The 70,502-nt window shown below is 45.1% G+C and overlaps 6 protein-coding genes across 6 annotated transcripts; 1 reads left to right on the top strand and 5 right to left on the bottom strand.

Moving 5' to 3' along the window:
* The first annotated feature begins 20,562 nt into the window (after positions 1–20,562).
* LOC101760884 (protein TIFY 6b) lies at positions 20,563–23,521 on the top strand. Its single transcript, XM_004956711.4, has 7 exons — positions 20,563–20,889; positions 21,419–21,597; positions 21,705–21,943; positions 22,038–22,122; positions 22,234–22,591; positions 22,701–22,758; positions 22,913–23,521. The coding sequence occupies exons 1-7, from the start codon at positions 20,811–20,813 to the stop codon at positions 23,109–23,111; spliced, it is 1,197 nt and encodes a 398-aa protein (XP_004956768.1). The 5' UTR covers positions 20,563–20,810; the 3' UTR covers positions 23,112–23,521.
* A 3,576-nt stretch (positions 23,522–27,097) lies between these two features.
* On the bottom strand, positions 27,098–29,133 carry LOC101763608 (zinc-finger homeodomain protein 10-like). Its single transcript, XM_004959387.1, has 4 exons — positions 29,106–29,133; positions 28,366–28,924; positions 27,837–27,885; positions 27,098–27,373 (listed from the first exon to the last, which is right to left on the bottom strand). The coding sequence occupies exons 1-4, from the start codon at positions 29,131–29,133 to the stop codon at positions 27,098–27,100; spliced, it is 912 nt and encodes a 303-aa protein (XP_004959444.1).
* Positions 29,134–37,408: 8,275 nt separating this feature from the next.
* LOC106804098 (protein ODORANT1) lies at positions 37,409–38,770 on the bottom strand. The gene is made up of 2 exons (XM_004956710.3): positions 38,437–38,770; positions 37,409–38,343 (listed from the first exon to the last, which is right to left on the bottom strand). The coding sequence occupies exons 1-2, from the start codon at positions 38,567–38,569 to the stop codon at positions 37,655–37,657; spliced, it is 822 nt and encodes a 273-aa protein (XP_004956767.1). The 5' UTR covers positions 38,570–38,770; the 3' UTR covers positions 37,409–37,654.
* Positions 38,771–45,614: 6,844 nt separating this feature from the next.
* Positions 45,615–47,099, bottom strand: LOC101760064 (protein ODORANT1). The gene is made up of 2 exons (XM_004956709.2): positions 46,822–47,099; positions 45,615–46,723 (listed from the first exon to the last, which is right to left on the bottom strand). The coding sequence occupies exons 1-2, from the start codon at positions 46,952–46,954 to the stop codon at positions 46,020–46,022; spliced, it is 837 nt and encodes a 278-aa protein (XP_004956766.1). The 5' UTR covers positions 46,955–47,099; the 3' UTR covers positions 45,615–46,019.
* An 8,116-nt stretch (positions 47,100–55,215) lies between these two features.
* Positions 55,216–56,512, bottom strand: LOC101759661 (protein ODORANT1). Its single transcript, XM_004956708.3, has 2 exons — positions 56,303–56,512; positions 55,216–56,206 (listed from the first exon to the last, which is right to left on the bottom strand). The coding sequence occupies exons 1-2, from the start codon at positions 56,433–56,435 to the stop codon at positions 55,572–55,574; spliced, it is 768 nt and encodes a 255-aa protein (XP_004956765.1). The 5' UTR covers positions 56,436–56,512; the 3' UTR covers positions 55,216–55,571.
* Positions 56,513–63,950: 7,438 nt separating this feature from the next.
* LOC101759253 (transcription factor MYB41) lies at positions 63,951–65,101 on the bottom strand. The gene has a single exon (XM_004956707.3). The coding sequence runs from the start codon at positions 65,032–65,034 to the stop codon at positions 64,231–64,233; it is 804 nt and encodes a 267-aa protein (XP_004956764.1). The 5' UTR covers positions 65,035–65,101; the 3' UTR covers positions 63,951–64,230.
* Positions 65,102–70,502: the final 5,401 nt, after the last annotated feature.

The following is a 70,502-nucleotide window of genomic DNA, read 5'->3' as shown; positions in this document are numbered from 1 at the left end:
AACTGAGTTTATATAGAAAGCTAAAAGCTCAGTTTATAAGCTTTTCGTAGCTTTCTGAGTTCAGAAAACTAAATACATCTTCTAAAAACTAGTGTTCGTTTTTCAGAACAAAAAACCAACAATAATCTTTTAGAAAACCTCAAAAGCTGCAGCTCAAAATAAGCTCTTTCAATTCATGCATTACCTTTCGGAGTTGGTGCACGCACGGCATCCGCGGAATTTGCTTGGAGCTTGCCCAGATGTGGCAGACCAGATTATTGTAGTAAGCACATTCATTACCAACTGACTGTTACAAGTAGGACGCGTTGTCTACTGTCCCAACCGCACTATATTTGCAGAGATATTGCACACTACTACTGCACGTCGCTCACCACTACGTTTCCAGCTGCAAAAAAAAAATATGTGTGCATCAATATTATATTATATATAGTTCTTCGATGACTTGCAATGTCATCGCTTCCGATATACATGGGACCCATTCAATAGCAGGTTAGTTTAAAATTAGCTAGATCACGTTGAGCAATAAGCACACTGCGTGGGCGGTTTGTTTAACTAGTTGAATTGTACGTGCACGCACATATTTAAAGAGGATTACATACAAATTATTTATTTTAAAATGTAGCTATAAGAAATCGTAATTATTGTTTTGTCAACAATCCATCGTGTAACTATACTGAAAGAATTTAATTTTATACTGAACACAGTCATACCAAGCCACGGAAAATACATTAGTTATTATATATCATTGTATTGAGCAAAAGAATTTAATTCTACATCCGAAATCTGTTGACGATTATCACAAAAAATCGACTAGTTTAACGAGGGATGAGTAATTGCTAAATGCAAGCAACATAAATGGAAGCACATACTTCTTCTGTTCCAAATTATAGATCGTTTTTCTTTATTAGATTTATAAACTTTAGGGGTGTTTGGTTCTTTAGTCCGAACTAAAATTCATGTCACATCGAATATTCGAATGTTAATTAGAAGAATTAAATATGAGCTAATTATAAAACTAATTATACAGATGGAGGCTAATTCACGAGATGAATCTATTAAGCCTAATTAATCCATCATTAGCATATGTTTACTGTAGCATCATATTGTCAAATCAAGGACTAATTAGGTTTAATAGATTCATCTCGCAAATTAGTCTCCATCTGTGCAATTCGTTTTATAATTAATCTATGTTTAATACTTCTAATTAGTATCTAAACATTCGATGTGACAAGAATTTTAGGAGATTCTAAAGAACCAAACACCCCTTAAGCACTTGGATATACCCGTGCATTTGATGGAGAACCTTGCAGGCACAGCAGACAATGCACGAAGTCATCAGCAGCACGTGCAAATCATGCTTGAGCTTCTTGTACTCCACGGGCTGCAGCCCAGCCTCTCCGATGTTGCATCTGTCAGGAACGCATCCACCAGCCTCTCGCTACCGTAGTCGCTGCTGCAGACAGGTTCCAGCTAGCTGCATCGGAGAACAACACAGCTGTCTGTGGATGGACCCACCGCGACTTTGGCGTCAAACTTTTAAATAGCCCAAACCAAAACCACACACATAATCTCGATCGGTTGGTATAAAACTAGTATAGAGGGTAGTATAAATTAGTAACCGAGCAAGCATGGTAACTTGCAGTTTGATTTGTAGTTGCAATCGAGAAGATGGAGCTTTATTATCTCCTGCAGCTTGGCTCTCACATTTCCTTCCCTGCACCGCCATTATTCCCCGGCCCAGTTGCCGCGTAGTTTATGCGTCCTATCCTACTATATATACTAGCAGCAGCTGCTTTCGCTTTATAGGCCGTGACGCCATGCCGTAGATTTTGGTTGTACTCCTATCCAGGATACTCCGTAGTTGGCAAGGTACTAAATAGGAGTAGTATTTAGCAGTATGGTAGCGAATTAGAACCGGTGCAGCGGATCGCGAATAGTGGACGCTAAGTCCAAATAGCGGAATTAAAAAAAATAGTCACAATTTAAGAGCATATATAAATATTAACATCAAGTTTATTTAAAAAAGTTAAAATTTTAAGTTAGCCATTATAGTAAGAATTATAAATAAATAATAGATATAATTAAGATGTACGGATATATATTAACATTAAATTATCATATCAATAAATAAAAAATCATTTTTCATAGTACCTAAATAATCATTTTACATGTTATTATTACCACTTGATTCATATTCACATATCACTAAAGTCATAAATGCAGCAAAGAGCAGCCTAATATGAGCAATAACGACCACAATAGCAGACAATAGCGGATAATAGTAGCCACTAAGTTTAAACATACTATCTTAAATCCACTACCTTGTAGCGGTAGCGGTAGGGTACCGCTACCGCTATAGCGACTCCTGTTACGAGGACTACGAATGATATTTAGTACCGCAGTCGGTAAATAACGAAGGCCCGCTAAATCTTTGACCGAATCGTAGAGCAGTCGCATGAAGCACGCTTTTGCTAGGTAACTGCAGTGCACTGCACGATGCCAGCCTAGGTAGCCCAGTCGATCAGTCCCTGCTTTTCTCTAGGATGCAATGCGATCCTGTGCACATGCACGCCATCATGCCAACTTTTTGTTCCGAAACGTGAGCGGCGTCGGGCCGGCCGGGGCTTCTTGTTTACGTAGACTTGACTTTGGACTTTTGTTCGGTCGTGGACTAAGGTCCCTAGCAACCTGTAACGCATCGGATGTTTAAATACTAATTAGAAGTATTAAATATAGGTTAATTAAAAACTAATTGCATAAATGAAGGTTAATTCGCGAGACTATTAAACCTAATTAGTTCATGATTTGATCACGTGGTGCTACAATAAATATGTGCTAACTATGAATTAATTAAGCTTAATAGATTCATCTCGCAAATTAGCCACGACTTATGCAATTAGTTTTATAATTAGTTCATGTTTAATTTTTCTAATTGGTATCAAACATCCAATGTGATCCGAGCTAAAAATTAGTCCGTGGATCAAACACGTGCCACGCACCTGCACTGACTGATATGCTTGCGTTTGGGCTTCGGGCGCAGCCCACCAGCTCCTTTATGAACCGCACAAGCTTTTGTTTATTCCACACTGCAAAAGAAGACCAAGAAATACGGATTATTTTTTTTTAGCACTCGTAAAGGAATTGCCCGTATTCAGGCACGCTCACAAGCTTTGCTCGCCGGGTTCATGTCACATGACAGCGACATGGCTGGTGGCTGTCGGGTGCGCTAATAAACGTACCCTCCTTTTTCTTGCCAGCAAGCAAATAAAGCAATTGCCACAAGTTTTTTCGAGTGGTTCGATTGGAAGAGGAACCTCGTTTCGGCCAGACGAAGCGAGGGATAGCATTACGATATTTCATTTCTTTTCCGTTGTTCCTAGCTAGTTGTAGCTTTGGAAGAAGAAGAAGAAAAATCTTGCCCAATCGATCGACGACGTACCAAACACACGTCGAGATCGATCGAAATCTGGCTATCTTGGAATGTTGGGGCCGCACACCAAGCAACTGCCACTTGCAACCGTGGCGCCCCGACAGTGGCAGGCGGAGGCCGCTGTGTTCCACGCGGTTTGCGAGCTGGATGCGGCTATGGGACAAGGCGACAGGCACGCGCGAAAACGAGGGGGGTGAAGGTGAGAGCGGGTGGGCCGGCGTGGGGTCGAGCCGGATAAGCGTGGGTGGTGGGTGGGGGCGCAGCGCACGAGCCACGGGTAGAAAATTCGGTATTAGTTCCGATTGATAGGGTAAAATTTTTTTAAAAATCAATCGTAACACAATCAAGATAAAAGGGGTACCTTTTGTCCCGGATCCCTGAAGCGGGACAAAAGACTGCCACGCCAGGCGCGGGACAGGCAAAAAAAAATTAAATCCCCGGATGTTCCTAAATCGGGATCAAAGAGCAGGACAGGCAAAAAAAATAATTAAATCCCCGGGTGTCCCTGAATCGGGATCAAAGACTGCCACGCCAGGCGCGGGACAGGCCAAAAAAATAATTAAATCCCCGGGGGTCCCAGGGAGACCCCCACACGCGACGTGCTAAGTCACAAGTCATGCGGTTTTCATGTTAAATATGTGCATGCGCAGTCCGTGGGATTCGAACCCACGACCTGAAGCTTTAACTTCCTTGCCATCCCACCTACACACTACATCTTATTATATAGGGGATGCAATCCTTTTGTACTAAATCTTGAGGATCCTTTTATCTCGTTTTGTAATACCAACCGGGTATTACAACCCGAGATAAAAAGTTTCGAGAGATTTAGTTCTTTTTTAGCCACCCGTGAAAGGATTCTTTTATCCTGGTTTGAAACATCAACCAGGATTAAAAACTCCCTTTTATCCCGGTTGGTATTACAAACCGGGATAAAAAGGGTCCGGGGCTGTAATTCTTTTTTAGCCACCCGTAGGGGACCCTTTTATCCCGATTGGTGTTTCCAACTAGGATAAAAGACCCCATTTTATCCCGGTTGATGTCGTGAGCTTTAGTCCCGGGTGGTAACACCAGTCAGGATTAAAATGGTGACCTTTAGTCCCGGTTAGTCTTACCACCCGGAACTAAAAGATCCCTCACGGGTAGCTGATTTTTTCATCCAGGATTAAAGGATCCCCTTAGGTGGCTGATTTTTTACCTAGGACAAAAGGACGCCTTTAGTTCCGGTTGCAAATATCAACTGAGAGTAAAACTTCACGCACCTCCTTTTCTCTTAGACCTACATTAAATTAGGATTAAAAGAGAATGCATCGAAAGTCAGTTATCTGCCGATGAGCCAGCGCCGATGGGATCCGTCACATAGTTTGGAGATTCCAGCAGATCCCGCTCCCGACCGAGGCCGGAACCGCCTCGCCTCGCCTCGCCTGATTCCCCGCCACTCCGTGCGCGTCCCGCAAGCGCAACCCCGTGGTCGTCCTCCGCCCACCGCTCCTCGACCCCGTCGTGCGCTGAGCTCGGCTCGATCTATCCGTCGTCCCCGCGGCGATTCGTTCGGGGCCGACCGGGTTGCCACTTTGGCTCGACTGCTAAGCCGGTGCGGGGAGAGTTTTCAATGGACCGATCGATCAAGCATTCCGAATTTCCGACGCTTCAAGCTTTCAGCTGACAGCTCCGAGATATGGTCCGGCGATCGATCGGCGTACGTGAGGGTCGGAACTGACGAATCCCATTTGCTTGGTGGTTAACCAAAGTTGCCAACGACGACGGCCAAAGGGCTAGATATTTGATGGATTGGACAATGCCGCAGCGCACCACGCTCAAGGTGTGGCGGTGCGGCGCTTGAAATCGATCGCCCTACTTTTGGCGTAGGATCACGTAGAAAAGCACACAATGACGCCGCAGTTTCTTCGGAGAATGCATATCTGATGAAATCCCTGTCTTATAAAAGCACATCATCAGCTCTGCTAACCGATACTCGTAGTTGATTTTTTTTTATTCAATCTCATACGGGAAAAGGGTTAGATATAGTTAGATGTGCATGATATATAGCGCATGCATTGTTTGAAGATGCCACCCCGGTCCCACACGACGGCAGCACCGCAACATTATGATCTCTGCCGACTGGGCCCACGGCAGCAGTCGGGCCGCCTCGCTTCTTGTAATCCATCAACTTGCCAACTTGATTGCCCCGTGTTGTGGCTCATGGTCCGGGGTATGGCCATGTAAAAAAATGAAACCCATTCCATTACCTTATTAGGACGATGGAGTAAAATAAAAAGACCGTTCACATGCTAGAAATGGGAAGACAGGCGTGTGGCGTGCGTGAGGGCGTCACGGTGCCTGGTGCCGCTTCTGAGCGACGGGCCTCGCACTAGTAGAGAATTGGACTTTAGTTCCGGTTGGTAGGATGCAAATATCCCGAAAATCCATCCGGAATAAACCAACCGGGACAAAAGGGGGGTCTTTTATCCCGGGTTACTCAACCGGGACAAAAGACCCCCTTTTATCCCGATTGGTAATACCAACCGGGATAAAAGGGGTCACCCACGGCCGGCGCTGCAAAAAAAAAATTCCCGAGCTCCCAGGAGGCCCCCCACACGCCGCAAGTCACAAGTCACGTGATTTTTCATGCGAAATATGCGCGTGCGCGGTTCGTGGGATTCGAACCCACAACCTCCAGCCTCGCGCGTAGCTTCCTTGCCATCCCACCTACACACCACATCTAACTATGTAGGGGATGCTATCCTTTTGTATTAACTCGTGGGGGACCCTTTTATCCCGGTTGGAAACACCAACCGGGATAAAAGACCCCCTTTTATCCCAGTTGGTGTTTCCAACCGGGATAAAAGGGTTCGAGGATTTAATCCCCTTCCAGCCACCTTCCAGTCACCTCGTTGGGGGACCCTTTTATCCCGGTTTGAAACACCAACCGGGATAAATGATCCCCTTTTATCCCGGTTGGTATTACAAACCGGGATAAAAGGCTCTTGACCCTTTTTATCTCGGTTGGTGTTACCAACCGGGATAAAAGGGGGGGGGTCTTTTATCCCGGTTGGTGTTTCAAATCGGGATAAAATGCCTCTCAGAGTCTTTTTTCCCACTAGCCTTTGCAACCGGGATAAAAGGTCCCGGTTGGTGAGCCCCCCCCAGTGACCGAGTTTTAGTCCCGGTTAGTGAACCTTTTGTCCCGGGCCAACTTTAAACCAGGACAAAAGGGGGCGCATGGAAAGCCAATTCTCTACTAGTGTCGTCATCGTGGGCCAGGGCAATCGGTGGGACGGGCCACATGAACATCAGTCACTAAGCTAATTGTGTCAATGAACATCAAGTTTGTGTTTTGCGCTTGTAATAGTGTTCAAAAATATGCATATCGTTACCACTATGTCATTGTGAGGTGTTTTTCACAAAGCAGGTGCCACGACATTTTGCCAAATATTTATGGTACCAATCCAAACATCAGCTACACTGATTTTGTCACGACTTACTTACCGACCAAACAATTCATTTTTGCCATAGATTATGCATGCGTTGTCACATGTGTGGCTGGTTCTTAACCTTAGGCATGGCAAACTGCAGGCGGCAACCAGACGTGCCCTGAGTCTTCGCTGTTGCCTGCTGGTAGCATATTTTCTACATGAATGGAGCTTCATTAAATAATAAAGTTTTGAGTACTATAGGAAATCAGGATACAGAGCTCTTAGTCTGTCTTACAGAATAACAAAAGAGAAAAAAAAAACTCTCAGAATGCTTTAGGAACATAGGAGGTTAGACTCAACATATAGCTCAAAACCACATATTAACCTAACATGGAAATATCATGATGTAGTTGATCAGCTTATTCTCTTTGCCCCACCTTGCATTTTCTTGTTACAAGAGCACCGATGAACACTATGTCTAAATTAAACCATCTCACATGCGCGTATAGGATGGAGGATATATGGATACTTGTACCGTTCTTTTAACATGACCTCCTTCGGTATGTACAATGAAATTTGTTTAGAGATGATGCTTAGCAAAGAAATGTTTTTTTTTCTTATCAATTGGTTATACGCTAGGTGCTTAGTATAAAGACAATCATATGCTTACGTTTGCAATAGGTGTCTAGCAAAAATATGTTTTTTCCCTTGTCACTTGATATACACTAGTTCGCACCATCAATTTACTAGGCTCACCCTAATCATTATTTCTCGTCATTTTTTCGACATCTAACCCATGAAATTTGGGATATCATAACAATATTATGGGCTGACGCGCGGGTGGAAATCATTCAACTTCGTTTATATTTATTGGCGGCATGATTGAACGATTCGCACCCATGTTCTGCCCATCCCTTTTGAAAGAGACATTGGTATAACGGATAATGGAAAATAGAAAATAGTTTCAAAAGCGACATGATGATGGAGATATTCATGTAGAGTCAATTCTAATTAATTGTGGAAACACTATCCGTTGAAAATGGAAGAACCTATAGGATATCTTTGGTTAATTAATAAGTGCAAGCGTGGAGGGTATAGGTAGCTACCACGTCACTGAACGGAAGCACAACCACATGCTGTTGATCGGCCAACCGCTAACCGTGCACTCCTGATACCAACACACATATCGTCACCATCTAATCATCGTTATTAATTATTGTTTGTTATTACTCTCTGCGTGCTGCATGTTTATAAATTTTAGTTGTACTATATATAAGGACGCATGCTTGCTAAATCTTAGACTGAATTATCATGTAGCCAGCTTTTTACTAACTGGTCGATCGATCAACCGCTTCACCACGCCAGCCTAGCCAGCTGATCAGTCTCGCACGTTTTTGTGTCTAACTAATCTGATCCAGTGGATCATCATGCACCCCCGTCATGTCAACTTTGAGGACATGAACAGAGGGTTTGGTGTTTATTATGGCCCAATAAACCGCCTTTAATAAAATAGTGTTTGATATTGAGAACAACCTGACACGCTTGTTTCTTGCTTTTTATTAGAGTATATATAAGATCTCGTGCCGCGCTTGATGATAGATATATACTCCATCGTTCTTAAACATATGAATTTATTAGCTTGTGCTAATTGCTAAAATAATCATAAAAACGTATTTATACAAAATTTATTCTGAATTGGTACTAGAAAATTAAACCGAGAAATATCAGTGTTTGTTCATATACCTATTGTTTTAATAGAAACAAGAAAAATTTCGACAGTAAGGTTCCTTGAAGAAAATTAAAGGATTTAGATGACTTCAAAGTTTAGCAAAATTGGTATACTACCTTTGTTGTTCTGGAAGAAAAGGGGGGAAATGATGCATAGATCAGCTACTGTATTTATTCGACACGGTTTGGACATCGGACGCTACTATGTGCGAAAACGAAAGGTGAAAGCGGGATCAAATCACCACCGCTGCTCGGCCCAATCCAACCGGCGAACACGCGGGCACCACCAATCCAATCGATTCCACGCCATTCCGTACGCATCCCAACCCCGTGGTCCTCTCCTCTCCCTCTCTCTCACCGCCACCGTCCTAGACTCCTGGTGCGCGTGCGTGCACGAGGCCATGAGCACCCACCGGTTGCGGGTGCCCGCGACCCATATGCTGATATGCATCGCCACATCCGACTTTCCTTGCCGTTGCATGCGTATCCATGCTCTGCTCGTGCAGAGTGTGTTACTGTTGGCCATCAGTGTTTTTCTTTTGCTTTGCTTTTTATTTTTCACAAAACACGGTGCATACAAAGTACGTTCATGCCAAGTAGCGGTGTAGCGCTGCATTTTACAGCAGTGCTGGTCTTTTTTTTTCTGTTACAGCCGGCACGAATATTCTGCATTTGTACCGCCCCACATCGGCTATAGGGTCAATATGGATGGGCCTTCGGTAAAAATACACTTTAAGTCGAAGTCGGTACGGATGAGTCAACACGAATGAAGTGTTATCTAGCATTGCCTCGCGCTCGTCCAGTTGCCCCATCCAATGTGTTGCTGCCCTTGCAGAAATGTATTGTGGCCACCCCTTCCATTACCGGCAGCCAGGGGCGGAGCTAGGCACGTTTGTCGGGGTCAGCTGACCCTGACGATTTTCTGCAATTTCAATGAGTATTACTGTTTCGCACTGTTTTAACAAAGGTGATGACGCCAGCCTCCGTGGTCTTGACCCCGGTGGCATTCTGAGTTGGCATCACCCCTGCCGGCAGCCAGCACCATCCACACCATTTCGCCGCAGCCATTTCTTGAACCTAGCACAAAACTTGAAGCCATCCAACGTGAAGCTTCGAGTTAGACAAAAGAAACACCGCGAATTGAGCGTAGTTTAACTGATGGAACCTGCTCACCAGGGTTCGAGTCCTTCGACTCGGCAGTGGTGCTCGCATTTTTCTTAATTTATTTCAGGATTTAACCGGCACTATTCTTTCAGTGGTAGGTTATGTGCTCATCGATAGCGAGGCGTCAGTGGTGACTTCGTCAATCTCGAGGATTTGCCGACTCAATCTTTCGGATGTGCTCTTAGGGGTAGGGTTGCATGCGTGTGTTCGTAGAGGCGAGTGTGCGTGCGTGTATGTGAGCATCTGCGTTTGTCTGTGTGAATCGCAAAAAAAGATAGGAAGAAACACCAACCTAGTACTATATAGCTAGATAGATAAAATAGATATTTGTGCCGTGCTTACCGCAAATTCAATATTCCTTAATAAACATACACCTATTTCGACACTTGATCGACCAATAACATGAACGTGCTCCTCATCATCAGTCAAGCTCTCCAATCCAGCAGGTGATGGATCATCATCGATCGCCCGCCGCGTGGGGGATCTATGCTTTTGCTTGGCCCTTAAGTCAATATAGGACAAGGACACGACCACTTTGCATGCAACCGGCCGGCACGCATCGACGCCTTTTTGGCTTTTTCACCAACGCCAGGCCCTCTTCACCTTTTGGCAAAAAAGCTGGAGGATACGTACGAGAATAAATTGGTTGGGACCTGCGTGCTTGGCGTCGACGACTCAAGCTATAATAGATCGGGATCTATATGTTCCCTTGATAGATCGACGACAAGGCTACCATAGCTTTGTTAGGCTTCGGTGGTCGATCGTGAAGAGAGACGTTAGTTGCAGCTAAAAAGACATTTTTTTTGCCACTAAGGAAAAGAAAGCATTTGTTGCCTCCCCAAAAGAATGGAGAGTGAGAGGCACATGTACACGTATCGTAGACAAAAGCAAGACATGGTCCTAGGCAGGAGTGTGAAAGATCAACGAATAATAATGGCTTTCATGGGATTGGGATGCAACTTTTATACGCTAGTGAAGTCATGCTTGCAAGAAAGAAACTTGACATGTCCTTCTTTGTTGTTGTTGCACGGGAATGTTTTGAGTGCAAAACATATCTTCGGTGGAAACATTAGTACGTGACATCCTCGCCACCTCATCCTTTGCCTCCCGCACCGCGGCATGCAAGCCTGTCATATATGCATTTTCCTAATAATCGCTCCATTCCTTAATAATGATTATCATGTTGATCAAATCTCAAAACTCAAGATCTAACCTTGTGAAAGCTCATCGGAACCTCACCAGTAGTGTTGAGGAAGACGATTAAGAGCATCTCCAAGAGTCTGCCAAAAAATTCTTCCCTAAAATTATGTATTGGAGGTTCTACAAAAAATTTCTTTCCCCAAAACTATATCATCCCATAGCAGATCCTAATAATAAATTTTCTAATATTTTAAAATTTGCCACATCAGCTTGCGTGGACCCCTAAGCTGGGCTGCCCCCTTCCCCACATCTCTTCTTTCATCCGCCCATCCTTATCTCATTTGCTTTTTCTTTCTTCCCTTTTCAACCAAGCACGGGCGGCGGAGCCCCCAGGAGCCACGCTGCCACGTGGTCGGCCCCAGGCAATGTGGGAGCTGGAGCCTGGCACGCCCCGCGCGATTCGTCCCAACATCGCGGGCTTGCAGCGGCTTGGAGCGCAGCAGCGTGACGCGAGGGGAAGCGCCGGTAGGTGGCGCACCGAGGGCCCGGCGGAGCAGCAGGGATTGGAAGCACCGACGTGTGGCAAGGGGCTCCTGCGGCGGCGGCCATGCACGAGGCTCCGCCCGGGCGCGGAGGGGGCCCCACGGTGACGAGCACGGCAGGGATCGACGGCAACAGTGGCGATCACGATGAGGCTCCTCCTGAGGGCAGTGGCAGGGGTCACGACGGCCTCCGCGCCGGCCGGATCGACGCGGCAGTGCGGTGAGCTCCGCACCTGCGCGGTGAGCGGGAAACGGCTGGCGCGCGGGAAATGAGCGCGCGAGGGGTGATTGGGGAAGCACCGGCTCGCGCAAATATGCGGGAGAACGGAGGTCGGATTGGGGTTACCGTATTTTTTGAGCAATGATGGAGGAGCTGTTGGAGCGTGGAAGTTTTCTTTTTCTCCATAAATTTGGTTTTTAAGGAGGCTCTTGGAGTTGCTGAGTCATCGGAGCGTGAGCATAAAATTGGTTGGACCCAAATTTAGATGACGATATGTCATGACAGATGTTGTTCATTTTTTTTCCGAAAGATTTTGAGGAGGATCTTCGCACCTCAAACAAACCATAAACTAGTGCTTAGATGATCCATACATTTCATGATGTTTTGATTAAACAACCATGGATTCTTGTCCAGGGATTTCGTGCGTTTATGCTCACTTTACATTATTTAGTTTAATCTCTATAAAGGCTTACTTGCAAAAAAATCTCTATAAAACTTGAAGACTCATTAAGATGCGTTATTGTTTCGGTGGTAATCCACGTGATTGTTAACAGCATGGCACCGGATGCCATTGGGGGCTTCGTAAACCTCAATCTGCCGGTTCGATCTCTCGAATGTAATCTTAGAGTTAGGGTTGTATTCGTGTATTCATAAGATTAAGGGTTTGTTTGGATTCACCAACTAAATTTTAGCTGGCAAAATTTAGCTGCTATTGATCCAAACAGGACGCAACTAAAGTTTAGCTGGCTAAGATTCCTTTAGCTTGTTGAACCTAGCTAAACTTAGCTAAATTGGTAAAAGATAAGATTGCTTCTCCATCTTCCTCGGAAAAAGTTTCTAAAATGGGAGGAAGGGATATGATAGACAAATACCTCTTCTAAACTACCATTTAGAAAGTTCTAAAGTTTAACTAGCTAAATTTTAGTTAGGGTGAATCCAAACAAGATCTAAATGTGCTTACATTGACCGTCAGCGTCTATTCTTTGTTCGAAAAAAAGAAATAACTGTTTCGCCTTTCCCGTGGTACACTCTCGTCCCCGTCCATATCATTGAATCCGACTTTCACGACCATCGTCTTCCAAATCGGCACCGGCATCACATAAAACACTGCCTAACCTGTTACGGGTCAGACCGGTTTGATTTAGGTGAGCCGGTAGAGCAACTGTTACCAGGCACAGATCATATTGAAGACGGTGGGTCATACGGAACAAATACTAGACCAGGTTTTTCTTTTAGGGGAAATACTAGGAGCCTGATCGGATCAGCTGACAACAGCTGCGCTGCGGCTGCAACAAAAAAAATCAACAGCAGTTGCAGTGAGTATGCAGGTAAGAATTGCTATGCAATTTTTTTTATACTTCCAGATAAAGTTGCGTAGTTGTTTTTTTCAAGCTCGAACTGCACGTACCCACCTCACTGGCCCGTCACCCGAGTAGCGCTGGCCCCTCGCCTCGACCGGCCCAGTCACCGACAACGACAGGTGGGCCCTCCGCGCTTCCCCTGGCCGCGTGCCTCGGTACCTACCTGTGAGCCCCCCTCTCCGGTGAAAAAAATAATAAAAAAGAAATCTTCTCTTTCCCAACGCGCGCAAATATTCGCTTCAGGATTTTACTATACTTATCCCATCGAGTAAAAGCGGAATAAATAGAGAACAGAGTATTTGCCAGAAACGGGAGGGCAGCGCGTCAGGGCCGTCACGTGGCCTCGTGCCGGCCGGCCCGCCGGTGAGAAGTCGCCGTCAAGGCGTGCCCCTCCTGCTTTTTTTTGTTTTGCAATGAATGCCCCTCCTGCTTATCAACCACGTGAACGTCACTGGCGCCGCTACAGGCGAATAGAAGATACTCCTACTGTTTGTTCACACTGTCACCCTACTCTAGCTGAAATGAGATCTGAATTCCGCGCCACCGAAATGGTTGGTGCTGGTGCGGGTGAGCCATATCTCCTCATGCTAGACTTAGATGTCTTGTGTGCCCCGAGAATTAAATTCGCATGGCCTCATGTGAAAATTAATTGAATGCTTGATCAATTAGAGAATCAAAATGCTCCATCATTCTCAATGTTTCATGTTTGCGACAAACTAACTAGTTTATATGGAGTACTGCTCTCTTCATCTATAAATATAATGCATTTTACGCTTGGATACCTCTCATTCAGTGCTAACTTCCATTTAAACATTCTATATACCTCTCATTCAATACTAATTGACATTTAAACGTTTTGGATACCTCCTATTTAATGGCAATTGCTAAACATTTTGGATACGTCCCATTTAAAGCCAATTGCCATTTAAATCCGTTGTCGGCTGATGATTAATAAGGGGTGTATACATCTTTTCTGATCTTCCATAATATATTATAAAAATCCTAGAATGCACAATATTTGTGGACAGAAGGAGTATACGATGTTTATGATAAGCTAAAATAATTATTCATTCTAAAACTACAAATTTAGAATATTTTGTTTAGGACATCGACACAATCTTTCAGTTTCTATTAAACATAACATTTCTAATGAGAATAACTGAATGTTCTTTTACAAAATATCATGGCAAATTAGAAACATCTATTTCACATTATTTAACTATGTAATTTTTTATTAGGATGCAATTGTAATAATATTGCAGTTGACAAAAAAATTTAGATTATTGTATTAGCATGGGGTAGGTGGCCCATCACTAATCTTTTGACAATTCTTTTTCCAGGCATAACTTCAAAAAAAAACAATTTATTCAGTATGTGAATAACTAGTATTGCTGATCGCTTTCCTTTCCATTGAATGAAGGATGGGCGCGTGTTGGGAGGAGGGCTATATATCATGCAAGAATTCATTTCGTTTTATTGCAATGCGATTATTACATGATGAGCTGCCACAATTGGCATCCGTCTTGAGAGGTACATTTGCCTCAAGGAAAGCATTTTAGAAAAACGGCCGGCGTGATGGAGATGTACATATAGTGGCCAATCTTAATTGGGAAACACCAGTTGTTGTCATGGTGGAATCATTGTTGGTCCAGCGTGCAACTAGCAAGCGAGTGTGTGCAGGATAAGCCACTGAACGGAAGCACAGCCACATGCTGCTGATGGGCCACCTACAACTCGTACGCTCCGGATGCCCTACACCACACCAACGACCCATATATCTTAGTAGCGCGCCGCGTATGGATTAGTCCATGGCCACAATGCGCATAAACTTATCCTGAATAAGTTTTAATGAGATCGTACTCACACTTGAAATTACGATCAGAGTGCATACTAACTACTTATCCGGAGTATTGTATTTGACTAGAATAATTAGATGATTATCGTGTATTGATGCGTGGATTTTAGGTCCCCGTTTTCTTTATTGAGTATACTAATTATATTATTTTGGAGCATCGGTAATCATCTAGAAATTTTCGATGCATTATATTTTATTTTATTAAGAAATTAGACCAATTTCCATTTCAGATAAAGAAACTAATAAAGGAGAGTTAAAGGGGTCCACGAAAAAGCAACTGGAATTTCTGTAAGCTCGACAAGTGTCCATGTACCTCATTTTAGAATCGTCTAAAAAAATAGGAGTTCTGAATACGCTTTGCACCTTCGGCCAAGACCATGCGCGTGCATGTGAGCGACCTCTCGATTTTTTTACCCTCATCATTGGTTCAGAAGAAACCAAACATCACATCATCGACCTTAAGTTTTTAAACCGTTTTCTCTTATTTTAAAGAAATCGGTCATTTCTCCCTCCCATTGTGGTTTTTTTTTCTTTTTGCAACCCTATGGATACATATGAATTGTGCAAAACGTAGTGGGCTAGCTACAGGACAAGTGGATATTAATTAAAACCATTAATATAAGGAGACTGCTTGTTCCAGTGGAAGTACAGTAGTACGTGCTACAGTATCAGTTCACAAAAGTTTGGTATGATTGAGCTCTTGCGCTTGGTTTTCCAAAGAAATTGTCGTTACATACGTACTCTAGTACACACGTATGGGTACCTAGTAATGACCTACTACGTACCAGTTTACTGGAGCTGCGTGTACTGATGGTTAATGTATTAATTAAGATTTTGAGCCATTTGTGCTACAGCCAACAGACAGAGATGCATGGCATTTTTGGTCCTACATGTTTCACCAAAGCGGCCATCAAACTGTGGAGCATTGATGACAATTTCAGACCAAGCTTAATTACAAAATGTCAATTTTCATTTCCTACTAGAAATAAAGGGCATGAAAATTTGCAAAAAAAGAGATTATTGACAATCCAGTTGTTCAATACACGCATTACCTTTCGGAGTTGGTGCACGCACGGCATCTGCGGAATTTGCTTGGAGCTCGCCCAGATGTGGCAGACCAGATTATTGTGGTAAGCACATTCATTACCAACCGATGTTACAAGTAGTAGGAAGTAGCAGTATCTATAAAGCAAGGACGCGTTATCTACAGTCCCAACCGCACTATCTGGAGCAATATTTTTGCACACTACTGCACGTCGCTTACCACTACGTTTCCAGCTGCAACAAAATATACGTGCATCGATATATATATATACACACACACATACATGGGACCCATTGAGTAGCAAGGTCACCCATTGAGTAGCAAGGTCATTAGTTTAAAATTAGCTAGATCGCGTTGAGCACACTGTGTGGGCGGTTTGTTTAATAAAAGGTCAGCTTGCTAGCTCCTCCCTTCCTCTGCTGAATTTTCGCGCAGCCATTAATTTATTATACATAAATATTATATCTTGCACAAATCACACACCATTTTCTTTAGCAAATCAAATCATTCGTTTGAATTTATCCGTGACATGTGGAGCATCTCCCTTCCACTACTCCTAACGATGGTTTTATCTAGAGATGCATGGATGGCATGCTTCTTTTCTTCCCACGATTGGCTAGGCATGGATGCATGATACGCGTAGTGCGTGCATGTTAGAGCTGACCCAGCACACTCTCGGTCACAGAAAAAGGTTCCTGATCCAGCTTCGAGAGTGAGCCCCAATGCTAAATTATTAATTGCAATTATGCAACCACATACAGCTAATTTCTGCTTTATTGCTCATGGGAGCCTGTTGTAAAGTAGCAAGTCAACTTAGGCTTAAGGACATAGTTGATTTACCCTCCAAGTCAACTCTCCAGCTACTCTTTTTTTTTATTATGACCGAATAGGTAAACTAATAGTTAATTATATATTCATGTCAACTTAGTAAATCTGATCGAGTTTCAAGTTTAATCAATTAATGCATACGGTAGCCCCCCTCCCACATCGTTCGTATGGGTGACTCGGGCGGCGCTCACGTCCACGCGCCGCCAGCCCCCTCCCGCTTCTCTCCCGTCCTGCTACCGCCAAAGCACGCCCCCTGAAGTCCGAGCGACCACAAGGACGGCGGCGGTAGGGCACTCCTTCTCCCCACGCCCTTCCTCTCCCGGTCGCTTCCTTCCCTTCCTCTCCCTGGTTGCTTTCTCCCTCTACCGATAAAGGTCGCCACCGGCGCTTTCGGTCGAAGCCACCCTCCCCTCCTTCCCGCCCCCCACCCCTGATCTGCCATGCCCCTCACCGAATCTGGATCAGAGCAGCTCTTTATAATCTTGCCACTACTTCTGCAAAGCGATGCATATAATGTTGTTACTACCAAGTACCTACCTGACGTTTTTGAGCAAATTATAAAAAAATATGACGTTTTTTAGCCAATTAAATGTCGGCACGTCTGAACTCTGAAGAGAGAGTGGCTATCACACATAGTATTAATTAGGTGTTAACATACACAACCCTGGTATTTAATACTGATCATCTAGGTAGTACCTTAGCTAGCTCCACATGATCTGTCCTTTAAAATTGTTTTGATTCATCTTGATTTCAATGAGTATTTAATCATGACATGCAATGGAACCATGGAATCTTTGCAAACTGGCACAACTTCTCAAAGCTTGGTGATTTTTTTTTGTGTGAAAACCGTACTATGGTTGTTTACGAGCGTGTTTAGCTGGTTAACCTACTGCACACAGTTCAATACTTATTTCAATTTGCATTTGTGTATGCGTATTGCTCAGGCTAGTCCCAACCCACGGTGTCTACAAGTAGTATCAATCTTACCAAATTATCAAGACATCAACTCTAGAAACTACACCCCTAACCCATAATTTCTTGACGTGGGGCTATAATAAATTTTTTCTCCTCTCTCCCCTCTCTTATTCTTCGTTGGAGATCGTGTCAACACCATGTCTTGTATGAGACCCTATTTTTTCATATTTTTACATCTCTCCTCATTAACTCTCTTACCACCTCAGCTTTTTGCCTACATGGCCCCATATTTAATGCTATGAAAATAAGTTGAGGTGGAGGGTTGGGACTGGCCTTATCTACTTATCTAGTAATGACATGCATATACTTTGCAAAAAAGGTCCCTACATAGATAGCATTACTCATGGCTAGTGATTCTAAAACTTACTACTTTACATTACAAGAATTGTCGCATTGCTCATGGCTGATTCTAATACTTTGTAAGGAATTAAGGAACATTTCTCATGCATTTCTTTCTAAATTGTTTATGTTTAAATGAATAAATAAAATAAAATAACCCACACTTTTCGCTGGTAAGAATATGCCATTTTGGAATATATTAAAATATTTTTCCCAAAACACATAGTACTTATGCACCGACTTTTTTATTTTTTAGCCCTTTTCGAAAGATTCTCACAAATACACCTTAACGGAACCAATTCCAAAAATGGACCCTTAGCTTGGCGCCAGCCATCCTGGCGCCAAGGTCCATGCGCAGCTGCTAACGCGGATACCAACGTGGTGGGGGCTTGGCGCCATCCATGCCTCGGCCTTGGCGCCAAGCAATTTACCCCATGCCTCCTGGCGTTTCAAACGAAACAAGTATAATTATTCCGAGGAGTATGCAACAAACTAGACTCTAGTTCAATTGGTTAGGATGTGGGCTTCTTATTCCAAAGACCTGAGTTCAAACCCCTATGTTGAATCTTTTTTTCTACATTTTATTTTTTTCTCCCGCTTCCTTCACTTGCTTCTCCTTCTCCTCACTTTGCTTTCTTGATTCAATTTTTTTTTTCTCCCGCTTCCTTCACTTGCTTCTCCTTCTCCTCACTTTGCTTTCTTGATTCAAAATTACCGAGCATGCTTCGTCTTCAGGAACAAAAATATAGAAGACAATAAACATGCATGCTTGAGGGAGAAGCCCACGTCCTAGCCAGTTGAACTAGAGCCTAGTTTGTTACACACATCTCGGAATAATTATACCTGTTTCGTTCGAAATGCTAGGAGGCATGGGGTAAATTGCTTGGCGCCAAGGCTTGGCACCATCATGGATGGCGCCAAGCCCCCGCCACGTCAGCATCCGCGTCAGCAGCTGCGCATGGACCTTGGCGCCGGGATGGCTGGCGCCGAGACGTGTAAGCTTGGCGCCACCGTGGATGGCGCCAAGCTAAGGGTCCATTTTTGAAATTGGTTCCGTCAGGAGCGTATTTGTAAGAATTTTTCGCAAAAAGGGTTAAAAAACAAAAAAGACTGTACTTATGCATCCCTCACATACACACATACACACATGTTGACTCATTCTTACAAATATGCCCATGCAATCCTATTTTGATGAGATACTCCCATACGAGCTAAAAGAATAACGCCATCAATTCTTAGAATAAATTTAAGAAAATATAAGCATCCACACTCATACTAACTGGAGTCGAATTCGGGTGGGCAGATTTCAGATTTTTGTAAGAACATAACTATGGAGCGCTCAATTCACAAATTTAACTAGCTTAATTTTGACCCATAATATATTTACATTTTAAAAATAAATTCATGTAAATAATTTTGAGAGTAGATTACACTCTCATATGGTAACTTCATAGTCTTGTATTTTCCTTAGGTTTTAGGATTAAGTAATGTCAAAAAAAATTTGCAAAAAATGAGAAATACTAAGCAAACTTGCGTCCTGAATGTGAAGAAAGAAAACTCGTTTCTGATTGAACTATATTATGACAGAGATCCTCGATGAAAAATCTCACTCTTCTTTACAAATTTTGACCTCCAATTATCTCCAAAACGCAAACCATCCAAGTCAACAATAAAACGCAAACCATCCAAGTCAACAATGGCACCACATGAGTGGACCTCAACTCAACTACTCAAGGGACCTTTATCAAAAAATGACTACTCAAGGGATGGAATTGCGAAACCCTTTTTACTTTTCTTGCGAGCACAAAACAGTGAAAACCGTCGTGCGCACATGGCACATGGTGATGTCAAGAAAACTTAAACAAAACCCAACGCGGCACGCCACCCGCTAAAGGCCGAGACCCCGTGACGCAATTCCTATTCCTTTTTTATATTATTATATTGTATATTTGTATAAATAAACCCTATAGCATCTTTTCCCCGACAAGAACTGCCCCCGCGCATCGTGGTCCCGGACAGGGCACCACGTGGGCCCCGTTCCCAGCGCGGAGAATCCCGAGGCCCCACCGCGTCAGGCACTGGCAGAAGCACGAGGACGCCCACCCGGTTCTCCTCGTGCGCGCCCCGTCGCGGACACGTGTTGCCCCGTCGCCCTCCCGCCCACCGCCACCGGAGCGAGCGGAACTTTCGACGCCGCACTCCCCTTTCACCGACAGGTGGGTCCGTTTTATTGTAGACCCAGTTATCAGTGGAGGTAGCCGGCTTCCATCCAGGTGGAGCGGGATGGACCTCGTGCCGTACCACGTGGGGGAAGCAACCCGGGAACCGGTGAACGTGGCACGGGCCCCGCCGAGGGCGACGCGCCCGATCCGGTCACCGCGGGCCGGGCCCACCGCCCACGGTCGCCACTCGCCATGCGCACCACTCCTTTTTTTATTTTTATTATCTTTATTTTATCTCCCCGTTTCCCCAGCTGGCAATCTAATCCCCTCGTTTCCCATTAAAAAAAGAGCTCACGCCATTAAACAAACACAAATAGCACACACGGCAAGCCTACAAGAGAGAGGAGAGAGAGAGAGGGGAGGAGGGAGAACGGTCAAGGCTGCCGCGCATCGTCATCAGCGGAGGGACGAGCTGAGAGAAGAGAGAAGAGAGAGAAGCTTCACCGAGCTTGCTTGGAGAGGGGTGCCGAGCTGTCCGTCTCTCCACTCCACCCACCTGCTACCCTAGGAGGGCAAAATCTGCGGCCTCCTTTCCCGAGCCCGGTTGGATGGAGAGGGACTTCCTGGCCGCGATCGGCAAGGAGCAGCAGCACCCGCAGCGGGAGAAGCCCGGCAGGGAGGAATCAGGTACGCTCCCCGGCCTCCTTTCGCCGGCCGCCGAGAGGGGTTTCTTCATCTGCGCCCGCACCGAGCCGTGCGCGGTTTCTTGCCGTGCTGGGTTGGGCTCGTTTCCGGTCGGTTCGGCGAAGATGCGGCATGGGTGCGGTGCGCAATTCAAGCGCGTCCCCCCTTCTCTCTGTTTCTCTCTCTCCCCTCCTGTTGCTTTACTCTTTCTTTCGAAAGACAGAGGAGGACAGAGAGAGTTGGGTGGTTTGGCTGGCTGGCATGGGCGTGGCTGCCGAATTCCTTTTGGCGGCCGGCCTGCCGTGTATGCTCGATTCGGGTGAGAGTTAATGCGTCAAGAAAGCGATGATTTTTCCGGGGAGAGACTGGCCGAATCTTTCGGGCAGCAGCGCGTGTCGTCAGTTGATTTCGAGCTGCCTCTTGCTCGCTCGTGGGATGGGGATGGTTAACGGATCCATTCATGGCGTCGTGCTTCCCTGTGTGTATTTATATGCCGGCATCTGATTCGGAGCTTGTGCCAAATCTCCCTCAGCTTACTTCGGAGCAACAGCGGCAGGAGCTCCGGCGATGGATTGGTCCTTCGCGAGCAAGCCCGGCGCCGCGCCGTCGTTGATGTCGTTCCGGTCGGCGGCGAGGGAGGAGCCCACGTTCCCCCAGTTCTCCGCCTTCGACGGCGCCAAGAACCCGGCTCCCCGTATCCTCACGCACCAGGTAGGCTTTGGTGCTTTTCTTTGGTTCTTATTCATGTCACACCTTGCGAGTTTTACTAATACATCTATTTCCCCTTTTTTGGGTGCTGTGACGATCCATTTTTGCAGAGGTCGTTCGGCGCCGACAGCCAGCAGTACGCCGCCGTGCACCGCGCGCAGCCGCCGCAGCACGCGCTGAACGGGGCTAGAGTGATTCCGGTCTCGTCGCCGTTCAACCAGAACAACCCGATGTTCAGGGTCCAGAGCTCGCCTAGCATTCCCAACGGCACCGCCGGTCCGTTCAAGCAGCCGCCTTTCGCCATGAACAACGCGGTGAACAATTCTACCGTCGGCGTGTACGGGACAAGGTAGTCAATTTTTCTCTGTTTTTGGACTCGTGGTTTATAGAAGTTGCTGTAAAATTAGTATTGGACTGAAACATTGCTTGTTCTGCCTGTGTAGGGATGCGGTGAAGCCAAAGACGGCACAGTTGACAATCTTTTATGCTGGTTCTGTCAATGTATTCGATAACGTCTCAGCGGAGAAGGTATAGTCTCGTGATCTTTTTAGGAAATATAGATTTTTGTGACATATGCTGCATTTTGTGGTAATTTGCTTCTCTTTTAAGCAGCTTGGTTGACATTTTTCATTGCCACAGGCTCAGGAGCTCATGTTCTTAGCCAGCAGAGGATCTCTTCCAAGCTCAGCCCCTGTGGCCCGTAAACCTGAAGCTCCTATTTTCGCTCCAGCAAAAGTCACAGTACCTGAGGCTTCTCCTGCAAAGCAGATGCTATTTCAAAAACCACCACATGTTTCGTCACCTCCATCGGCCATCTCCAAACCAATCCCCAGCGTCTTGCAAGCTGCAACTCTCCCCAGGAGCGCCTCTAGCTGTAACCTTGACTCCCCGGTGCCAAAATGTTCAGTCCCATTAGCTGTTCCTCCCCTAAGTCAGGCTCCTGCAACTCAACCTGCAACACTGACCACGGCAACCGCAGCAGCTATAATGCCTAGAGGTACTGCTGGCTGTTTGGTCTTTGTATAGCATGATCCTGTTATAATTGTAGTATTCAGTAATTTTGTTGCCCTGTTACACCGTATTGAAATTGTTATTGTCTGTTGCAGCTGTCCCTCAAGCTCGGAAGGCCTCCCTGGCTCGATTCTTGGAGAAAAGAAAGGAAAGGTATAATTCATTTTCTTACTCTTATGTGTCCTAAAAACTGTTATCAGTGATTCTACTGCATTTGTTTGAGAAAATCACAGGAACTTAGTTCTACGTAACAGGTTTGCATTTGCTCTCAGAAACTGGTCCTCATCTGTGCATGCTTCTCCTGCAGGGTGACAACTACTGCGCCATACCCATCAGCCAAGAGCCCATTGGAGAGCAGCGACACACTTGGGAGTGGGAGCGCCAACGACAAGTCATCTTGCACAGACATTGCCCTGTCAAGCAACCGCGAAGAGTTGCTAAGTTTAGGCCAGCCCAGGAACATCAGCTTCAGCCAAGAGTCCCCCAGTACGAAACTACAGATCTGATCTGGTCATGCCTCAATGTCCATAGATTTGTCCAGGCTGACTGATGCAAAACCATAAAATACTTTTGCACTCAGGCAAGGGCTCGAGAGGAAGAGATTATATATGTTACCGATGATATTCTTGTTTATGATGGTATTTTGCCGTATTAGTTGCTGCAATGCTGGTTTAGCTGGTGGTACCCCACCTAACTAACAAGAGAGCTGTCACTTGCAGACTCTTGATTATTTTTTGCCCTAGCTCCATTTGTCTTGCAAAAAGGAAATTAAATGTCAATTTAGCAGTATCATATTATAGGCTTACATATTATGCGCCTTGTATGGCGAAAAACTGTACTATTCCTGTTCTTGTATTGTGAACTTTCAAGCTGCAGAATGCAAGAGCAGAAATTGATTCTTGATCATGTTCTTATTGACAGCATTTGTACACAGTGGTGGTCAATGTTTTCTTTTGTTGCTGTCATATCCCTTAGGCCTCCTCCAACGGAGCCACATCAGCTATCTCATAGCTTTCCATGTAGGATTCCCGTTGTCACGGAAGAGTGTATAAATATACGGGGAAAAATTTGGACGATTGTAGGTGGCTAGCACAGGCCCCAATTTTTCCATCCAATTTTTCCCCATTCACTCCGAGGAAGAATCGTCCAAATCCCTCCGCTAGCCACCTACAATCGGCAAAATCCAGCCCCAATCTGTCATCTCCGAGGGCGAACTCCTCTCCAACCTGTGCGCAAAGATGAATCCGGTGGATTTGAAGAAGCATCAATCGAAATCCAAGTCTGCTGGTGAATCTCTTGCTCCAGTTTCCGCTGGTGCCGCAGGAGCCGGCGATGCTCTGGACTCCGGTTCTGTTAATGGCCGTGGTGCTCCACAGAAAGCAGGTGTTGCAGTCGCCGGATTTCCTGCCGCTGGTGCTCATGCGGTTGGTACGTGGTGGCCAAGATCCCCTCCTGTCAAGTTTGCAGCAGCGGAACCGATTTGGAAGGCTTGGGCACCATTTATTCATGTGGTTAGCTGTCAAAAATCGGCTCTGGACAGCTGCTAGGAGGCAGAGGCGAGGATTGCAAGATCATGCGCGTTGTGGCCTGTGTGACCAGGAATCAGAGACTGCAGATCACCTCTTCTCCAGGTGCCCATTCTCTATGCATGTGTGGCATCGAGTCAGTGCAGTACTGAACCTGCATAACGCTATCCCGGCAAATGAAGTTGGACTGCTAGACTGGTGGCTCAGCAAGAGAAGCGGTGTCCATTCCGGGCAAATGAAAGGCTTCGATTCAGCGTTTATGCTTGTTTCATGGAAAATATGGAAGGAACGCAATGAAAGGGTGTTTGCAAGATCGCCACCAAAGGATGCCTCACAACTGCTGCAGGAGATCATTCAGGAAGGGCAACTCTGGTGCGCCTCTGGTGCAAAACACCTAGCTGCCATAGGCTGGCCGATACCATCACGTGTTTTAGATCAACATTTCTGATTTCGACCTTTCTGTGCCATTTGTGTTGTCGTTGCGGTGGTGTAATGTAAGCTAAAACATGCCTAAACCCGTGTGCGTGCGTCCGGATAGGCCCGTACAAAACTTTTTTCTTCTTAATACAAAGATACGCAGCTCTCCTGCGTATTCACGAAAAAAAAGATCCCCTCCTGGCAGCTCTGAATGGTATGGTGCCTTCTTCAGATTCCTTAATGGTGGACTGTTAATTTTGTTTCACTTCAATGAGCTGGATGCCTGTGTTGACGTTGTTCATGTGTGCTGTTTTGGTTTAGGTAGTTTAAGAACTCCTGTTAATCTTTTTTGATACGAGTCCTGCAAGTGCGTTTCTTAGTTATGTTAGTCTATTATTGTAGTCTATATAATTTGTTTCTAGTCTCTCGAGTCTAGCTTGTCAGGATTATGCTTGAGGAATGTAAGTCCTTCTCGTCTATTATGCTAGACAAAATAACCCCTTTTTTTACTATGATTTTTTTGGATGTACAATATATTTTAGTTGTATACTAAAATACAACCATTTGGATACGTAGTTTGTTTCAGTTTGGTACATCTCGATGCTAAGAATTTCTATACTTTCTTCTATGAATTTCAGGATATATCCACCAGGTGGTTTCGTGAATTTTGTCCAGGGTACTAATATTCCACCATTTACACAGTCACATCCATTTGTCAATTATCCTTATGGAAGTCGGCTGCCAGAAAATTTCCATTTTGTTGGTGCACCAATGAGCCATTCAACAATGTCACCTACAGCTGCATGTTCTAAAGGGACCCCATCACCAACTGGGAGTATTGGTACGATGTTATGTCTACTTACAACAGCACCGCAAAGTGTGACCGAATGAGAAATCGTAACCAGCTGAAGCTACGTTGGGAGCGCATTAAGAAACCGGTCAGTGAATTCAATGGCTGCTATACAAGAATCACTAAAGTGCATCAGAGTGGCATGAGTGATGACCAAAAGATGGATCAAGCAATGCAGTTGTATGCCTCTGAACACAAAGACAAGCAGATATGGTTACGTCTGCTATCGGCGAAAAACTTGACAAATTTATTGAAGCAAGCAGTAAGGCTGAGAAGATGGCCGCAGTGCAGGAAAGTTTGGCAAACAAGAAGTTAGAAGTAGCCAAGCTTACCCAGAAGACAGCTGAGGAACAAACCAAGGCTAAAATGCTAGACCTTTATAGAGAATTGCTATGTGCTCCGACAAGTGACCTCAGTGAAGAAGCAAAAATGTCTAAAATGTTTCTACCTGACAGCTACTTCCTGGGACATGTCTAAGGGGGTGTTTGGATCTTAAAGTTAAAGTTTAGTCCGTGTCACATCGAATATTTGGAGGCTAATTAGGAGGACTAAATATGAGTTAATTATAAAACTAATTACACAGATGGAGGCTAAATGGCGAGATGAATCTATTAAGCCTAATTAATCCATCATTAGCAAATGGTTAATGTAGCAGCACATTATCAAATCATGGACTAATTAGGCTTAATAGATTCGTCTCGCCGTTTAGCCTCCATCTGTGCAATAGGTTTTGTAAATAGTCTATATTTAATACTCCTAATTAGTATCTAAACATTCGATGTGACAAGGACTAAAGTTTAGCCTGGGGATCCAAACACTCCCTAAGAATTATGCATTTTCAAGCAAGTTACCTTTGCAGGTACTTTTTACTGTCAATTTTCAGATAGTTCTCTATGATAAATTAACAAATAATTTTTCTGTAAGACAAGTAATCTGTTAAGCTGCTCCTTGTTTGTAATCATGTGGAGCTCTTATTGTTCTCTCACTTTCTTGCAGATGATTCGGTTGGCAGTCAAGCTATTTTGTTGTTGTTGTGCTCTGGATGAACAGATTGCACATTGCTGATTGCTGGATCACCAAAATTAGTATCTATAGTTTTATTATGTTTTGTCATGAGAGACTACCTAAATTACAATGTATCCGCATGGCAATGCTATCTATTACCTGCTGTAATGCATCTGAACCTATTTTCCTGTGTTTGTTCCAAATGGACGATGGCCTATGCACATTGCAATTCGATGCTCATTTTCTTGTGCTTTAGCTGCCGTTGCATCTGAACCCATTTTCCTGCTCTAGCTGATGCTGCTCCTGCTTCCAGGATGCTCCAGCCGGTGGTATTCTCTTGGTCAGTACTAATTCTGTGAAAGTTATCTATTGTTTATTTTTCAAGCAGCTCATTGTGTGAATGATGGTCCGATAAGTACAGTGTGTACTGATGCCTATACATATATTTGCCACAGCTGATCCTTGTACGTGTAAACATCACCCTTTGACACGGGGAGGTAGTGTCTACGCTCTCCGTTTAGACATCATCCTTTGACACATCAGATTTCCGCAGCCTTTTTAATTCTATGGAACCTAGGAACCTAGGTTGGCTGCGGCTCATTCACGCGCCCCAAGATGCACCTGGGCCAAGCGTCCACAACCGCCCTCCCCTCCCCTCGCGCACTCGTGGCGACGAACGCTGGCACCTCCGCTCCTACCCTTTGAATTTTTGATCTCGAGGGTGACGACGCGCGGTCAGCATCGGCGACGGCCGCACGGGAGGTGGTCTAGGCTTGCGGTGCGGCAGCGCGAGGTAGGTGACGGCCGCGACCTGGCATGAGCGATGCTGCGGCACGGGGTAAGCGCGGCCGGAGGAGAGGGACAAAGCTCGTGCCGTTGGAATCAAGCTCGCGCCGCCGAAATCGATGAAGCAGCTTGCTGCCGCGTCCATGGACGAGCTCGCCGCCTGAATCGATGAAGAAGCTCGCACCTGGATAAGCTCACCGCTGCAGCATAGATGGGGATGCGAAGTGGGCTGATCTGCACGATGTTGCGGGCGCTCTCTTCATCAACCACCTGCAGCCCCCGCCCGTACTCATCCACTCTCGGCGTCCGTGCCATCCATGGTGTGGCTCAGCTCCGTGTAGCTTTGGATGGAGGGATATTTACATATTTGCCACCGTTGCAAATGACACTCCTTCATTTGCCACTTTTACGGGAGGTTCTACGTTTTTGCCATCGCGAACGAAATGAAGCAACAAATTTGCCACTTTTGCTGACGTGGCACACCACGTCCCCACGACAGTGTGTAAAAGGAGTGTCAAAAGACCTGTGTGCCCTCATCTTTCTCCTCCGTTAACCTCCCGCTAGCAGACCCGACGCCATCCATCTCCCCTTCCCCATCTCCACTTCTCCCCTAGGCCTCCCTCCTTCCTGCCTCCCCAACAACAAACCATCTGCAAATGGCACCTCAGCCACTCCGACAGCGTCTGCATCCGCTGCAAATATGTAAATATCCCAATTCCATTCGCTCCGCCACGACGTGTGCTCCAGCCCCCGAGTCCCCCCCGCTCCTCCTCCCCGCCTCTGCGGAATCGAGGGATTCCCAAATCACCGGAGGTGATCATGCCGTGCACGTGCGCGGGGGGTTAGGGCTTATCTGCCCTCGGAAATGGATGCCGCTGACTCCGGCGGGGGCGGCGCGGCGGATGCCGGCGAGCCCATTTGGGACTGGGGCAACCTCCTTGACTTCGTCGTCGACGGTGACGACTCGTTGGTCCTCCCGTGGGATGACGATGCCGCCGGAATAGGAGTAGCCGACCCCACCGAGGCGGTCGCACCACCGCTCCCCGCACCGATGCAGATGGTTGCCGCCGCGGAGGTGGAGGACGTGGCGGCGGAGTTCCTGACCTGCGCGCGGAAGAAGACTAAGACCGCGGCCTGATGGGGCAAGGCGGGAGCTGCGGGTGTCAGTGGAGCTGCTTCTGCTCCGGGCTGAACTTGGTGCGGAACCACTTCCGCGCCGCCGTCGAAGCGGCGCCTGGTGCCGGCATCGGGCCTAGGGAGGCCGGCAGCCTCGGCACCACCGCGGGGATCGAGGCACCCAGCGCGCCGGTGCTCAGCACGAGGAGCATGTGCGGTGTCGGCTGGAGGTATCCCGGCAGCCCCATCGCCGGCGCCGGTAGCGGCGACAGCGGGCAATCCTCGTCGAAGTCCGACCCCTCGTCCGACTCGTCGGTCTCGTCGTCATCGAAGGCGGCCGACAGGCGGTCCTCCACCGCCTCATGCATCACGTGTTGCGGCACCGGAGCTGGCTGCGCAGGAAAGGGAGGAGGCAGCATGAGGAGGGGCGGCGAGGGCGGCACCTCGGGGAGCCGGCGGTGGAAGTTGCGGTGGCACCCATAGGCAGCGCACCGGAGCGAGGCCGGGTCAGCGGGGTCGGCCTCCGGCGACGGCATGAACTCGCCGCACCCGTCCAGGGCGTGCCCGCCCAGGCTCGCCCCGTGGTTCTTGAGGCACTCCCGGTACACCCCCGCCTCGCCTGCGCCCTATGCCGCCGCCGCCGCCGCGGGCCACATCTTGTCGTCGGGGAGGCAGGGAGGAGGGAGGCCTAGGGAAGAAGTGGAGATAGGGAAGGGGAGATAGATAGCGTCGGGTCTGCTAGCGGGAGGTTAACAGAGGAGAAAGACGAGGGCACACAGGTCTTTTGGCACCCCTTTTACACGCTGTCGCGGGGACGTGGCGTGCCATGTCAGCAAAAGTGGCAAATCTGTTGCTTCATTTCGTTCGTGATGGCAGAAATGTAGAAGCTCCCGTAAAAGTGGTAAATGAAGGAGTGCCATTTGCAACGATGGCAAGTACGTAAATATCCCAGCGATGGATGGACACGAACCAAGCTTTTTTTTTTCTATCGGGTGAGGATAAGACGTGGAGGAAGATCTCGGGAAGATGAGGATGTGCATTAATCTATCTTTATACGTGGGACCCACTGTTCATTGTAGGAGTAATTGGAGGAGTAATGTCTTGTGCAGTTGTGCTGGCTGACGATGATGTGGAGATGACACCTAAGACTGCAAGCTAGTTGCTGACTCTTAGGAAAGTTTAACGCATGTCACATCGGATGTTTGATGCTAATTAGAAATATTAAATATAAACTAATTACAAAACTAATTGCACAGATGGAGTATAATTCGCAAGATGAATTTATTAAGCCTAATTAGTCCATGATTTGACAATGTGGTGCTACAGTAACCATTTGTTAATGATGGATTAATTAGGTCTAATAGATTCATCTCGCGAATTAGCACAGGGTTCTGCAATTAGTTTTACAATTAGCTCATGTTTAGGGAGTGTTTGGATCCCCGGGATAAACTTTAGTCCCTATCACATCGAATGTTTAGATACTAATTAGGAGTATTAAACATAGACTATTTACAAAACCCATTGCACAGATGGAGGCTAAACTGCGAGACGAATCTATTAAGCCTAATTAGTCCATGACTGACAATGCGCTGCTACAATAACTATTTGCTAATGATGGATTAATTAGGCTTAATAGATTTATCTCACCGTTTAGCCTCCATCGGTATAATTAGTCATATTTAGTCCTCCTAATTAGTCTCCGAATATTTGATGTGACACGGATTAAACTTTAGCTCCAGGATCCAAACACCCCATTAATCCTCCTAATTAGCATCCGAACATTCGATGTGACATTGTTAAAGTTTAACACCTCGTATCCAACACCCTCTTAGTTGGAGCCGATTGGCATGAAACTGCGGAATGACATTTCAGAAACAACCTTGTATGTTCCCAAGTGGCTGCTGAACTAAATCTTCTCTTTTCATGCTGATGCCTCAAAAGATTTAAGAAATTCTCGTTGATGTGCACAAATCATTAGAAGGTTTTGGGTGTTCCCATTTCGACAGACGTGCCTAATAGTGGTGCAGGAACTGTCACTGACAGATTGATGATGGAGTTTCTTTAATAAATAAGGAAAATGTCATAACTGTCCCAATCTGCGCGTCTGGCCGTCTGTTAACTCTCTGCTCTTCGTCTGTTGCTGATTATTCTGCTAGAATTGCTAGTCAGCCTAGATGCATGAGCTGTATTACCTAATCCTTCCGTTTTCAAGTGTCATGTTTCGGATAAGTTAACTAGTTTTAAAATAGATTTATCAGTTTTTTCTAAACATCGTATAATTAAAAACGGACAGAGTATAAAATTTAGCATGAACATCGTCTCTGAGAGAATGAACGAATATTTGGATCAGTCTGCCTGTTGTTAAACACGTCCCCCGAAACTCGAGTTTTTGGGCTGCAATTGCACCGCAACCGAATCCATTCTTTTTCGAAATGGATTTCGAAAAGGAACTTGGATAATATCTTCAGTTCCTCCTCACCCGCGTTGTTGATTGGTACATGGGCTTCTCGTACTACTCCTGCGGACCCGCGCACGGGACGCAGGGATGTTCGTCGCGAGCGAGGCCAGCCCATGAAGCTGGTCGCCGGCGTGCGTGCGAGTGACGCAGCAAACGCTCGTGGGCCGGGTTCGCCCTCGTTTTCTTTTCAATGGCGCCCATCCAAGCACAAAATCGCGCGATCCGCGCGCGTGCAGGGTCCAGCCACTAGCGCGTCCTGGGCCCCGAGTGGCGGCGGTCGCCGCGCGCATCATCACCGCCCGGCCCGTGCCCGGTCGACACGCCAGCGCCGGCCGGCGCAACGTCGCCACCCACACGACGCCCCGGCCCCCCGCCGGCGGCGCCCACCGCGACGCGACCGAAAGCAAGCCACACCACACGAGACAGGACACATGACGCGTCAGTCGTCGGCACACTCGGAGAGCTCCACTCGCCGGGGCGCGGACAGAGAGGCTGGCTGGCTGGCATTCCTCGTCTCCCGGCGATTGGTGCGCGGCCAATCATTCCAGAGGATCCTGCTGACCCTCGCGCTGCTCCACAGATGATCCGGCAGGTGTTGCTCCGGAGTGGAGTGGTAGGGATCAGCAAAGCCTTTTGCTTTCTTTGCGTTGCATCTGTCAGGTCGCATGCGGCTTGCAGGTGCAGGATGCAATCTGCAGGGATTATAGTATCATCTCTGATGGATCAGGGTGTGGGTCAAATGCCAATTGCAAATCAAAAGGTGTGTGCATTTGGTGTCCCCTCCACTTCTTGAAGCCTTTTTCCATCTCCCCTTTTCTGCTGACAGCAAAACCATAGCCAGCCAAGCGAAAAAGCGAGTTGGCGGTCGTCGGCTGTGCCTTTGTTTTGCACGAAACAAATTTGCAGAAATGCTTGTGGATATGAATGTATACTGTATCTCCTTTTTTTGCTAAAAGTATTTGCCTATTTTGAGACAGGCGTGCTAGCCTCCACTGAGGACTATATGAACATCATGTAGCATTTATTTTGAATTGTGGATGTGAATAGTGTACAAGTGCTGCAAAAGTTTGCCTGTAATTTTCTGATCTCCGTGGTTTACCGGGACAAAGGGGTGTCTAGGAGACAGAGCTAAACTTTAGCTCCTGTCACATTGGATGTTTGACACTAATTAGGAGTATTAAACATAGGCTAATTATAAAACTAATTGCACAACTCCTAGGCTAAATCGCGAGACGAATCTATTAAGCCTAACATCTCTCCTGCTGCGGCTCTGCCAAGTCAAGCTGAAGACTTCTACCGAGTAGTGACCCCCTCTCAATGCAAGTAAAATACAAATGGATGAGGCCATGCTCATTTGGCTCAAACCTTTAACCTTCACTTGTTTGCATGGCCATCACATCTCTCCTGCTGCGGCTCTGCCAAGTCAAGCTGAAGACTTCTACCGAGTAGTGACCCCCTCTCAATGCAAGTAAAATACAAATGGATGAGGCCATGCTCATTTGGCTCAAACCTTTAACCTTCACTTGTTTTTCTGTGACCTTGAAAGTTTCTAACACGTTTTATTTCCAGCTGTGCACACGCACGCATACTGCATACACCGTCGCCACCAACCTCGCCGACCTATTCTTTCTTTCTCATGCACCAATCCACACGTCTCCGTTTGACATTTTTCGGATTCAAACTCGTCTGCTACAAATCGGAGCCAGTTCGGGAACAGGGACGCAACGACGGCGATCGCACTCGCGCCCTCTAGGTAAAATGCTACTCGTGGAGACGTTTGCAGTTTAATAATCGTCGTCAATTTCGGCACGCTATACATTTCAAGGCTTGGGTTAATTTTCCACGATCTGAGCACCGACAGGATCGCTCCAGTCTTTCAGGAAAAAAAAAAGACAGGATCGCTCCAAAAAAACGTTAACACGGTCGCAACACGCCGATCAAGCAAGTTGCATGGGCATTGTTGGTTTTTCCTCTGCACTTCATCGCGCGGTCGTAGGTGTGTTCAAACAGATGGAAAATCAGGTGCTAGATGATTCAAAAAACCTTCGCATCTAAAGTTTTTGGGTCGTAAAATCTTGTTTGTTACTAGTTCTTTTCATGACATTGCTAATTGGAGGCTCCTTTTGAAGCCTTTGGGTGAAGCCACCTAGGATTCTAGATGGACACAGAGAAATTATAGAAATTCTTTTAAAAAAACAAAATATGTAGCCATCAATAGGTAGACTCAAATCATCATAGCTATTGGATCTATTATGTTCTAAAAAATTACCCACCTATATCATTATAAAAATAGTTTGGAATAACCCCTAAATCTACATCTAAATTACCCACCTATGACATTACATAAAATAAACTAAAGTAACTCCCTAATCTTCATCAAAATTACCCACTTATGCCATTATAAATAATATTTAAAATAACTACTTAAATTTGCAACTAAATTTTCCACCCCTAATACTTATAAAATAACTTAAAGTAACCCTTAAATTTGCATCTATATTACCCACATATGTCATTATTAAAAATAACATGAGGTAAGAATGAAAATCACCTTAATTAAAAATATATACTAATATTTGATTCTAAATCATCTATTTTTTACACTGTTGATATATGATTTAATAATTAAGGTATATACGCATGATGTGTATCACTATTTATAAACATATAGAAGAAGTGATGAGAATATATGTTTCTATGTTAAAATTATAGCTCAAACTTAGGGTCCATTAAACAAATTCAAACGCATGCAAAGTGAAAAGTTAAAGATTATAAATGTGGATGAATGCATTATTATAGAGTAGTTACTAATAAAATATATCATAATCAGATGAAGATAATAAGTATATATCTATATAAGTATTGTGTTTGAATGTTTAACAAATAAGAGGTAGCTCAAGGTAATAATTTTATAGCAATGTGGTCCCAATTTTTTTCATTGGAGACTCCACATTAGTTCTCACGAGACACGCTAGAAAAAAAAAGACAAATCCTAGAAATTCTCAAAAAATCAGAAATATCAAACATCATCCTGTAAACTCTAATAATAATAATAATTATAATAATAGTCATTGGTCTATTATATTTTCTAAAAAGTTACCCACACAGTATCACTATAAAAATATTCTAAAATAAACTCTAAACCTATATATAAATTACCGAGCTCTGCCTTTATAATAAATAATCTGTACTCGTGCATATTATTATAAAGTATAACTTAAAATATTATTCTAAATTTATATCTAAGTTACCCACATATGTATGTTGTTATTAAAAATAACCTAAAGTAAACACCTAAATCTCAATCCAATTATCTTCATGTGCATTATACAGAAATGTCCAAACGTAAACTAATATATGGTTCTAAATTACCTATTTATGTTATTGTTAATATAGAAATACTAAGTTAAGATATATATGCATGACGAGTGTCACCATGTAGACCATTTATTTATGTATGTGAGGAAGTAATGAAAAATATTGATTTTTATGCTACCCGCGATGTATGGAGGTGCAAAAAATAAAAAAAAGGTGTGAATGTGGATGAAAAAGTGTATAGAGTAATTACTAATTAAAAATCAATCACAACTGGATAAAGATAAGTACACATCTACATGAGTATTATGTTGAAGTATTGAAAAAATATAGGTCTACAATATTTTATTATTAGCTAGGAGTGTTATTTTTAAATAATTTTCAAATATAATAATTTTTAAATATGATGGACTAGTCTAGTTGGAAGCAATCCGTGTGCGTCTGTCATTTCCTTCTGGATGCACCACTCAGACTCTGAAATTTGCACCTGTATTCATCCCATCCAGGTGAAACTGGTTTTCCTCAAGCGCGTTATCCGATCGCCAGATGTCGACAAATGCGCGCATCTACGGTGCGGAAACTGAAATTTGAAAAATGAAAACTAGCGCTCTAGCTATTTGGCAGTGCAACGCAGGACGTGCGATACTGCAAGCGACTTGCAAGCGACTGGATCGGAGACGGTTGCAATTGACAGCACCACCAATCTGATGAATGAAGAGAGGTAGGCTTCATGCTGACCTCATCGTGACCTCAGAACTCAGGAGGGATGAGAGCTTGCTCCAAAATCGTCTCGACGGAGTTTGACCGTCTAAGATCCATCCATCTTTGAGTGAGCGCTGCTGCATCAGCATGTTGGGATCAGTCCATGGAGGCTGCTTCCAGATGAGAGAAGATGCCTACTCCAGAGTCTACAATCGTCTGATTCTAGAATGACCGGTCGTTATCTCCATTGCCGATGGCCATTGGCCAGAGCCAACCCAATGAGAGCCCTGCTCTGGAGGCTGTAATAATTAATTCCACTGCCGACATGCTTGGGCCCCTGGAATCTCTTGTGGAGTTTGTGACTGATCGTTCGCTAGCTCGATGAAGTTTACGTTGACGTTGATTTCAGCCTTGAGGTGGAGTCGTCTTTGTGCTTTACTAGGATGTCTCACCTAGAACAGCTCTGCGCATTTCTTCCCAGCTTTACTAGGAACCTTGTACGATTTATGACACGTTCATGAGTTCATCCTTGCTCTCAACGTTATTTGTCATGGACACAAAGCACAAATGGGATCGACACGCGCCAACCTTTTATGAGCTTGCCGTCAAGTGGATCGTGGGACAAAGTTTAGCACCCTGGAATAGAGTGCTAAAGTTTAGCACTTGGTGTTGTTTGGATACAGTGCTAAAGTTTAGCACCTTGGGTGAGAAATGACTACATTGCCCTCATTTATGACTGGCTGGGGAAAAGTGGAGAGGAGAGAGGGGGGGCAAATAGGGAAAAAGTGGGCTTGGGACCACTTTTAGCACTCATTAGCACTTTTTAGCACCCCTTAGGTGTGCTAAAGAAAACAAGGGTGCTAAACTTTAGCACTCACCTTTTAGCACCTGGAAGTTCAAGTGTTAAAAATGTGCTAAAAGTGAGGTGCTAAAGTTTAGTACCCCTTTCTAAACACCCCCTTAGCCTTTTTCAATTCCTTTTCCATTTCAGTTCTCTCTCCATGGCATCATGACGAGCACAAATGTCGACGGGGGGCACACGTGGCGCCCATCCACTGGGCCTCCCACGGAAGAGTCCAGAAGAAGCGCCGCGAGCACGCTTGCATGCGCAACCGCGTCTCCCCTACCAGATTAAACGAAAGCTGTGCTATCTCTTTTCTTTTTACACCACTTTCTCCTAGGATATCTTAGCTAGATTGTAGCTTTTCGAAAGGTCGAGAGGGAAATGAAGTAAGGAAAAAGCATTACAAGAGTCATGCAGTTCACGCGTCAGATAACTGAAGAAGCGTCTTCCTGGGTAGCGGGACGTTTTGCTCCTTTTGCTCAAAGCAGTAGTCTTGTCCACGGTCGCTCATCGGTGGAAATGTGATACTCTAACTATAAAACTCCACAGGAGGTCATCATCTCTGGATGACACTGCTAGCTCCTGTATTTTTTCTTCTATCCTCTTAATGAAAAACGTGCCAAGGCACGGTCAAGAAAAAGAAATGGAATGATGAGAGATGGATAGGGTTTGACTTTCATAATGGAATTTTGCTGTGGGCATGTAGGAGTATACTCCACAATTTTCACGCATGTCATAATTAAAACACGCCGTCATGCATCACAATAGGTCAAGGTAAACTGAAGTGAAAATTCTATACAGTGACACATGTATAGAATATCCTTCAAGTAACACATAGAATGGCACTGCGAAAAAGGGAGAGGAAACGGGGCTGGCACTGACAATATAAGCGCTTTCAGGGTTCAGAAAGAGCACTAGCTAGTATGACTGCACTGGGTTAAAGAGGGTCGTTATCGTCTTGATACACTTGGGAGAAAGGTTGACTGTCGGTGTTTAAACCTGTTGACCTGCCGAGGGGTACTCGAGGTAGTGTTTTGGTCAGCGGGGCTTGTCGAGATCAGGAACTCGAAGGTAAACGCACACACACGATTTAAACAGGTTCGGGCCGTTAAATTGCGTAATACTCTACGTCCTGTGTGTTGGTTGGATTGAATTGCTCTGGAGGATGTCCTTGCCTCACCTTATATTGCCGGGGGCAAGGTTACAGGTCGGTTGGTTACCAGAATACTAGTCAGATACGACTAGAAGAATTTTACTCTTATTACAACGAGTACTTTTCTAGTCCTCGATTAATTCCTGTCTTTTCATATAGACTACGCCATCCTACGCCATAGTCTCCATGTCAGATATGTTTCGGTATCCAACCCCGTATTTAAAATTATCCAAAACTCCTGGTAGGGTTCATAGATGTATGTACGATACTCGTGAAAAGAAAAAGTTGGGAAATAAGATAACCACGGAAACGTCTTCGTAGAAATTTAGCAAAGCATGCATGTACAGAGTGGTTTCACATCTTCGTCGTAGAGGTCTTATGTTGCGCCATACAGTCCATAAAAGGTAGGCCCAATTTTTCTCCGATTTCGTCATTGTCCAAGTCCGTTATGGTCGGGCGAGTGCATGCTGAACACATTTGCGCTACAAGACTAGCAGCAGTTTTCAATCGCTTCTTCTTTGCAATTGGTCATCGTTTTTTTCAGTTATTTTGGTCAATAAGCATCTATACGATCGTGTTAGAAGTACTGGTAAAACTGTCACGCAAAATGATATGGATTATATTAGATAACTTTTGGCAAATATATTACTAAAATTATCGGCCACCGGTAAAGAACTACAATGGGAGAATATGGAGTAGTATATTTTGTAGCATTGCAACTACAAAAAAAGATCTAAAAAGGAGCTACGAGTCCCAAAAAAAAGGAGAAAGAAACGGGGTGCATATTCTGTGCATCGCGAAGCTGTAACATTTTTTTAGGAGCATATACGTGTACGCGTGGCAACGAGAGATTTTAGCTACACAAAGAATGACGAGCTCAGAAGAGCTCGATCCTGCTGTTGTTCCATGTCTCCTGATGCTCGAACAGAGCGATCCTCTGGTCCGTGAGCAAGGGGTCCTCGAACTCCCACGGCGTCGGGCCCGTGACCACGTCAAGCCACATGGACTCCGGCCACTCCACCATCTGCGGCCACTCCAGCCACTCGCCGTCGACGATGCTGCTCCCCCCGCTCGATGACGAGGAGGAAGAGGAAGATTCAGGCGAATAAGCTGTGCTGGTGCCGCTGTCGTTGGCCGCGGGCGGCGCGTCGACGACGTCGCCGTCTGGGATGACGATGTCGTCCAGGAGGCGCGCCATGCGCACCTCGTCGACGCAGAACGCCTCGTTTCCAGCACATGGCGGCGGCGTGATTGCCGCCGCGACGGCCTTCGCCTCATCCTCCGGCGAGCTGCCGGTGTCCGGAACGGGCTGGAGGGGCTTGTGGGTGACGGGGTCGATGCCCATCTTCTTCAGCTTCTTCTTGATGTGGGTGTTCCAGTGGTTCTTGATCTCGTTGTCCGTCCTCCCCGGCAGCTGCGACGCGATCTTGGACCACCGGTTGCCCAGCTCCGCGTGCAGGTCGATGACCGTCTTCTCCTCCTCCGGCGACAGCAGCCCGCGCTTCAGGTCCGGCCGCAGGTAGTTGGTCCACCGCAGCCGGCAGCTCTTCCCGCAACGCAGCAATCCTGTTCGATGAGCACAAGCACGATTGAGTTCATGGCGTCCTGGCGTGCGAGCAAGGCTGAGCAGGCGAAGGAGGGACGACGGCGATCACTCACCGGCGAGCTTGGGCACCGCGCGCCAGCAGCACTGGCCGTTGTTGAGAAGGAAGCTGACGAGCTTCTGGTCCTCCTCCGCGGTCCACGGGCCCTTCTTCAGCCCCACCTTGTCGCAGCATGGTTGCCTCCCCATTGATGAGCTTGTTGTTAGGTAGTAGGAGACTGAGACGACTCGCGCAAATAAAAGGCAAGAAGCAAGCTAGCTAACGGTTGCAAGCGAAGTAGCCTTGCTCGACGTGGGAAGTACTAGGCAAGCAACTGCGGCTAGCTTCACGGTGGAGACGCCATTGCCACCTTCCTTTATATAAAGGACAAGGAGGGAGAAGACGACGACAGGGTCGGTAGCGAGCGAGCTAGCAAATGGAATTATGGAGGCAGTTCTTGTACAGGACGACGGAACACGTGTCATCTGGATGGCCCCACCGCCGTGTTGCGGCTTGGTCATGTTGTTGCTCGTGGGTCCCTTTCGCTTGCTTAGCACGGGCTGCTATGCCAAGCTTTCGCGCTTTTATTTGAATCTAGTTTTTTATTTTTATTTGTTGAGCGGGTTCATTGTTCTTGAAATTTAAGAGGGAAACGAATTAGTCAATGATCAATCAATAGTGTATTTGATCTGAGCCTTTCTGCTACTCAATGTGTTCAGCTGTTCATTAATTTCCATTAATTTCCATGCCTCTATATCTTTTGGTAGTTAGGATCTGCATGCATGGTAGGGTATACAGTATACACATGACACTACGAATAAGAAATGCTTCCATTCAACTTGAAGATAAAACCATACCAGTGTACGCATGAAGAGTACTCGTGATTAGTAGTTTGTGTTAATGTGAGACCTTGATTTCTAGTTTATTACGTCATTAATTAGTATCTAATGGGGCAAGCGTAAATGTTTTTCCACTTCTACTATTCACTGCAGAATAATAGGGTTCTAATGTTGGTTGGCTGACTTATTAATAAATCTAAGCAGACTTCCATAAAAAAAAATCTAAGCAGACAACTTCCATAACCAATTTGCGTCCATGAACAATATGATCCATAACCAATTTGCGTCCATGGACAATATAATCATACCGTATTATCATGTGACCTTTTCCTGCTCTAGAACGATCTCTTCAGCTGGGAACGCGGTTGTTGTGACCTTGACCTTGAAACTTTCAGTTCAGTTCTGTTATCACTTCAGCCTTCCAGGTAATCATCTACCAAACCACGCAAACGGGATATTGCTAATGAATGTAAATGTGGAGGATAAACTAATAATCAGTAGTCAGAATTTCAGAGGTCCGTAGCCGCAGTCTTCTCAATCCTTTGGTAGGTTGGAACTGGACCAGATGTCATGCAGGGTTGTAGGGGGTTGACAAACACACCCTTACTGTAAGTAACAATATTCATATATATGCAGTTGCTCAAAGACAATGGATCGTTTTGTCAACAAAATACGGTGCTTGCCCGTAACAAAATAATGCACCGGGTAATAAAATCGTGCCTTCATGTAAGCACGTTCTGAATTTAGGCAAAAAGAGACACTGATTTGATCATCACATAAGCCAATTTCACATGCCATATAATTTCGGCCTAATTGTATTGTATCAGTTGAGCTCTCTACCAACCAAAGAGTGATCAAGACTTGAAGATATACAAGCTTACTCGAGTGATCAGCTCGTCAGTTGACTCGACTTCTCGAGCAAGACATGCTTGCATATGATTTCTTAGTCAATTTTTGGTTCGTCCATTCTATCTGCTTCTTATCAACTTCTCCTGTTCTACGCCCTCTCGATCGTCCATGTGTCTAGCTAGTCCATTATATTTCTGAAACCGAGAAAGATTGAGCTCTGAAGAGGTCTATCAACATAGAACCGGCAGTAGACATGTGTTAATATGTTATCCCCCATCGAATTATTAAGCACGTTGCTTTTGGTGAAGTGTATAAACACGTCCGCGTTGCAGAATTTGATGGCCTGTGAGAATCAACGCGCATGACTAATGCAAGTGTTCTCGATCAATGCACGTGACTAGTGTTTGCAGCATAGTCGTAGGTGGCTGCGGTCCACTGCCATCTCGGCTTACCATTTTCAGAAGGATAATTCCAGCCGTGTGGCAGTGGTTATGCAGCAAACAGGCCAGTCAACGTTCTTCGAGTATGGCTTGGGCCTACAAAACATTGAGACATCACTCTCTCTTATATATTCGGGCTAGCAATTCTAAGGGATGTTAGTATTTTATCAAAGGAGATATAAGAATTAGATGTTTGCGCGCGGATACATTATTTAGGCCAACAGCTATTCAAAATTATTACTCTTTATGTTAAGAATATATAATCTCTTTATCCTGCAGTGATAAATTTTGTTACCAATTACTATATGCCTTTTTGGTTCACATTCTTTATAATTTTCCCTTTTGCATCTTGTCTTCGTATGTGTTTGACATAAATAATATATTTATGTTGTATGGTGACTCAAATCTATTTGGATTAGGACTTATTAGGGGTATGCTATTAGGACTTGTAGTTCTACTAGGACTTGAGTGTTGAATCCTACTAGGTGTAGGACCCCTACTTGCATGTATGAGGGACTTAGAGGGCACTGTATAAACAAGAGGGTGGAGCCTCTAGGAATCAATCAAGTCAAAGACAAACACCAAGGTCTCATCCAAGCCTTGTGAGAGGCAATTAGGAGCGCTCAAGAAGGATAGGCCAGACAGTTCTATAGTATTAGATTCTTGTATAGGGCAAGAATCAAAGGGTCCTAGAGGGTCGAGTAAGGTTGTGAGGGAGCAACAATCACTTGTACTCTTTTGGAGTTATGCTTAAAGAATTTGTAGTCGGCTTCACCAAAATCCTATTCTCTTGTCGTGGTTGCCTCAACGCCGTCATCTAGGGTTTTCTACGAGATTCATCTACATTGTTCTTGATATGGTGCAAGCTTGTGTCGTACTCGCAATATCCTTTCAGGATTCGGAGACTGCTACGCATAACGAGTGGTATCAGATTCTAACAATTTAGTTGAAACCTTATCTGAGCTATGCTAGCTCTTGCTCCAGTTCATCCATCATGACTTAAAAATCTAATTTTTGGCTTCAAAATCTTGATCTTAGCTGCTGCAATCTATAAGAGAAGTTTTCGCTCTATATATTAAGTTAAGACCCTAGTGCTTGTTGTGCTCTTATTTCATACCTTATTTGAATTTTATTAAAAATATGTATTCCAGGCCCACTCTTAGTTACTACCATAGAATGAATAGCTGTTTCAGCGTACACTTTAGGGCCTCATATGTTGAATTTCTTTTCTTTTATCAAAGGACTATGAGTGTAGTGGTATATATTCCTAAAATAATATAGATTTTAATTAAATATCAATTAGACATGTAAAAAATTGTACTCAGATATATCAAATTTAGCTAAATAGCAACTTACATAATTCTTTTCATGGAATATTTTAATATAATTTAATATGTATTGCTATTGTCATTGGAATATGACTCAAGAAGGAAATTTTTTTGTGACGTTAAACCATAAAATCTATACGCTCATCGCTCTTTGCATACATGTATACGTTGTGTCTATATCGTGGCAGGCATCATAGAGTTTATGTCTGCATCGTGGCAGGCATCTAGAGTTTGAGTTAGTTTATTAAATGTAATTGCAGGAGTGGATAATTTAGAAGTATGTATATGTTATTTTCTTTTGTTTTTTTTGGGGGGTGTAATAGCAGGTGTCTATATCATAATTTAGACTTAGGAGGTTACATTAGTTTATTTTTAATAATTGGCAGACATGAGTTGGGTAATATCCGGACAATTGGCTCTAGATAGAGTGGGTCGGGAACTAATTGATCTAAAAGGGACCCACTCTCTTAGCTACAAGCATGCATACAATTCTCTCTCTCTCTCTCTCTCACGAAGAATGCAATCATGTGAATTCTTAGACACATGAAGGAAAATGACTGAGACATCCCTAACTTTAAAGGAAAAGAGCACACTTAATTGAGTGTTGTGCGGAAAAAATGCTCTAATTAACTGTGCGCACGGAAGTCTAATGGTAAATGGGTACAGCAAGTTGGTCCAAAAGATATATTGTAATTTTTATAGGATAAACTTAAACCAAAGGATTGCATTGTTTGTCGGACGGAGGTCGGGGTACATGTCCCGAAAGGTAGGTACATAGCTCCATGAGAACGAAATCCTTATAATTTTTAGAGTTTTATTTACGGTTACCGAGCCTTAACTTTGCCTCTGCCAAGTCAAGTCAAGCAACGACTTCAGCCGAGTGGTCATTTTAAGTAAAATATAAATGGATGAGGTCATGCATCCTCACTTGTTTTTCTGTGACCTTGAAAGCTTCCAATCAGCTCAAAACGTCATACTCCTGCATGTTTCCAGTTGTACACATGCACATACACGCATACGCATGCTCCAGCTCCACCAAAACCTCGCCGACCTCTTCTCATGCATCGTCAGTTCACATCTCCACTTGACATTTCTAATTCATCATCACCATTCATTGATCAACTACGGAAGACGGATGCCGGATGGAGGCAGATCAATTTGCAATTGTGGAAACACTTGACAGCTAGCTTAGAAGTAGCTGTCAACTAGGACGTGCTGTAAGTTTCAGGATTAGTCCCCGACCTTGTATACCACTCCAAAAAAACGGTCGCAAGAGTCACTCGTCGATCGTGCAAGTTGCATATTGACGAGGAGTCTTGCGTTCAAGTTTCAAAGGAGACATATTGACGAGGGCAAGCGCATAATTTGAACAACATCATTTTCTCCGTAAAAAGAAATAGATACACGAAATGAAGTGAAACTACCTAGAAATCTACTAGCTAGTATGCATGTCGCAAGCTCAACTTTTGTGTCTCCTGTTCATCACTTTTTTTATAATGAAAGTTTTATTTAATTTCAAGAGCATTACATCGAGTGGATACAATATCTTAAAACACTCCCCCGATCTCTGTTGATCACTTTTAGCGACAACATTTCTGCAGGGAAATTTTTAATTTTATTTTCGATTCGTCCTTTGAATCTGGTATGCACGACAATAATAGCCTAGTTTTCTCGGTTCATGTCGGCATTTCATCTGGAAGAAATGGTTACCGTCCCCAAAGACTACAACAATATTATGCGCAGATGTGGACAAACGCAGGTTCGGTAGTGAATGAAAAAAACTATTGCATTGCATTGGCAGAAGGAATTAAACTCGAGTGATGGAGCGTGCTGTTAGCTAGGGCCAGTTACATCGATGGATGGGTTCATCGATCACAACTCACAAATGGGCAGCATGCGTGCTGACCTCACCATGACACCCTAAGTGAGGGGTTGGCGCATCATCATGCACAGTTCGACTAGTGTCACACACTAAACCATGTTTTGAACAGGGAACGCTCCAGAACCCGGCCACTAACTTTTTTGAGCCCGTTGGCTCAAGTCTTAATCACGCCTTCGACACTGTGACTCGGTTCTGAGCTTCTCCTCCGTCTTTCCCTGCTCCACCTGCCACCAAATTGAACGTCATGCTAACCGTCTCGCGGTTCTTTTGCCGCCCGCGGAGCTTGCCGTCAAGTGGACTGTGGGGCAAAGCAGCCTGCAGGGTACACTTGTGTGGCCCTTTTTTTTCTCCCCCTATAATCCTTTTCCATTTGAGCTCTTCTCCGTGGCATGGCATCATGACGAGCACAAATGTCGGGGCACACGTGGCGGCCATCCGTAGGATGTCCCTCGGAAGTCCGAAGGAAAAGCACCGCGAGCGTGCATGCACAAACATGCCTCTCCACAACAAACATTAAAAGGTGCTTTTTAAGCTTTGGTTGATAACTAAGTGGAGTTTTTGGAAAGGTCCAGATGATCGAGTCAAGTGATGCATGGGGAAAAAAAGAAGGGATGCAACGTGATGTGAGATGGATATAAAGGATTAAAGGTTTTGAATTAACAATGGAGTTTTGCTACAAATTATATGGAGTTTAAGCTACAGTAGAAAGTAGATAACTATATGGAGTTTTGACTTCATGATAGATACATCAGAAATTTCACTTTTCATTAACAAAAAGTTGCTAAACTACATGTGCCTAGAAATATATTTTTTTTCAGCTCATCAATGTCGGCAGCACGATAACACTACAGCCCCAGGAGTCCTCCCGTCTTCCACGCTTCCACCCCTCCTCCGGCCTGCCCGGCGTCAAATGCAGCCACCATTGGTCCAACTGCCCATGGTTTCTAAATAAACTCACAAGTCAGCACGATAACAAGTTTTTATTTCTCTGAATTTTGGATTAACCCACAACTCATCTAAATAAACTAATTCGGATTTAAAGTAAGAAGAGTGGAACGAAAATGAACAAAGAAAAAAAACTCACCCACGGATACCCACTTGTGTTTCTAACCTCAACCTAACCCACAAGTGAGCAGCAACACGACAATGTCGTCATGTCGGCGCGGCAAAATATTTTCCAACTCAAAGGTAATGCCATGCATAAAATGTCTTGATCTAGCCGCTTTGTTTTCCCCCACGTGTTCAGCGTCACCACCAAGTCAAGCTAAAACGTAAACCACAACGGTCGAGAAAAATCAAGAAGAATTTTCCATCACATACGCATATGTATATCTTCGCCTTCTCAGCCATTTGCTTGAATTTTCCATCCAAATTATTATTTTTCTATACAAACATAATAGAAACACAGATGCTCATAGATGAACTCACTCGCACCCATAAATGCATAGTATAGAAGACGTACTGTCCGATAGATTTTGAAATTAACAACCTATCCCTGATGAATAATGAATGAATAGTTGGAAATACGATTATCTCCGATGAGCCTAAGATTCAAACCGAAGTGGACACATTCCATCATAAAGGACATAGGAGTAACCAGTAAATTCCTTCTTTTTACAGGGACATATACTCCAAATGCAAGCATAAAAAATGGCTGGGTTAGAAAGGTCAGTCATCTTTTAGCATGCATACCAAATGGCTGGGGTAGAAAGGTCACCTAAGAACGGAGGTACATCGACCTTAACAAAAGAAACATGTGAGGTACCATACATCATTTGATATAATTTTACTGGATTTTCACCGGTCAAGATCAGGTAGCGGTCAAGCTCAAGTGAGATTAGTCGTTGATTACGGAGCCAAAGATAAGAATCACGGACGCTCGCGACAAAAATGTTTATGTGAAACACACATGTACGTTGTTTCACATTTTCGATGTAGAAAGTCACTGTTCCATCCTAGAAAGTGACCATTTCCTCTCATCTCATTATCCAGATTCCTTATGCTTACATTCTGTACAAGACGTTGGGCGTACGAGCGCATGTGAATCACTTGCACCAAATAAAAAGAAACCTGAACATAAAAGCCCAGAGAGAGAGAGAGAAAAGAAAGAGGGTGCACATCTATACTCTCACACAACCACTTCATTTCTTTTTTCTTACTTCTATTTTTAACGAATTCTCTATCTGATTTTCTTTAACTCTAGTTACGCCCCTAATAGGCAAATGCACTGGCGGTGACTGAAAACCTGCTGTGACTTTTTAGGAACCATAACGTGTAGGCATGTCGATTTTTTTTTTTGGCTACAATGAATGACCGATTCATCAGAAGAGCTCGACGTTGCAACAAGTTTCCTGGTGATCGAACAGCGCGATCCTCTGGTACGTCACGAAGGGGTCCTCGAACTCCCAAGGCGCTCGCCCCGTTACCACGTCCTCCAGCTGCCACATCGACTCCGGCCAGTCCATCGGCGGCCAATCAGGCCACTCGCCGTCGGCGCTGCTGTTGCCACCGCTCGATGCTGCCGCCACCGAGGCGGAGTAGGACGACGAGGATGAGGAGGAAGAAGACTGATCAGGCGAATAAGCCATGGTGATGCCGTCGCTGGGCGCGGGCTGGGCGCCGACCTCTTCGCCAGCTGGGAACACGATGTCGTCGAGGAGGTGCGCCATGGGCACGTCGTCGGTGCAGAACGCCTCGTGTCCTGGCGTGACTGCCGTGACGATCTCCTCCTCCTCCGGTGAGCCGGTTGGCTCCTGAGGAGGAGCGGGCTGGAGGGGCTTGTGGGTGACGGGGTCGATGCCCATCTTCTTCAGCTTCTTCTTGATGTGGGTGTTCCAGTGATTCTTGATCTCGTTGTCTGTCCTCCCCGGCAAGTGCGACGCGATCTTGGACCACCGGTTGCCCAGCTCCGCGTGCAGGTCAATCACCGTCTTCTCCTCCTCCGGCGACAGCAGCCCGCGCTTCAGGTCCGGCCGCAGGTAGTTGGTCCACCGCAGCCGGCAGCTCTTTCCACAACGCAGCAATCCTGTTCAAAGAGCACGAAGACGAGTGAGTTGGCTGAGTTACGGAATTTTGGCGTGCGTGCAAGGCTAGCCGTTCGGCGAGGAGAGGTTGTTCACGTACCGGCGAGCTTGGGCACGGCGCGCCAGCAGCACTGGCCGTTGTTGAGGAGGAAGCTGACGAGCTTCTGGTCCTCCTCCGCCGTCCATGGGCCCTTCTTTAGCCCCACCTTGTCGCAGCACGGCTGCCTCCCCATTGAGTATTGGCCAGTTGGTTGTAACAAACTCTCGCAAAGAAAAGCAAGCTACAAGAAGCTAGCAAACAGTTGCAAGTGAAGAAGTAGCTTTGCTTGATGCGGGAAGTACTAGGCAAGCAAGAGCAAGCTTCACGGTGGACACGCCATGGCCACCTTCGTTTATAAAGGACGAGGAAGGACGAAGGAGAAGAAGACAACGAGGCACTCCTCCAGGACGGGGTACGCGTGTATCACCGGAAACGCTGAGGCTGGAGTGTGGGGCCCGGCGACGGTGCTGCCACTTGGTCAGGCTGCTGCTCCTTGGTCCTTTTCGCTTGCTTTGCACGGGCTGCTATGCGATTGCGAAGCCTTCGCGCGTTTATTTGAACCGAGTTTTTTTATTTCTGTTTGTTGAACGAGCAATTTATGAAGTAGTCCATCAGCAATTAATTGGGTAGTCGATCGTTGCCGCTCAACTTGCTTAATCAACGTGTTGGTTTCCTTGCTGACAAATTTTGCAGTACTCAAGTAAGCTAGCTTCAATTCTGGTTGTTAGGATTTGCATGGACGGGGACATATAGACATGATATACAATATAGAAATGTCTACTTTCTGTTACTACCTATTAGCTATAAGTTCATGATGTGTAAGTTATTTGCCACTTTGAAACAATGCTCTAGGAATCTATCTTAGATTTCTTACTATCTGTAGAGGCATTAGGGTTCCAAAATGTTGGTTCCCTAAGATGTTTAGCCAGGTGCAAATAAAAAAAAATCCAACAAATTTGAAGGTACACAGGCTGCATTACCAGCTGATAGAGGAGGTCAGTAACCAAATTGAAAATCATATATATTTAAAGTTCATGACCAATCTTATTGTATTATCATGTGATCTTTTCCTGCTATAGATTGATATTGTAATTCAGTTGATAATGCAGTTGTTGTAACCTTGATAATGAAGAATTCAGGTTTGTTATTACTTTAGAGTTCTATGTATTATCTACCAAACAGTCTAAAAAGAGTATTATCTACCAAACCGCGCAAACAGGACATTGCTATTGAACATAAAACAATCAGGATAATCCCATCAAACAGAAGCTGCTAATTCAGTTGAGAACATGGTTATTGTGACCTTGACCATGAAGAACTCAGTCCTGTCATTACTTTAGGGTTTGTGTCATCTACCAAACCACACAAACGGGATATTGCTAATGAATGTAAATGTGGATGACAAACTGGCAGCAGACAGATATGCAAATAATTCTCAGTCTACTCAGTGCTTAACTTGGACAAGAGTTTGGTAGGTTGGAACGTTGACTGGTGTCATGGAAGGTTGTAGGGGTTGACAAACACACTCTTGTATCCAGGCCCCGAAGCTTCTTGCAGGGAAACAAAACAGCCACAACAACATTGTGTTACTCTTATATTGTGTCCATGATATAAACTAGTACTCAGATACGCACTCCCTCAAAGAAAGATGGATGCTTTGTCAGCAAATATAGTGCTTGTAACGAAATGCAGTGTGTAAAAAATTCAAACCTTTTGTTTGAGCACGTTCTGAACTTAGGCGAACACATCACTCGTTCGGAGAAGCCAATTTCATATGCCACAATTCTGACCTGCTTCAGCGGGGCTACAAAGAAAAATTAAACTGTTAATTCGAGCACGTTCTGAAATTTAACAAACACATCACTCATTCAGATAAGCCAATTTCATAGGCGATAATTCTGACCTTTGTGTCAGCTGAGCTACCAACCAACCAAACAGTAAATATCACTTTCAAAGGAACATGGACAATCGGTGCGTATGTTGACTGACTTTTCGAGCAAGACACGCTTGCATCCGATTGTTTTTTGTGATTTTTGTCTACTTATCATTTATTAAGTTTCTCCAGTCTCCCCCTTCTCAGAGCCCAGGCCTTTACCAGATCATTTTTCATCCAGCCCTGAACCTGAAAAGTCTGATCGCTGAACTTGAATAATTCTTCCAAGTTGGAACCTTCAGAAACAGAGCATAGATGATTTAAGTCAGAGTATATATAAACTATTCCCAGTAGAATCAAGCACGTTGCAGAATATAAATTTCCTCCATCAATGCACATGACTAATGAAACTTTCCTCGATCAATGCACATGACTAATGCGCAGCTTAGCTGTCAGTGGCTGCAGTCCAGTGTCATCGGACTTGCCATTTTCAGAATAACGAAAATTTCATGCATGTGGGTTCTGACAACAAAGGTGGTATAAAAACGTGAAATAAATAACAAGAACCACTGAACCATAAGCCAGTTCACATAATCACTGTACAAATTAGGAGTGTGGTTAGCATTTGGCATGTGCACTTAAGCAATCCTTGGGCCATCATTCAGCAACCCTTTCACACAAAGAAAGTGATGGGGTGGTCCAAAGATTGTGTCCCTCCATAGAGTAAGTAGCCATGCAAGAAGGCAACCCTTTGACCATCTCCGAGCAATCACAGTTCATACTGATTTCACTATGCCAGCGCAAAGGCAACAACACATCTATTATCTGAAAAAATATGTGCTAGCTAGAGAGTTACCAAGTCGTTGGACGTGGGTTACCAGGTCTTGCTGCGAGAGAATTGTCTACATGAAGAAAGCATGAGCTTACAACACTATAATTGGTCATTGACAGGAATTCTTAATCTGAAGTTGGGTGTCCTTTTTCCTCCAAAGGCACTGAAGCGTGGAACTCTGTACTGCCGTAATTTTGTATTTGAATCCAGAAGTAACCTACACTTCACTTCATGAATGGCAGAAACAGGAGATTGGACGTTTGAAAGTTGGAGTGACCTTGTACTTGCCTTCGAATCAACTGATGCATTATTTGTTGACATTCTCCTTTTGTGCCTTCAGTTCTGACCATCAACCATAGTTTCCTTCACCTTTTTCTCTCGTCAGTTCTGAGCAGTCGTAATTTCCTCAACCAGAGACATTAGTTCACTACAAAGTTTCAAAATTTCACCCCTCTTACATAACTTCTCAATCAGCAAAATCTTGATTAGTCTCTAATCATTGGACCATGATAGAAACACAGGATTCTGCTCTCTTTGTTAGTTTGTTTCGAGAATTGCATTTCACAGACTCTGATAAATTCTAGCAAAATAAATTTTTCAACAATCAGTGAAGAATAGGAATCGTCAGAGTCATCTGCTCAGTTACTGCCCAAAATTCTTGGCACCTTCTCGACTATAATCTGAACAAAGCTCTGCACCATGTTCAGAACAACTTCTACAATGAAATCAAACTCATTGTTTGGTATTTGATAACACAGGCAGAGACTGGAATCTCCCTACTGTCATTGTGTTCACATTTGGCAGCGGAGAGCCCTTGGACACGAGCACCAACTTGCTGACTGAAGGTCCACAAAGTCTGCATTCATTTTAATCGAAGAAGTCATACATGATTACTCACTGTTACCAACCCCACTATACCAATATCACAAAATCCAATAATCCAGTATGTTTGATCAGGAACAGTGGAAAAAAAATCAAAATTACTTAGGACCTCAGCGCTTCAAATATGGAGCACAAGTTCTCTTCAGATAACCTGCTTCCAGACCAAATGCAAACTCAGAATATTGCAGCCATGCAAGTTAGCTGGACTGTGCAAAGGTTCCATTAAGCTTGCATTTCTCTCACCTAAGCTATGATGTGGGATTCCAAAACTCTGCACAGAAACATTCGATTCAACTAAGTTCCCCTAGGTTGATGCAGCTCCCCATCTATAAGATTTAGCAATACAGAGGAATCATATCTTGAAAGCAATACTGAGAAACCAGCCTCTGTACTTGGTCAGCATATCCGTGTTTTCCTGAAACAATATCCAAATATCAACAAGAGTTAAGCATGTACACCAAACCTTCCTAGTGTATTTGAAATTTTATAGCTCAAGTCAAAGTCACTATACCTGAGGAGAAACAAGTGAAACGGTCAAGGAGTTGAAATCCTGTACGGTTGAATCAACTGTTTGAAGACTAAATCAACATATAGAATAATTGATACATTGCTTTCCTACTGTCCACGAAGCAAAACAAGCATTCAATCGCCCATTATCTTTGCGCCAGTTGTTTCCAAACAAAAATAATTGTGCAATTGCTTCAGAGAAAATGATTATGCAAGGAGTTACCTGCAGGTACTGACATGTAAGACACACCGCATCTGAAATGACAAGAAAGCATAAAGTAAAAGGCTACCAAACTCCTTCCAACAAGTATCAAAGTATACTCATCAGGAGACAACACTATACTAATGACCATTATCAGGTTAAAGGACAATAATATAAATAGGATTATCCCATCAGCATTTGGTGTTTTCTTTAGGCTGCTGTTGTAAAAATCATAAGCGCTGGAAATCATCATACAAACAATGCTAGGAGTAGAAATTCATAGGACTTAGATTTGTATGATCAACAGCAATTTTCTTTCGATATTATCAGCAAATGAAATAAATCAGTTCATTCATTCACATGAGTGACCTACAACTAATCAAGCAAAATACCACGTTTGTTCATGAGAAGCAAGAGGGCTGTCAATTCATCTGTGCACTGTGCCTACCAATCATAGTCTACATACAATTAGTTACAGGCATAGAACACTGACACTTCTGACCTTATCAATTACCACGAGCAAAAGATAGTGTTCTTTGTAGTTCAACATTTTGAATAGACTGGCCAAGTATGCAGCCATGCCGATCAAATGCAAAGATAGGAGTAGACAGACGCCAGTAGGCCAACTACAGTTGGGTATAGTTCATTTTGGGCTTTAGAGAAATATATTTATTTAAAAAGGATATCTGTTGGACCAAGTCTAATCTGCTTATCTGCAACCGATAAATGACCAACAAAATAGGCTGAATTTGCAGTGGCCAAGTGCACATTGCTTTTATGTGACTGGTGATCACATTCTGTTTCCGCTGCATGAGTAGGCAACTTCTAACCTGTTATCCTCTCATCAGACAGAAATTATACAGTGAAATTTATTACTGTGCAGCTTCTCAAGAAGCCTGAACCAGAACAAAGAGTCAATAAAGGACAACAAACCATCACCATTCTAAAGATCATGATACAGGTAGGATAGTAGAATGGCTGTTGTACTTCAAAGGAGAATACAAACTCAACTCTGGCAACTTCAAGGACACACCTACAACATCCCCTACTGACGGACATTGCATCGCGTTTCTCTATTTGAATTAAACTATCGCAAACCTGCTACATGCTTAAAGCTGTAAACGTGTTACCAGCAATTGTCAATCGCAACAACACTACTGATTGATCATTCAGTTCGCGGGCTCCTCACTCTAAGTGAAACGCCCGCAGCACACACCACACAAGCATTACGTCAAACACATGTACTACGTGGGCAGCATAACCTAGCCAAAGCGCCCAAGCAAATAACCGCCGCCTTCACTAATCCCAAGCGTCGAACCGCGCCTAAGAAGGGGAACGCACTTTGTCTTCGTCCGTACCTTGGCGACGAGATGGTGGCGCTCGACGGCGCCGAACAGCACCATTGCGCTAATGCTCTCGACGCCGGAAGGGGGGGTCGGATCACACTAGCCTCCTCCTGACGCTGGAGACGATCGCCGGTGGATAGGTGGCGGTGGGGGCGCAAATCATATTTTACCGTCGCGCGTCATGGCGTCAGCTCGGACGCTCGGTGCCGATTGCTGTGGGCTGTTCTTTTTTTCCGGTCTTTTCTCTCTCTCTCTTATTTTATTCATTTTTAAGGCGGATGGTGCCCACACGAAAAGTTATTCTAATATATTTAAGGGGTGTTTGGGAGGGGGGTGCTAAATTTTAGCACCCCCATTTTAGTCACTTTTAGCCCCTCCTCCTCCCAAACACCTAGGCTAAAATGGAGGGGCTAAATTTTAGCCCCCCATAATCCATTAGCCCTCCAAGAGGTGCTAAAATTGACTAGAAGTGCTAAAAGTGGTCCCCCTCCTCCATTTTTCCACCGGTACCCTTCTCCTCTTTCCTCCCCCGCGCTCCTCTCTCTCCTCCGCGCCCGGCCTCTGTGCCCCGCGCCGCTCGCCCGCTGCGCCGCCGCCCAGCCTCCGCCGCCCGCCGCTTGCCTCGCCGCCGCCCGCGCCGCCCGCGCCGCCCGCCCGCCGCCCGCCGCGCCGCCGCCCGGCCTCCGCCGCCCGCGCCGCCCGCCCGCCCGCCGCCCGCCTCCGGCCGGCCCCGCCCGCCCCCGTCGCCTCCGCGCCAACCCCCGCCTCCTCCAGCCGGATCCGGCGGTTGCTGCTGCTGTTGCCAGTGGCGGCGCTCTTGACGGCGGAGAAGAATCCGCCTCCACCTCCACCGGGAACGTCGTGCGGGCGGCGCTTCTTGTTCTTGGCATCGCCGTCGTCCCGCTGGACGGACGTGCACAGCGCCCTCCGCCGCCGCCGCCGCCGCCGGCCGGCCCCGCCCGCCCCCGTCGCCTCCGCGCCAACCCCCGCCTCCTCCAGCCGGATCCGGCGGTGGCCATGCCGGCACTGGCCATGGCGCCGGCGCCCTTCTGCGACCCGGGGAGCGCCTCGGCTCATGCCCTGCCCTGCCGCCGCGTTCCGCCGCCTCCTCGACGCGCTGGCCGGCGCCGCTGCTGCCGGCGCTTGCGCCCCGCGATCGCCCGAGAAGCCCCTGCTGAACACCGGCTGAGAGGGAAATGGTAGGAGGGGCAGCACAGCAGGGGCATAAGGGACATTTTACAGAAGAGGTGCTAAACTTTAGCCCTCTTCCCAAACACCCAATGTGCTAAAGTTTAGCCCTTTCATTTGAGAGGGCTAAAGTTTTAGCCAGGGCTAAATTTTAGCCCCTTCCTCCCAAACAGGGCCTTAGTATACAAGATTTAGCTTAAACAAGTTTTATATAAAACTTAACTAATTGAACGAGTTGTTGTGGAAATTTATTTTTCAACAAGTTTTTTATGTACAAGCTAAACTACAAACTTGTGTGTATGAGTTGTTCAAAAAAATTCAAAAGCAAAAAAAATTCCTTGAAGAAATTCTCCTGATAACTCTTTTATAAAGTAATGTTGAAAAGCTATCGTAGAGAATTTAGCCTTAGAAATTGTCAAGAGAAGCTATATCTAAAACTAACGTAAGAAGGTCTTATGATAACATTCTCATAAAAGTTGTACCGCATAAATTATCCCGAAAACTTACCCCTGAAAAATTGTTTACAAAAAGCTATACATAAAAGTTGTGTGAATAACTTACCACTTACCAAAAATAAATAATTGTAGAAAGAACTTTTCAAAAAAGAAAATTGATGGGGGCTGTTGAAGGCGGTGATCAAAATTTCGGGCAAATTTTCGTAAATTTCGCAAAATTTTGATCTTTTCGGTGGTGATCGAAATTACTGTTCACAAAAAAATTTGGTACTGTTCATCAGAAGCCTAGCTTTTTAATCCGAATTTTGGTATTTATTAGGAGTATCTCATTGGGGGCCAAAAAACAAACAAATCAATTGGTGACGTGAAGGTGAATCTGGGGATGGATCTAATGGGCAAAACCATTATCGAATAAGAATAGGGACAGAGAAACAAGGGTGGACCCATGTTGGATGCAATGAGGATATACATCCCTACTCACTCTTTTACACACGTGCGGTTTTAGGCGCTCAGGCTACCAAACCTGATACTCGTTGTGTTTTGCCAAGTCTTAGACCATTGAATGATAGGATAGAGGGTAACTTCTGGTAACTTCTAAGGGCCTGTTTGATGGGTATTTTGGACTATATTCTTCATCGGCTACTGCCTACTGGGGAAATCCTACCAAAGAAGGAAAAGAGGAAATGGCTTCACTCAAGAAGCCCCCAAAAACTCTCAAACAGCTTAAACTAGAGGGTATAAGCCAAACTAGTGGTTTCACTTGCTTATCCTCCTTCCCTGAGCATATAGCGTCCTCAAAATTAATCAACATTGCTACTAAGAAACCGTTTCGCTTTTTAGAAAGGGCTTTAGCTTCATAAAAAGGTTGTTCCACCGTTACTTAAGGCCTCATTTAAGAGGGCACCTCTCAAACCGCCACGTGGTATAGAGTAGTAAGAGAAGTCAACGCCGGCGAAGGAAAAAAAAAGTGCCTTCACCAACTCCCAATCTATTTTTCCCTTGATTCCAAAAACGGTTTCTTGTTACTGTGCTAAGAATAGGTGAAGCCAAAATCGGAAGGAGCTATGCTAAACGGACGTTAAAATCAGATTTATTTTGGTAGAACCTGAAACATGTCATAAATATTGTCATGCTCATTCGCGTGCAAAATTTTAAAGAAGATGTAGCAATGCAATAATATTTCTTAACTACATAAAGACTTTTTTTTTACAATCGTCATATACGGATGATGCAACTTTTAAATTGCCAAAATTCTCTCGTGCCATTTCCCATTGTCCATGTCTGCTGTGCTTAGTCTAAGCTTTGATTGATATCGCGGCCACCGAGGATTCCTTCCTCTCAGTCTCACCGAATGTCACATCAGCGGGCGACGCCGCCACCAGCAGGTCCCCGGCCAATGCAAGGCCCCTAACCACGGCGGATACAGCGCTCTTGCCTCTGGCCCTTGGCCTCTGGCGCAGGTCGATGAAAGGGATGGTCACCTCTTCGATTTTGATGGGTTTGCCCGGCCCGATGGTTTCCACTGTCACCATGTGTCCTGGTGACTGAATAACTCGATGCTCTGGTACGTGATGAAGGGATCCTCGAACTCCCACGATGTCGGGCCCGTCGTCACCACGTCATCCAGCCAAATCGACTCCGGCCATTCCACCATCTGTGGCCACTCCGGCCACTCGCCATCGACGATGCTACTGCCGCCACTAGAAGCTGTTGCCGAGGAGTAGTAGTAGGATGACGACGAGGAGGAGGAGGAGGAGGAAGACAAAGGCTCGGGCGAATAGGCCGTGCTGATGTCGATGTCGTCCAGGAGGTTCACCACGGGCACCTCGTGCCCGGGTCCGGCGCCTGACACGGCCTTCTCCTCCGGCGAGCCGGTTGGGTCCTGAGGAGGAGGAGGAGCAGACTGGAGGGGCTTGTGGGTGGCGGGGTCGATGCCCATCTTCCTGAGCTTCTCCTTGATGTGGGTGTTCCAGTGGTTCTTAATCTCGTTGTCCGTCCTCCCAGGCAGCTGCGACGCGATCTTCGACCACCGGTTGCCGAGCTCCGCGTGCAGGTCGATCACCGTCTTCTCCTCCTCCGGCGACAGCAGCCCGCGCTTCAGGTCCGGGCGCAGGTAGTTGGTCCACCGCAGCCTGCAGCTCTTCCCGCAACGCAGCAATCCTGTTCGTCAAAGAGCAGAAGCACGAGAATGAGTTTCATGGCGTCCTGGCGTACATGAAAGCTAAAACTTAAAGTTTGTAGGGGTGGGTCACGCACCGGCGAGCTTGGGCACGGCGCGCCAGCAGCACTGGCCGTTGTTGAGGAGGAAGCTGACGAGCTTCTGGTCCTCCTCTGCCGTCCATGGCCCCTTCTTCAGCCCCACCTTGTCGCAGCAGGGTTGCCTCCCCATTTACAGCTTTCTGCCTCGTCGAGCTTATGCTTGATGAGCCAATGAGGCAATTACTACTAGCCACAAACGCAAGCAAGTGCTACACGTTGGAGCGGGACGCCATTGCCAGTTTGCCACCTTCCTTTATATAGGACGAGATGGAAGACGAGGGAGAAGACAACGGGGTCCGTCGCGAGCTCGCTAATTGAGGTGATCGTTCTCCAGGACGTTGCTGAGACTGTAGCGTGGGCCCGGCGACGGTGCGGCAGCTTGGGAACCCCTGCTGGTCCTGACTCCGGACAGAGTCTCTTTCGCTTGCTTGGTATGCCAGTCGCTTGTGTTTGAACCTAATTTTGGTCTCGCCTAAAGGAAATGGATTAGTCCATAATCGTTAATCGATGATGATATCGACTCTAATCTCTCAACTTGCTTACTTGATTTCCATGCTTATACGTTTACTAGTATATATCTTCTGGTTGTTAGGATTTGCATGGTAGGGAACACATGATACTATAAAGAATTTCTTCCATGCAACTTCATGAGTGTACGCATTATAGGTCGCTTGTGGTTGGCTGGTTGCTAGCTACTAGTAGAAGTTTGTTCATATCATCCCTTAATTTCGAAGTTATGACAGTTATTAGTGTCTATTGGCAGCTACATGTTACAAAAAAAAGCAAAAATAATATTTTCCCAATTTAAAAATTATTTAAGAATCTATCTTAGACTTTCTACCATCCATTTGCAGTGGAACAGAGTTCCTGATTTTTTTCCATAAGATGTGGCAGTAAGAAATTTAATGAGATGAGATTGTAGCTGGCAGTGATAATTAATCCAATAAATTTGAAGGTAGACAACAGCATTGCCGGGTTCAACCTGACGGTACTTGGCGTACAAAAAAAAAAGAACCATAGCCAAATTCAATTGCCAAATTGAACATGCGGCATATATATTTTTTACGTGATAACTAATGGTATCATATTGTCATGTTGACCTTTTCCTGCTCTAGATTGATCTTCTTATTCAGTTGAGAACGCGGTTGTTGTGACCTTGACATTGAAGAACTCAGTCATGTTACTCCCTCCGTTCTTAAATATATGACGTTGTTGACTTTTTTCATTTGTTTGACTATTCGTCTTTTCTACAAATATTTTTGCAAATAAATAAACCTAAGTTAAATCTAAAGTACATTTGACAATAGACATAATGATATACAGTTTACTTTAGTTAACTAACTTGTTCAATAGATATTGGTGGTCAAAGTTAGAGTAAAAGGTCAACGGCATCGTATATTTAGTATATTTAAGAACGGAGGGAGTATTACTTTAGGTTCCAGGTATCATCTACCAAACCACGCAAACGGGATATTGCTAATGAATGTAGACAATGAGGATAAAACTCAGTAAGCCGCAGCTCCTAATGAATGTATAAACATACAGGATAGAATGCAGCAGGTCAAATAATCCAAGGTCCACAGCCGCAGTCTTCTCAATCTTTAATCTGGGCAAGATTTTGTTAGGTTGGAACGTTGACTGATGCCATGCGAGATTGCCGTGGTTGACAAAACAATGTGTTGTTGCCACCACAGGAAGCTTCTCAGGAAAGAACAAAACAGCGTAAGAACAATCTTATATCATGCTCATGCTGTAAACTAATGATTATATATGCACTTCCTCAAAGACAAGTGAGCATTTTGTCAACAGAAACGGTGCTATGTGATCTATAAGGCAATCAAACTGTCAATTTGAGCACGTTCCCAAATTCAGCAAAGACATCACAGATTCAGCCATTCAGAGAAGCCAATTTCATATGCCACAATTCTGATCTGTATCAGCTGAGGCAACCCAAAGAAAAAACAATAAAACTTTTTTAGCAAGTTCTCGAATTAGGGAGGCACATCACTGATTTGATCATCAGAGTAGTCGATTTCGTATTTCACAATTCTGACCTTTGTTTCCCCTGCGCTACCAACCAACCAAAAGAAGTATCAGTTTAAGAACAAGATAGTCGAAAGATCAGCTCCTCTATTGACTGACTTTTGGAGCAGGACATGCTTGCATATGATTTCTTTGTTAGTTTGTGTTCGTTGGCCTACATCATTATAATCTCTTTCCATTCTCCTCGTCTCAAAAAACCCAAGTCTACCAAATCACTTCTCATCCAACTCTGAAACTCTATAGTCTGAACTCTGAACTTGAACTAGTCTTTCAAGTAAGAATTTCAGAAACTAAGCAGAGATTACTTCGTCAGAGTATCCATATATTATTCCCAGTAGAATTAAGCACGTTGCATAATACAAGCGTCCTCAACCAACACACATGATTAATGTAAGCGTCCTCAATCAACACACATGACTAATATGCATCTTAGCCATCAGTGGCTGCAGTGCAGTGTCATCTCAAATTTACCATTTTCAGAAGGAAAATTTCAAGCATGTGGACTAGTTATCATGAAATTCAGGTGTAGTTCAGGTAATTTTGATATTAACGGTCGCATAAAGCAAACTGTGAAATGAAAAATGAGTGTAGCAGAACCATCAGTAAAGTCAGGTACGGTACAATTAAGGGTGCGCTTAGCATTTTACCATGAGGCATGAGCCACCTTCATACAAAGAAAGTGAGGAAAATGATCGAGCATCAGCCATTAGGGTGGTCCAAGATTATTTCTCCATAAAGTAAGCAGCCATGCAAGAAGGCAACCCTTTGACCATCTCCGAACAATCACAGCCTCTTTTGCTGATTCGCTCTTCCAGCTCAAAGGCAAAAGTAGGAAGCACATCTACCATATTGATGTGTGAACTGGAGAATTACGAAGCCGCAGGCATGTTTTACTGGGTCTTGCTTTGAGAGAACTATCTCCATGACAAAAGCATGAATTTACACCATGGTTCGTCATTGTTAGGAATGCATAATTTGAAGTGAGTCTCCTTATTGAACTTACAGTGAAGCTTTGAATGCTGAACTGCCGTAATTTTGTATCCGTAAGCACTTCACTTCATGGAGGGGGCAGGGAATTTCTCGTTTGGAAATTGTAACAACCTTGTAATTGCTTTAGAATCCACTAACGAAGGGTGTAGCATTGTTTCTTGACGTTCTCCATTTTGCGCCTTCAGTTATGAGCTCTGACCATCAACTGCAGTTTTCTTCCCCTTTTGTTTAGTCAGTTCTGATGAGTCGTAGGTTCCTCTAACAGGATATATTAGTTCACTACAAAGCTCAACAGGGTTCCCTTATCACACAACTTCAGTATGTGGTCTCCTATGTAACATCCCGATCAGCAAAAGATTGATTCGCCTCAGATTATTGGACCACGACAGGATCACAGGAATTTAGCTGAAACTTTTGTTCCATTCAGATTCTGCTCAGAATATGTGTTTCCTTGCATCTCACAGAGGTTCCAGATAATTCTAGAAAATTATATCAGTCTGCAACAGTCGGTTATGACTAGGAAGCATCGCAGTCATCTGTTCAGTTACTGCCCAGTAAAATTAGCACCTTTGTGACAATGGAATTATCTGAACAAATGTCTGCACCATGTTGAAAACAACTTGTACAGAGATATCAAAAAAATCGCTTTATATCATATAACATTGGAATAATGGCATCTCCCAACTGTCATCATGTTCACATTTTGGTAGTGGAGAGCCATTGAACACTTGCTGACTGAAGGTCCGCAAAGTCTGCTTTCATTCTGTTCAAAGATACCGACATCGTTACTAACAACCCCACTGTGCTTACAAAAACCTATGGTGCAGCATGTTTGATGTAGGGATAGTGGATGCAAAATATTTAATGATCTCAACACTACAAAAACGCTGCAGGAGTTCTCTTCAGATAACCTGCTTCCAGACCAGAAGCAAACTCAACAGTCTGAACACTGAAGCCATACAAGTTTGCTGGACTGTGGCAAATGTCCCATCAAATCCCAGTCTGAACCCCAGTGCATGGCCTGTTCATAGAGTATTTGGGAGCCAAAACCTCTCTGCACATAGAAGTCATAGCGGCAGGTAGATTTCAATCAAGTTCTCCCAAGTCGATGTAGCTGCTCATCTTTCACATTTAGCAATACAATAGGAACCAGCATCTGCGCTTGGTCAACATATCTTTGTTCTCCTGAAATGCTATCCAAATATCAATAAACATTAAGCAGATACACCAAACCCTCCTATTGTAATTGAAAATTTGTACTTAGGTCAGTCTCTGGACCTGAGGATAAACAAGCGAAACATTCAAGTCATTGAATCCTGAACCAACTGTAGGAAGGACGAAATCAACAAATAAAGTGGTAATCCCTCCTGTACCAATCCACAGAGCAAAATGAGCATTTTGTTGAGGCCATTCTCTTAAATCACCAGGTACTAACGCGTAAGCCATCACAAGAAAGAATAAAGTCTACAGAATTAGTTCCGACAAGTTGCAAAGTATACTCATCAGGAGTGAACATTTTTATTTAAGAGTATCACCAGATTAATTGTCAACTATACAAAAAGGACAACCGCCATCAACATTTGGTGTTTAATTTAGGCCTTTGAAACAAAAGGATGAGTGCTGGATGGTCATGCAGACAAGATCAGTAGAATTTCATAGAAGTGTACAACATGCTGGTTGCATTGAGGAGTTAAATTTGTATGATCAAGTACAAATCTTCTTAATAACAGAAGAAATAAATTAGTTCCTTCATTAACATGGGTGATCTCCAGCTAATCAGGCAAAATAATAAATATCACATCAATATATACAGAATAACCTTATACAGTTAGTTTTAGGCACAAAACATAGTTCTTTGTACAGAATATTTTGCCAATAGAACAATTAGAGAAAGGATATTTTGGTGGGTTAATTACTGAAGAATCTCTGTTGGTAATTGAACAGCAAAATGGCTGAATTTAGCCTACCCACGAGCATGCTGTGCTGCTATTGCTGGTGACTGAATGACTTTTTCATTTTTAGTTCGTGATGGCGTGAGTTGGCATCCTTGATCTTTCTCTTTTTTTTTTCTAGAATATGCATGAGAGCTGCGCATCATTCCATTAAGAAGAAATAGATAGTACTTATACAACGCGGGCCTAAACCGGGCGCACGCACACGGTAGCAGTGATTCTAGGGGCTAATTACGCGAGACGGGAGCTCCTAGACAGTAAACAACCAACACCATAGCGTCACGAACTATCAAAATGCCATCCTACAATAGATAGGCAGTGTGCCCCAGCCATGAACCAGATCGCCGCTTCGTCCGCGACTGCTGCTGCTAGCTGTTGCGGCGTCCGTTGTGGATCTCTGGTGAATACTCGATTATTTCGCTCTTTCCAAATACGCCAGGAGACCAAGATAGTTGTGGTGTCGATCCCTTTCTTCCTGGCACCATGGAAGCTTCGCCTCCGGAGCAGCCACCAATCCATCATTGAAGACCCTGGGGCTGGCAGGAAGGAGGTGTTGCCTGTCATCTGATCTACTGAGTACCAGACCTGCTTCGTGTAGCTGCAATTGGCAAGCAGATGGTCAGAGGTCTCGGGATCCTGGCAACAAAGACAACACTCGTCCCAGTTCTGTAGCCCATGTTTCTTACGGCGAGCCGAGGTTCATAGTCGTTGCATCATAGCAAGCCACATGAAAAGCTTAACTCGAAGGGGGGCCCAAGCTCGCCAGATACAACCGAAAGCCGGGGATTTTACTGATCCAATGAAGAAGTTGTAGGCCGACCTAGCAGAGTATGTTCCTAAATTCTCCCAACGCCACGAGATCGTGTCGATAGCTCCTTCCTGGATCTGGACTTCAGATACGGCGTGCCATAGCTGGACGTATTGTGAGATTGCAGCCACTATTAGGCGTCCGGCAATGTCCCAGATCTATCTTTTCCCCTGAAGTGCAGCCGCCACAGATCTTGTTTTTATGATTTTTGGCTGTACCATGAGACACAAGTCAGGAGCTAAAATGCATGGAGAAAGCTCGCCAAGCCAGCAGTCATCCCAGAAGAGTGCAATGTTCCCGTTGCCCAAGTGTACCCGGATGGAAATTTGGAAGATTTTATGCAAGGTATGATTGTTGTCCAGTGTATTGGCTAGGTACTTCCATGGCCACTGATCATCAATCCTCTTGAACCACAACTAGCGCAATCGGAGGGCCAGCGATGCCATTTTGAGGTCCTGAATTCCTAGACCACCCACTAGTTTAGGTCGGCATGCAATTGGCCAGGCCACTGCACATTGCCCTCCATTGGCAGCCTGCTTTCCTGCCCACAGAAAACCTTTTCTGAGTTTGTCAATTTCATGAAATACCCAGGTCGGGATGTCAAGGGAGATTAGGTTGTAGGTGCAGGTCGCTGTCAGGACTGATTGGACCACGGTCAGCCTCCCCGCCTTGTTCATGAGTTGAGCCTTCCAGCTAGGAATTTTACCGGCCACCTTGTCAATCAATGGCTGGAAATGGGTCTTCCTCAGGCGCCGAACCGATAGGGGCATGCCAAGATACTGTATTGGAAACCCTACCACTTGAGCAGGGAAAATACCTCTGATTCTCTCGATTTGCTGATCACTGCAAGCAATTGGAGCGATGGAGCACTTATGCAGATTTGTACGCAGCCCAGAAGCGTTGCCGAAGAAGTCAAGAATCCCTTTAATGGTGATTGCATCCTGGGCCACTAGTCTAGCAAAAATTATCACGTCGTCGGCGTATAAAGAGCACTGATGGCATATGGCATTATCAGCCGGGTGGGAGAGGACTCCCTGTTCTGCCACCCTCCTGAGAAGCCGGTGCAGCACTTCCATGATGAGAATGAAAAGCATTGGCGAAAGTGGATCGCCTTGTCGCAGCCCTCGAGCATTGCCTTGATCCTTCTCATTCAAACAGAAACCATGAAATGCGGAAGCAGACCATCACGCATCTCCGAAGTCAAGTTGTACATGTGCTGGGCTTGAGATTTGAGAAAGGCTATCTCTACTGTAGTGGAAAATCCTTTTCTGTCGACAGGAAACAATGGAAAGTATTAACTCAACCCAGGCAGCTTCAAAGAGACCTCTTCCACCCCTCTGAAGATGGGTGTCACATGAATACAGCAAATTTCTCCATTTCAACTAGTGTCAACTTATAATATTTGCAGCATATACCAGTCAGGGCCACATGAGACAGCATTGCTGATTATTCATTTGCTGGGTCTAAAGTTCTAAGCGAAATGATCGCAGGTTCGCAGCGCCAGGCATTACCACAAACACCTACGCTGCATGGGGGGAGAACCCTCACCTGCCAACGCACCACAAAACCCACGGCCCCACAGGCTCAACTGGCCGAGCAAGACGAAAAGGGGAAGGTCGCACACGCGTCTTCCTCCGTACCTTGGCAACGTGGTGGTCGTGCTTGACGGCGTCGAACAGCCCCTTGCAACGGAGCTGCGGTCGGCGAACAGCTGACGACAGCGTGTGGGATTTGAACGGGGCAACCGGGCAACTGGTTCGCGCATGGGCGCTCCAAACAGATGGCCACGGCCACGGGCACGCGCTGGAAATTTAAAACTTTGTACCCATGAATAAAAACTTAAAAAATCCAATAAAGATCCAAAACTTTGTAATTTAAATTCTAAAGTTATCTACGAAATTTGTATATGTTCTAGCTCTTCAAAAGGAAAATAAAATCAAGAGAAATTTGGAGAAGCCTAAGGGTAGCTGGATCTAGCCATGGCCCATGGCACGATGAGGAATAGATCAGGGACGACAATGGCACGGGTGACTTAAGGACAAAGTTGAACCAATGACGCTCTTGGAAGTTGAAACTACACAACTCCTGGTGATCGAACACCGTTGGCCTTGGTAAATAGCATGTTCCCGTGGTCACCATGTCTCCTGGTGATCGAAAAGCGCGATCCTCTGGTACGTGACGAAGGGGTCCTCGAACGTCCACGGCGCCGGCCCCGTGACCACGTCGTCCAGCAACATCGACTCTGCCCACTCCAGCCAATTCCGGCACTCTCCGTCGACCACACTGCTGGCACAGCTCGACGCTGTTGCAGAGCCAGAGCAGGACGACGAGGAGGAGGAAGGCTCCGGCGAATAAGCCGTGTCGATGCCACTGTTACTGGCCGGTGGTGCACCGGCGACGAGGTCGTATGGCAGGACGACGTCGTCGAGGAGGTGCACCATGGGCACCTCACTAATGGAGAACGCCTCGTTCCCGAGTTCAACCCCTGACACGATGGCTGATGCGGCGGCGGCCTTCTCTTCCTCATTTGGCTGTGGAGGAGCGGGCTGGAGGGGCTTGTGGGTAGCGGGGTCGATGCCCATCTTCCTGAGCTTCTTCTTGATGTGTGTGTTCCAGTGGTTCTTGATGTCGTTGTCCGTCCTCCCCGGCAGCTGCGACGCGATCTTGGACCACCGGTTGCCGAGCTCCGCGTGCAGGTTGATCACAGTCTCCTCCTCCTCCGGCGACAGCAGCCCGCGCTTCAGGTCCGGCCGCAAGTAGTTGGTCCACCGCAGCCGGCAGCTCTTCCCGCACCGCAGCAATCCTGCGAGCTTGGGCACGGCGCCCCAGCAGCACTGGCCGTTGTTGACGAGGAAGCTGACTAGCTTCTGGTCCTCCTCCGCCGTCCATGGCCCCTTCTTCAGCCCCACCTTGTCGCAGCACGGCTGCCTCCCCATTGCTAGCTCAGTTATTAGTTGCAAAGAAAGGCAATGAGCTCGTTGATGCAAAGTGGCTATAGCTAGAGAGCCTGAAAACCCGTTGTCTTCACGGTTGGACAAGCCATTTCCACCAGCCTTTATAGAGGACGAGGAAGGACAACGAGGGAGAAGAAGACAAAGGGGCCGGTAGCACTGGCGGCTCGTGGTCGTGGGTGTGGGTCCCTTTCACTTCATTTGCACGGGCTGCTGCACGACGAAGCCTTCGCGCTTTTATTTGAACCTAGTTTGTTTATGTTGTGCTTGTTGAACGGGAAGATTATGTGTTGTTTTAGTCCGGTCTCGAACGTTGCAGGGAAATGAATTAGTCCATGATCGATGGTGATGTCGATTTTAGCCTCCCGACTTGCTCAATCAATACGCTGATAAATTCGGCATGTATATAGTATATGATAATATGATAGGATTTGCATGTTAAAGAGCACATGATACCATAAAGCTTCCACGCAACCTCAAGAAAAAAGAACATACAAGCTTGTGGTTACTAGCTAGTAGCTACTAGTTCGATTAAGAATGTCATCCTATGATTTAATTTGTAAGTTACATTAGTTAGTATCTAATGCAGTTACATGTTACGAAAAGCTAGATTAACCTTTCAGTTGCAACCGATGCTTTAAGAATTTATCTATTTGCAGCGAAGAAATTGTGAATTCTAATAGAATAATGTTGTTTCCGTATGAAGCTAAGTGAAAACGCAACAAATTTGAAGAGCGGACACATTACCAGATTCAAGATGACAGTAGAGCTCAATAACGAAATTGAACAGCACATGGCCATAATCGTATCATACCACATAACCTCTTCCTTCTCTAGATTTAGCTTCTTCAGTTGAGAACGCGGTTGTTGTGACCTTGACCTGGAAAAGTTGATCAGCTCAGTTATTACCTCAGGGTTTTAGGTATCATCTAGCCCCCACGCAAATGGGATACTGCTAATGAATCTAAACATACACGACATGCTAAGCAGCAGTCAAATACACTATTTGTCGTCCGTGGCCGCGATCTTTTATATCTCTTGGACAAGATTTTGTTAGGTTGGAACTTTGACTGATGTCATGCAAGATTGTAGGGATTGACAAACACCACTCTCTTGCTGCCAGGACATGACACGAAGCTTCCTGCAAGAGAACAAAACAGTTGCAAGACCAGTTATATTAGTGTTCATGCTATAACCTAATGTCACAGAGGAGCGTTTTGTCAACAAAATACGGTGATATGCGGTGTACTAATTGAGAATAAAAGTATCAAACCGTCAATTTGAGCACGTTCTTGAAATTTAAAATGCATAACTGTTTCTGAGAGAAACCAATTTCATATGCCACAATTATGACCTGTATCAGCTGAGCTCCCAAAGAATGTCAAACTATTAATTTGAACACGTTTTGAAATTTAACAAACATACCACTTAATCAGAAAAGCTAACCCATCATACAGTAAGCATCTACTCAAGAATTCAACTACGTCGAACGATCAGCTCGTCTGTTGACTGACTTTTCGAGCAAGACATAATTGCATCTGATCTCTCCATCCCCCCCACCCCAGCCCCCCACTCAACATGCCTTTACCACATCATTTCTTATCCATCTCTGAAACTATAGTCTGAACTCTGAACTTGAAGAGGTCTTGCAAGCAAGAAACTTCAGAAAACAAGCATAGACGATTGCGGTCAGTGCAGGAGTATACTATTACTCAGAAGAATTAAGCACGTTGCTTTTATTAAAAAAATTAACAACGTTGCAAATTGTAAGTGCCGTAAATCGACAAACATGACTATTGTAAGTGTCCTCGATCAATCCACATGACTAATGCGTGCCTTCGCCGTATGTTGCTGCGGCCAGTGTCATGAAATTCCAGTCATCTTCCAGATGGTTCTGACATTGGTGGTGACATAAAACATATTGTGAAATGAAGAAAGTGCAACTGAACTCCAAAGATTCTGTGCCTCCATAAAGTAAGGAGCCATACAAGAAGGCAACCCTTTGACCATATCCAAACAACCACAGCTACTTTAGCTTATTCACTCTGCCAGCTCAAAAGCAACACATCTATGATCTATCATTTGAAAATTTTATGTGCGAACTGAAGAATTACCAAGTTGCAGATCATGCATCACCTGATCTTGCTGCTAGTGAACTGTCTCCATGAAAAAAGCATGAGTTTACACCACGGTTGGTCATTTACAGGAATGATGAATCTCAAGTGCAGTTCTCTGTTTTTTTTCCTGAACGGCAGTGAAGTGCGGAATGGAAGTCTGAACTGCCGTAAATTTGTCTCCAGACTCCGAGTTCAAAAGTTCCCTTCACTTCATGGCATGGAGATGAGATTGGACGTTTCGAAGCTCAAACAACCTTGTACTTGCCTTATAATCCACTGATGAGGTGGTGTAGGATCGTTTCTTGATGTCCTCCTTTTTGCACTTTCATTCTTTCAGCTCTGACTGCCAACCGAGGTTTCCTTCACCTTTTTGTCAATCGTGCGCTGATCAGGCATACTTTTCTCTTAATAAAGACATTAGCACAAAGACTCAAAAGGGTGGTTCTTGTCACACCACTTTGGGTTGTGCTCTCCTATGTAACATCTCGATCGATCAGTAAAAGCATGACTTGGCATAAATCATAGGAACGCGATGAGGTCGCAGGGAATTTTGGCTGAAACCTTTTGTTCTGTTCAAATTCTGCTCCGCTTGTTGTGTATCCTTGCATTCAACACAGATTCCGAATAATTCTCGGAAAATTAGGTTTGCGTCCATCAATGAAGAATGGGAACCGCCGCAGTCATCTACTCAGTAATGGAGACTGATTGCTCATAATCGGAACAATCCTCAACACCATGTTCATAAATTGTACAATGAGAAAAGTAATTGTTTGGCGTTGGAGAATGGCGGCATATCATGCTGGAATCTCCCTACTATCATCATGTTCACATTTTGGCAATGGACATCCATCTGATGCTCTCATGAGAAGCAGTTGCTGACTGAAAGTCCACAGAGTCTGCATCCACTCAAAGAAGTCAACCTGTTTATTCAGTCATAGATACCAACCTCATTGTGCAGTGCTAATCTCACAAAATCCAACAGTGCACAGTGCAGTATGTTTGATACAATTCATCGCTACAAAAGAGCAGGTGCTTCAGAATTCAGATAACCTGCTTCCAAACTAATACTCCAATAGCAAACTCTGAACATTGCTGTCATACAAGTTGGCTGGGCTGTGGAAACGGTCCCATACTACTTGCATGTTTCTCAATTCTCACATCATGGCCTGCTCATAATTGTGTTTTGGGGACCCAAGACTGTGCGCAGAATAGTCACAGCAGGCAGGTCAAGCACTAGCCTCTGCACTCGGTCAGCATACCTGTATTTTCCTGAATTCCTGAAACGTTACCCAAGTATGAATAAGCAGGTACACCTAACCTTCCTATTGCATTCGAAAAATTGTACCTCAGGTCAAAGTCGCTAGACCTGAGGAGAAAAGAGTGAAACATTCAAGGAGTTGAAATCCTAGATGGTTGAGTCAACTGTCTAAAAGCGAAATCAACATGTAGAATTTGTGAGATCATGTGTGATGAAAAATTGGTTTATATTGAAATTGGCATTGCAAAGTGATTAGCATAATTGGCATAGGGTAATGTTCTCGTGGTAGCATGTCATTTTTGCTCGTGGTAGTGTGGATGGCTTTGATATTGATGTGACACACTCGTGCGAGTGGTGTTGCATGGACTGATCTAGAGTCAAGTCGTGAACTTGTGCTCATACGCGATTGCGTGTGTTTCATGTGCAGGCGTTGCTTGAGGAGGAGCGTGGTCGGTGACGGACTGGAACTAGGTTAAGAAGGAACTGAGGTTTCAGAACTAAGTTCAGGGAGGAACTGAGGTCTTATTGGTCAAGGATGTCATGCGGGACGTTCGGGCTAGAGAATAGTGCATATGAAGGTAGCGCGGTATTGGAGATGTTGTGTGGTTGATGGTCGTTGCATGTGAGTACGCAAGGAGTGCGTGAAAGCGTAGGCAATGGAAGATAACGTCACGGCGAGATGTGGCGTGGATGTCGTGGCCGTGGATCAGAGGTGCATGACTGGGCTAGTGACGACCGGACATGTGCGTGGTGTTTGGTGCTGCATGCATGTGTATGTGTTGCATGCATGCACATGTGTTTTGGCTAATTAATTAGCTTGCATGTTAGCTAGTTGATTAGCAGCTTATTGTTTGGCCGGGGAGGTCAGCTGCGTGTCCATGTTGGACACAGGATGGTATTGGGCTATCGTGAAGCGGAATAGGAGAAGGAAAAGGCCCTGTTGGCCTGCATGCACACGGAGGCTTGTGCATGGTTCTGCTGGTTGGTTTGACCAGCGCTCGGATTAGGTTCAGGGTTGGCCTCGAAATAAAAGGAAGAGGAGACTCGTTGGTTTGGTGTGACGGTCGAGGGTTTTTGACAGACGACGACGATGACAGCGGTTGCGGCGTTTCTGTTTTCCTAGGGAGAAAAACTCATCTGGGGTTTTGGATCTAGTGGAGATTTTTTTTTAGGAAGGGCTAGCACCCGGACGTGCGATAATTTTATTTTATCGGATGCTCCGTCGCAACATTGAAAAATAACTATCGAAACATCAAAAATCAACACTTGCAACACCGAGGATTGCAACACCTTTACGTGCATGAAACATCCCGAATTGCTTCGTGCAACATTCAAAATAGACACATTGCAACAACAAAAAAACATCTCTTACAACATTGCGACAACAAAAGAAGAAGAGACGAAACAAAGAAAACAACTATATGCAACATCATGAACAAGTTGGTGCAACACCCGATTGCTGGCAAGTCAGACTGTTGCAAAACAGATGAAACATCAAAAGCCACCGTTGCAACATCCAAAAATAACTATTGCAACACCATGAGGTACCTATTGCAACACTCAGATCTACGACAACTAGCCTGCCGTCGAAGGTCGTCCACCATGACCGCTGCCCGATCCTTCCCCGCTCGGATCTCGCCAGGATCGGGGAGAGGGCCACCGGATCCGGTGCAAACAGATGAAACATCAAAAGCCACCGTTGCAACATCCAAAAATAACTATTACAACACCATGAGGTACCTATTGCAACACTCAGATCCACGACAACCAGCCTGCCGCCGAAGGTCGTCCACCATGGCTGCCGCCCGATCCTTCCCCGCTTGGATCTCGCCGGGGTCGGGGAGAAGGCCACCGGATCCGGTGCAAAACAGATGAAACATCAAAAGCTACCATTGCAACATCCAAAAATAACTATTGCAACACCATGAGGTACCTATTGCAACACTCAGATCCACGACAACCAGCCTGCCGCCGAAGGTCATCCACCATGGCTACTGCCCGATCCTTCCCCGCTCGGATCTCGCCAGGGTCGGGGAGAGGGCCACCGGATCCGGGGTGTTGGGTGCTTCCGGTTGGTT

The sequence above is a fragment of the Setaria italica genome, chromosome II (assembly GCF_000263155.2).
Source record: "Setaria italica strain Yugu1 chromosome II, Setaria_italica_v2.0, whole genome shotgun sequence".
NCBI lineage: Eukaryota > Viridiplantae > Streptophyta > Magnoliopsida > Poales > Poaceae > Setaria > Setaria italica.
The sequence above is the reverse complement of the archived record's forward strand: the minus strand, read 5'-3'. Positions and strand labels throughout refer to the sequence as shown.

Excerpts from the sequence above, each read along its gene's own strand:
- LOC101760884 (XM_004956711.4), top strand. The coding sequence starts at position 20,811 with ATGGAGAGGGACTTCCTGGCCGCGATCGGCAAGGAGCAGCAGCACCCG. Across the intron at positions 20,890-21,418 it reads GCCCGGCAGGGAGGAATCAG|CTTACTTCGGAGCAACAGCG; the intron begins GTACGCTCCCCG and ends AATCTCCCTCAG. Across the intron at positions 22,592-22,700 it reads AGCAGCTATAATGCCTAGAG|CTGTCCCTCAAGCTCGGAAG; the intron begins GTACTGCTGGCT and ends TGTCTGTTGCAG.
- LOC101763608 (XM_004959387.1), bottom strand. The coding sequence starts at position 29,133 with ATGGCACGCCACGTCCCCGCGACAGCGT. Across the intron at positions 27,886-28,365 it reads AAGTTCAGCCCGGAGCAGAA|GCAGCGGATGCAGACGCTGT; the intron begins GCAGCTCCACTG and ends ATTTACATATTT. Across the intron at positions 27,374-27,836 it reads TGAGGTGCCATTTGCAGATG|GTGCGAGCTTCTTCATCGAT; the intron begins GTTTGTTGTTGG and ends GAGCTTATCCAG.
- LOC106804098 (XM_004956710.3), bottom strand. The coding sequence starts at position 38,569 with ATGGGGAGGCAACCATGCTGCGACAAGGTGGGGCTGAAGAAGGGCCCG. Across the intron at positions 38,344-38,436 it reads CGCGGTGCCCAAGCTCGCCG|GATTGCTGCGTTGCGGGAAG; the intron begins GTGAGTGATCGC and ends CTCATCGAACAG.
- LOC101760064 (XM_004956709.2), bottom strand. The coding sequence starts at position 46,954 with ATGGGGAGGCAGCCGTGCTGCGACAAGGTGGGGCTAAAGAAGGGCCCA. Across the intron at positions 46,724-46,821 it reads CGCCGTGCCCAAGCTCGCCG|GATTGCTGCGTTGTGGAAAG; the intron begins GTACGTGAACAA and ends CTCTTTGAACAG.
- LOC101759661 (XM_004956708.3), bottom strand. The coding sequence starts at position 56,435 with ATGGGGAGGCAACCCTGCTGCGACAAGGTGGGGCTGAAGAAGGGGCCA. Across the intron at positions 56,207-56,302 it reads CGCCGTGCCCAAGCTCGCCG|GATTGCTGCGTTGCGGGAAG; the intron begins GTGCGTGACCCA and ends TTTGACGAACAG.
- LOC101759253 (XM_004956707.3), bottom strand. The coding sequence starts at position 65,034 with ATGGGGAGGCAGCCGTGCTGCGACAAGGTGGGGCTGAAGAAGGGGCCA.